Source organism: Thalia democratica, chromosome 3, assembly GCF_965202585.1.
Source record: "Thalia democratica chromosome 3, ktThaDemo2.hap1.1, whole genome shotgun sequence".
NCBI classification, from domain to species: Eukaryota; Metazoa; Chordata; class Thaliacea; order Salpida; family Salpidae; genus Thalia; species Thalia democratica.
The window spans coordinates 23,940,274-24,012,362 of record NC_139167.1 but is presented as its reverse complement, the minus strand read 5'-3'; positions in this window follow the sequence as shown (position 1 = coordinate 24,012,362).

Genomic DNA, 72,089 nt, shown 5'->3' with positions numbered 1-72,089 from the left:
ATAACAACAAAGTTGCTGCTCTAGTTAGAACAAATAAACGTAAAAATTTACTTTAATTTTTAAGTCTTTAGGAACTAAACCAAAATTATTTCTAAAAACAAAGTTTTAAAAGAAAAATTTAGCAGATATCTATTGAATTCATGTAAAAAAACTAAGTATATTAAACATAAAATTCGTAACAATTGAAGTATGTTAATTATTTTCTAATTAGTTGAATTACTGCTTGCTGTAAGCAGCTATAAACTTAATAAAAAGCATCAAGCAAGAATTAAAAAATGCTTCTTTATTATAAAACCTACTTTTGAGCTAATTTTGGAGAGTTTAATTTACAACATTACATATCTTTGTTTTGATTTTTTCTTTTATTATAGATTTACCAAATAATCATCAAGTGCTCAGAAATTACTTAAAAATATCTAATTATTTTTAATCAATTAACAAAAACTGTTTAAAGATATCAAATACTTTTACTTCACCAAACAACAGAAAATAAGGCTAGAATTTAGATGCAGCGTTTCCGGTTGTTCTAGTGCAAGGGTCAGTAAACTGCGGAACCCCTCCAACTGTGGCCCTTTCAGCCATTATTTGCGGCGCGAAAACTCCTATTTAGCCAAAAGTATACAGTTTAAAACATTAAAAACTAAAGGTTTTATAATAAAAACTTAAAGTTAGGCTCTTATTTTAATAAATAATTTTTGTTAGTGCTCTAATATTGCTTAAATAATAATATTTTTAATATTAAACAATTTCTTTTTGCTTATTTTTAATTTTTTTTTAGATAAATGCGGCCCAGAAAGGTTTTTTCTAAACAAAGCGGCCAGCGAGCAATTTTTCCTATGAAAATTTGCCCGCGAGTTACATAAGACTGCCGACCCCTGTTCTAGTGTATATGAACAAGAAATTAAAAATTAAAGATAAAAGAAATTTATTAAATATCAAAAGACTGTTAAATAGACAAATATTTTTACCTGTAGTTGTTTTTAAACAAAAATATCAAGAATATAAAGCTTGAGATTTTAAACCAATTAGTAAATATGACAAAATCATTTAAATAAATGAATACTAGCCTATAAATTTCTTACATGTTAAAAAAGCTTCTTAAAAATATCTATTGCTGGTGTTGCGCTATTTTGTAGCTGTCTTAAGGGGACAGTAAATTAATTTTTGTATGCAAAATTATGTAAACTTTATATGCCATACTGATGTTTCACTTTTAAATTTTGTTTTTCATATATTCTATAATAAATTAATAGTTATCATTAATTTGAATAAATATTTGTTTAGTCATGATTTAAAATAGTTTTATAAGGTTTTATTGATTTATTTAAAAAGTTAAATCATGGTTCACAAAAATAAAAAATTAATCAGCAGGATAAATTCTGTTATAGTTCTAACTAACTAAAACTACGAAAAAATATATACTAATATAGTTTTGATATTTTTTACCGTTTAATATACAACTTCGCTAACTTATAATTTTACAGTATTTTTAATTTTTTTGTAGTTTTTTGAATAAGTTATGTTAAGCAGATTAAAAGTTTAACTTTAAAGTTATTTTAATTTAACACAAAACAGTAAATGAATATGTGATTTTACTCTAAACAGATACTTTGTAGTCTACTAAATATACCTTATAGTCTACTAAAAAAAGTTCCTCTATTTATAAATAACTTTCGTTTCTGAACTAAAATAATCAATATACTTTTTTTTCTAAAATGTTCGTAATAAAAAATCAGCTGATATAAAGATATATGGCGTCATTATTTGAAATAACAAAAACTTGCTTATAAATATACTATAACTCAATATACTTTTAATCAAATTCAACAGTTTCTGCTTTCTTGATAAAGAAGCTGTATCTAAGAGGCTCTAAAATTAATTAGTTATAAACACTTGAGTTATAGATTTTTCGTTTAAAAATATATAGTTGTCTTATTAATTTTAAACAAGCTATTTACTGATTATTACAGCTATAAATTAAACAGAATAAATTTTAACAACTTACATTTAAGCAACTTCGAAAAATAAAATAAATTTAAGCTAGTTTCTGTAAGTTAAACAATAATTCATACGTATTTACATAACTAATAGTTAAAGCTTCACAAGCTATTGTTGTTATAGGGTAACTGTAATAGGTACATTTTACTAAGGACAATTAAGAGTTAGCTTTTTAAAGTTATAAAAAGCTTTAAGCACTAATGACTTAAACAAACACTTTATAAACTAAAATATTTTAAACAATATTTTCAAAGCATTAGTAAAACAAAGTAATTTTTAATGTACAAACTTATTTACTATCTGTATAACTACAAAATGAAACAGCAGTAAAATAAAAACTCATAGAATACAACTTTATTTTAAAAGAAACATTAAGTTAGTTTTTGTTAGTCTGTTTATAAATTTCTTAAGTTTTTGTTTAAATTTAGAAAATATTAACTATGACCTGTTTTATACAAAATTTACAAGTACAATAATACTCTCAAAACCTTTTTTTCTTTTTCTTTCTTTATACTTAAAAGTAAGTACAATATTAAACTTTGGTTCTAATGTATTTTTTTATAAAATCATTAGTTTATATAGCATCAATAAATGCAAAGAAATAAATAGTTTTAATGTGTATTTTGCTTTTTCTTTTTTTTTGTGTATGATTTATTTTAAAATCCCATTTCATATTTAACATTTTAATAGAAACTTATTATAGCTTATATTACTTTAATTGAATTATTTGAATTTATATATTCGAATACACGATCTAAAAATGTAAGATAATTGTAATATAAATGGAAAACATTAAAAACATGTTTGCTTTAATTAAATATTTTAAACAGTGATTTTCTTTTGATAATAATTATGTTGAAAAATAGTTTGTGTTACAAGGTAGCTTTTAATAAAAACTAATTTAGATTTTGATTATTCTATGTTCTAATACAAACTAATGTGCGTTATAAAAAAAGCTGTATAGCAATATGAGTTATAGATCAATTTCAACTTAAACAAGCTTCAAACTGAAATATAAAACGCATTGTAAAATACATTTTAAAGAGATAAGTTAAGCAATTTACGTTAAAATGCGTTTTGAAATACTTTGCATGCACACTAAACTACACTATTTGCAATATAAAATAAATACGCTATAAAAGTAATTCGCACTGTAAATTTTTGTTACGTCATGATTTTTACCATAAACGTTCAACTATTTGCAATAAATACTTTTAGAATGAGATTAAGAGCAGTAATTAATTCTTAACTTAATTTTTTTCTTTTCTCAATTTTAGAAGTCGTAATAATACGGCTAATCTAGATTCTAAATTTTCAAAAATCCAAAATTAAAACTTCCATGTTTTATCGCTGTATCTAAAATATTTATTAAACCGTTTAACTAAAATAGTTACTAGAATAGTATTTAATCAATAAATATTAAAGTAAATATATATTTTGCTTTAACTATATAAAAACAAAAAAACAGAAATAAAATAAACGGATACAAGTTAAAAAATTGATTTACCTTATATATAACTGCACTATAAAAACTAAGAAAAACTAATTAACATATAAAACAAAGTTTTTGGTGAGTTTATCCTTTATATATTGATTTACATTTTAGTCACGATGATCACCATATTAAACTTTTCTGTGATACTTTCTCCGATCATCATGTCTTAAACACGTACAACATATTTTTACGAAATAAACTCACCTTTATGTAAATAGTTCAACAAAACAAAATTTAAAATACTTTCAATAACTTTCTTTGTTTTAGTTTTAATAAAACTTTAGTTTACGTTACAAAACGTTCTAATATAGGTTTAAGTAAAAATTTTGTATATTAGTTATTTTTCTCTATAAGCTTGACAATAAGATATGTGTATTTATTAAACTACTTCGCTTTTGAACTAGTTCCTATTTTGATTTAATATAACTCTAAAATATATATAGGTTACTTATAAAATAATAAGGAACTAAAAATTTATCTATTTATTATTACACTAATACATGTTTCTGTGTGTTAACAAGCTGAATCATTTCAACAGAGCTCTTTAAAAAAATTTAGAAAAGTAATGTTGTTATGTGCAGTTTGATTTTTATTATTTTCTTTTCCCACCGAAACCACAAAAATTTAATTTGAACATTTTTATTTAAACAATCTTTGTACATTTTGATACATTGAACATCTTTTTAGTTTAGACAAACAACTATATAATGTGTATAAGAAAAAACCGAATCCCTCTTTAGCATTTAGTTTAGTATATTTAATCGTTAAACTAAAATTTCTATTAGAACTTTAAAAACCTTTGAAAATAACACTTAACTTTTTAATCTTACATAGTAGAAATCTTATCAAACAAAAATTGAAAAAAAACTGAAGTAGGCACAGTAAACAAAATGCCCAAAGTGCGAGCATTTTTTTTAAGTTAATGTTTTGATGTATGCTGACAGCTAAAAACTTAAAATCGTTTTCTTTTTTAATCTACTAAAATTTTACTTTAATTTTAACATATTCGTTAGCTAGTTTCTTTTGTTTGAATTATGATTTCACTTACCTCTTTCCAACAAACATTCTATTGTGAATCTTTTCCTTTATTTTATTAAATATTGTTTTTTAAACTGGTTTAATAGTTTTTAGTTGATGAATATTTTTTAAAGTCTGCTAAATTTACATAAATAAATAGGTGTATATGTCTCTAAACAGATCTTAATACTACTAATATACAAGAATTTTTAAACAGTTTTACTTAATTTTATTAATATCAAACGTTATCTCATATAAATATATTTTTTAAACAATTTAAACAAAACTAAAATGTTAAGGCGGTTACAACCATAAAATTTGAACTAAGAATTCTCAACCGCACAATGCCGTTTAGCGCGTAAGTTTTACCAACCTTTTTTTTTGTATAAGCTTCATCTAACTTGCTTATTGCTATTAATACTCTTAGCCCTAACCCTTTCCTTTTTTCGGTAAGCGTTTTAGGATTTGATCGGATGGAAATTGGAGTTAATTAGAACAGAGCGTGTCAAATCAAAATTATTTATTTCGTATATAGCTATATATACTAAACATTTGATTTAAATGTATAAAAATATAGTTTTACTACTTTAATATAAATAGTATTACGACGGTGTTACAGCCTTTACATTTTCATTATCTTTAAATTTAGCAGACTGGTATATAATAATGATGCATCATGTTATCAATTTCTTGTAGCACTTTGTTTCTATACTAAAGGAATCAACATATTATTTTTGATTAAGTATTAGCATCTGGTTAAATCTAAGAAATGTTTTTAAAACTATTTCAATTGAAATAAAGATACGTGACTTCATAGTTCAAACTAACGAAAACTATTTCAATAATAAACTATGAATTAAAGAAGAATTATGAAAGTGATTAATGTTCTAGAAGTTTTTTGATGTCTCTCAGCAGACAGTAAAATAAATACTTTAGAAAATCCCTGTTCTATTACCATCCTGGTTTCTGTAACATGTATGCTTCAGTTTCTTTAAGTTTATGTATTAGTATTATTATAGTATCTTAGAGTCTACATAGCATTTTGATACTATATAGACTATAATAAGTAACTCGCTTTTTTTAAGCCTTTCACAGCTTTTTTTTAAAGTTTCCCTATTAAATGACTTATAACATTTAATTAAATGCTAACGATGCATTTTAAACGCAAATTAGTCTTTTATTGAATTGTGAAACATACTTTATTTTTAAAGTTCTCAAAAAATATAGAAATGATAAAATATTCATAAGTTCTATTTGAAAATTTATATATATCCTGTTAGTCTAAGGTTGCATTAGAACTAAACTAATTTAAAAGTAATAACAAATAAAAAAAATTTGTTTACCATAGTTTTCAAAAAACTAAAAAGTTATAAATATTTCTTATAAACAAACTGTGATATTATAAAATTATAACAAATAAGAGAAACTGTGTTATCATTGGATTGATAAGTAATTATAAAATAACTAAATAATTATATAAATTAATTTTAAACATAACTTCTCGTAAAATTATATTGTTAATGAAAAAAACTATGACGTATCAACTAAAATTACTAAACACTAGCATAACTTTCTTTCTCAAAAAAAATAACGATGATTAACATTATGACATAATTACTATTCAGCTTGTAGTTTGTCATTAATCAAAAAATTTATTTTTTATATAAATTAATTCTCTTTTAAAATGTTTTTTTCTTATTTACGACTTTAGACACATAAATCAAATGTACACCTTGTTTTATTATGAAATATACATTAAAATGGTAAATACTTGTTAGGTTCTAATTAAAATAAAGGATTACCTACAACGTAGTTATTGAAATAATAAAGACTTAATTAATTATTACCGAGGTAATAAAGTTACTATGTAGTAGTTTGTAACCATAGAACTCATTAATAATCCGCTTGTGGGTAAAGTCGCTCCTGTGCATGTGCTTGATTAGATCTAAGTAGCAGTTTTTCGTGACTAAGCCTGCCTGATGAGTCCTATCAATGACGTAACTGATCGTTGGATGTCTCGGATGCTGTTGTTGATGGTCGTGTGGTAAAGCTCATTATTTATTATTGAAGGTGCGGAACATGTAAATTTTGTTGATGATGGCCGTACTAATTACTGGTTAAAACTTTAGATTGAATAGAAAAAATTCGGTTAAGTTTACCAATTATATTTTATTAATACGTCAATTTTAAATGACGCTTTAAATATATATTCTTTTAAATTAAATAAAGATGTAAACTAGAGCTTAAGTATATCGCAGTTAAGTTTTAATTGTATTAAACATATGTTACGTAATAGTTAAATTTAATAAAAACTAGCTTAATATTGTATTATAAATTAAAGTAGCACTTTACAACTTCAAAAATATTGCTCCCTATAGTTTGTAACGGTCTCAAGCAGACCGTATCTTACTTACTTATAAAAGTTTTTCCATTTAAAACTGATTCGTTTTTAACATTTTATACAAATAGTTTTATAAAAAAATATATGTACTTAATTTATTTGTAAAGTCCTAGGATGGTAAGAGAGAGAAGCTTTAGAGAAAGTGAACACGATCACGAGCTAGCCTATAACCGAAAGCACGAGAAAAGTAACAATATGATAAAAAACGAAAGGTAATTTACTGTAATTCAATGTTCTTTTTTGCAAAAGCGTAGCATTGCTTGTTGGGAAATGCTTTCTAGAGATTGTGGATACTGAAGAGCACCAATACTTTAGGCATGAAGAAACTAAGGATGTCCTATTTCTGTATGCTATATATAAAGATAAAAATAACTATAAATAAATATAAATAAAATCGTAAACTATTACAGAAAGAGATGCGAATCTGTAACCGCAAAAAACAAGAATTTTCGATAATAATTAAATTTGAAATTTAAGATATTTTACTTAAAGAATGAATGTAAATTCATAGAAAGTAAAACCAGTTCGTATATTGGCTCATCAAAATTATTGTTCAACAGAAAAAAAGTAGTATTAGTGTTCGAGTTAGCACGTTTTTTTTCGTATCTCACATTTTTGAAACCTCATTCGTTCCGGTAATTTGATTTTTTTTTTGAAAAAATTTATAATAGTAAACAGTATTTTTCAGATATTTTTTAAATACTGCTTGTATTAGTAATTCTAATAAAATAATAATTTATAAACAACAAAAAATATGTCATAGTTACAAATAAAAGTGCATATATCTGTTTAATTATAAATATTGTTTTGACTGAAAAATGTCAATCACCTCAAGTTACAATTAAACAATGACAACAACATTTAATGTATTTCTATGTATCTATTGCTAAAATCATTCATAAGAAACTAAAAGTAAAACATATTAATTTATTGCTAGCTTGTTTAACAAAAGTTAGCCATTAATGTTATAAAATTAATCGAATTGAAACTAAAGTAACTAAAACTCTTTGCTAACTTTTCAAAAGTCTTATACACAAAACTATTTTCACAAAAACATAATGCAAAAAATTGAAAAAAAAATACTGAAAATTACAAAGTAAAAAACTTAATGGCTATGAGAATTTAAAGAAAAGTATAGACATCGATAAAAAATGCAATAATAAAACAAGTATGTAAAAATCAGTTAAAGAAAGGTATGTAAAATTTGCAGTAAATTTTTCTTTCAAACCCATCAACAGAATTTGTTATTATAACTGCATCTTCATATTAGTTCCTATGTTAAAATTATCACTATTATTTGCTTCTAAAATTGTTAAAGCTTTGATAAAGCAATGTGTACATTTATCTGTACCTTGTCTATGCTTGTTTATTTTGATTAGAGCTTTATGTATATAGCGAATTAAACAAATTTAGATTTCAAGTTTTAGTTTGTGTGTCTATTTAAAGAGTTCTTTTAAAATTGACATATTTTAATTGTAACATTTGTAGCTCCTAAACTACATAAAAAATATTTATTTACAATCACTTTATAATATACTTTGTAACTTTTGTAAAGTTAAGTAAACGACTGTTTAAATAATTAAATTAGTCTTTAAATCAAGTACAAACGTGAATTATACTACTTGTTTTTTTAATGTTCAAAATTCATTAAGGGCTTTTAAAGCTATTTTAATTTTTTTTATTAATAAGCATTTAGATGTTAAATTTTTTTTGTTTTTTAGTTTGAATGTTATCAGTTTTTTCTATAGCTTCTCTTTTAAAAAAATTAAAAAAAAATAAATTTAAAAAACTTACGAAGTAAAAAAAAAATATTAATTAAGATGGAAAGCATAGAGCTGTATTATTTAACAAATCAATTTTTTAATAAAAAGTAAACTCAACATCAAGTGCGACATCAGAAAAAAAAGGTTAACATTATGTCACTTTACATTAAAATTTAATTTTAATAAAATAATTTGTCTTCTACTTCTTAACATTTACTTTGTTGCTTTTACTAAGTTTATCTTAAATTTCGTTAAATAATTATTAATTGGTTAAAAAAAAAAAAAGAATGGATTCTTTAAAAAATTTTAAAGTTTATTAACTTTAAGAAGCATTCTGCGCGTTTCTAAATAAAAAATTTAAAGTTTGTACTTTTGGTCCGCAGATGGTACAATATTTTATTCTAAAAAAATTGCTAGTTACATAAGATTTATTTTTAAATCATAAGTTTTAAGATTCTAAAGCAAACCTATTAGAGTTTTTTACCGATAGTTTGAAGGTGCTGATGAAACAGAGTCACCAATTAAGATAAAGTAATTATAAAAAATTACATTATAATTCTCTACCTATAAAGCTTTATATATGCTTATTTTCTGGAATACTTTAGTTTGAAGCTATTTTCTTACTACTGTAGTTTATTTGCAACTCTGTTTTTTAATTTATAATCTTTATAATCTTTATTTTATGCTTCATTGTTTAAAAAGGTTTCTTTAGAGTTTGTTTAAATTTTAATCTGAATTAAATTTCAATGAATAAATGAAATTAAGGTGACTAATAAATTTAAACATAATTTTAGATGTTATAGCACAATTTTGTGATTTTATTATTTAAATTTAGGACCTATTCATAAAAAGTAAGAAATAATATTGTTTTTGTAAACTTATACTATATTTCAAATTTTTATTTAAAATTGTGTACAATGTTTTAATATTTTAGATAGTAAGAAAAGTTCTAAAAAATTATTAAATAAAGTTTTAGTTCTACTTTTATTGTTCAGTTTTAAACTGAAGGAAAATAAAGTATTCAAAATTCAGAAAAGTCGTCAAGTTGTTTAGATATTAGTTAGTTTTTTTTTACTAATTAAGTGTTAGTAAAATTTTCAAAAAATAATACAACGATAAAATTATATCTTTAATACAAAGTTTATTAGTTTAGCTAAAACGATTAAAAGTGTGTATAATTATAACTTATGTCAAACTTCTTTTAAAATTTCAGGTTTGTGTCGATTCAGTATACATTATATTATTTGAATTTTTCCATATCTTCAATAAAAATCATGACGAATACCATGACAAAGCAAAACTAAAAATTTTGAATTACATCTATACTTTGGTTCTAAAAAATGCTAAGCTTACAAACAAACGATACTGTAAATAGTTGCACAAACTCTTTATACTAATATATCTTAGTTAATTTGACATCAAACTTTAAGTCGTTAAGCATTGTTGAAGACTTTAAACAGTAAAACAAAATATATTTATCCTAATTAAAAACACATATCTTAAAAGTAAAACCTAAACCAAAATTCTTTTAAAGATATTTAAAAGCAATATTTAAGTTTTTAGTGAAACAGTAAAGTAAAACTAATGTTGTAATTGATAGAATTTTATTACTACACTGTATAAATATTTCATCAGTTTATAACTTCTTAAGAAAAATAGTTTATATTAATGTGAAAAACAAATAACAAGTAACAAGTATATTTGTTGTTATTATATTTTTCATTGTTATTATATTGTTTTCATTTTTCAAGCTAAACCATTACTGTCACGGATCTAAATAAAAAACGTAAGAGAATTTTAAATCTAAACAAGCTTTATAAAAAACGAGAACAATCAGAAATAAATAAAATAATGTCTGCTTAAAATAGATAAACCCTAAGGAAAAGTCGAGTAAAAATCTGCTTGAAATCTACTTAAATATTATTTTATTATAGTTTTTGTTATTTTGAATAATTTTATCTTTTTACTATCATAGTTATTATATATTGATTTTTTAAACTCATAATTTAATTTTTAAACTACTTCAATAAAATCTTACTAATTCATTTTGTTATCCTGTCAAAACAAATACTATGATAGGATAAAAACAAATATTAATTTATTGTAAAATACATGAACAAAAAACTAAAAATATTAGAATAACTTATAAAACTAAAAAATCTAAATATAAAATCAAAAAGTATTAAAGTGAAACATTAGTATAGCATTAAATATATAATATAAAATTAATAGAATTAAAAGTATGTAACGCAAAAATTAAAACTTATAAATATAGCACATAAATAAGAAATAAATTCAAGAAACATTCTGTTAGTTGATCACTTTCAAAGCTTTTACCTTCACATAAACTTTAGTCAGCAACCTTTTTATAAGTAGCAAACTGTTTATCTATAATAAATTAGCATTTTATATGAAGTAAATCTCCTTAATAAACTTAAATCCTATGCAATAGTTGATTAAGAAATATTAAGTTTTTAGTCAAACATAATGTTAATTTATAAATCGTTTGTTGGTTCATTGTTTGTTGTTTTAAATATTTTCTTTCGGACTTTAACTTACATTTTTAAGCTTAAATTTTACTTAGTTTACATTGACTAAACTTATTGAGTTTTTTTAACAAGCATGTTTTAGAATTCAAATACTTTAGTAAATAAATAAAGTTGAACTTTTTTAAGTGTTATTATAATTTAGTTACATTTATAATATTTTTTTTTAGGTTAATTGATTTATACCTAAAAAAATCATACTATTATTCGAAATGTAGTGTATATAAAAATTTAAAATTAAAACAACAAACCAAGTTTTAAGAAAAAAAACAACTACTGGTTGCTAAATAAAGCTACAAAGTGGAAGGTTAGCAACTGAAGAAATAAAAGAAAAATTGCTAAAGCTGATAAAAACTTTTAACCTATGGTTTGTTAAAAAGAACTTTTGTGTAATTAGCATTTAATTCAGTATTTTTATTTTTCTTAATACTATTCGTATAATAAGTCCCTTCTTTTAAGTTTACATATTATTTTGAAGTTGAAATTAAAACTATTTTTTTGTCTAAAATTATTTTATATTTAGATCCTTTCTCATTGTATAAAATTAATCATGAATTAAAACCGTTTTTTTATGTTTAACTCAGTTTTTTATATTGATTTTAAATTTAATAATTGTCAAGGTTGATGTTTTAGTATGTTAAATGATAAATTCTAAAAGTGGTTGTATATAATTTACATATAGTAGTCATTATAAAATATTCATAAGATATTTGAGTGTTCCACATTTAAAATAAATCTATATTATTAAACGTGAAAAAACTGAATAAGAATGTTTCCAATCATAATCTTAAAGTTTGTTATTATTCAAAGTACAAGTTTTTCACTTTTTAAGTTGTTGTTGTTTGTTACTTAACGAAAGCATAAAATACTTTAATATGTTTAAAACACCTGGTGTAAATAATTTTTAACAAATAACAATTTTAACAAATCTTTGTGACGTTATAAGTTGAATAAACAAAAATTAGTTTTTAAACAAGTATTTAAAAAAAGAATCGCTTTGTACTAAGTTTAATTGCTTTAGATTTAGAAATTTGTAGCTGTCTCTAGCAGACAGTAAATCAATTAAGTATTATTTTTTCTCTTTACAGATTTAAATTTTTTATTTGTTTTATTTACTAGTTTTTTAGATATATGAAGTATTAGGTAGTAATTATTTTTTACCTGACGTTAATATATAAAAAAAACTAGCAATAATAATAACACCTTAAAAATTAAAAATTTAAAAAGTTCGAAACGTGTTACACAACAAACAAAGTTGACAAATATAGCGTTAACCGTTGTTATAATTTTAAAAACATGTGAAATTAGTATAGTTATGTTTCATAAGTCTTTAACTGTCTTAAGTGGACAGTATTTTAAATATTTCTATAAAATTGTATTGACTTAATTATTATTTTATTTTATTTTTAAGTTTGTGTTTAAGTCATTCTAATACTAATAAATTTATTTTGTCTTACTTTATCAAAGTAACATCTATTTAAGAACAACAGGAGTTGAACAACTTTATTTTCAATAAAGCATTTTATTTTTTTATTATATAACAAATAAAACGTTTTTATATATTTCATAATTCACAAATTAGTATTTACTAAAAATAAAGTGTTTCGTTCATATTACAACTGTTGATTGTAAACAAAAAGAAAGCACAATATATTTGAAAGAAACTACTTTTGAATATTATGAAAGAATAATTAAAACAATGATGTGTGTCGTCCCAATTAAAACCAATAAAATCTAGTTCAAAAATCTTGTATGAATAAAAAAAGCATTTAAATTACTTTAAATGCATTTAAATAGTAAATAACTTTAACTGAATATTTTTTTTAGCTGTCTCCAGCAGACAGTAAATTAGTTACTTCTAGATAATTTGTTTTGTAAACAACATAACGATATGTTTAAATATTTCATAGAATTTTTCAATATCTAAAAGCTTAATTATAAAATAAGAATTGACATGTGACGTCACAAATTATACTGATAAAATGTAGTTCAAAATTAGTTAATAAAAAGAATAACAATTTTAACGATTAGTGCGCTACGATTGGTTACATTTTGTACCTATCTTAAGCTTACTGTAAAAAAGTTAACTATAACATTTTTACCCCTTTATCCCTTTCTCGTATATAAATAATATGTAGACATATTTTGTAATACTTTTAAATAACATTTTTTATAGTTTTGAATGATATTTAATTGATTTAGTTTCAATTAGTGTTAGTTTGTAACCAATAGTTAAGGAACTTAGAAAAACTAATTTAAGGTTATAGAGGAATTATTTCTAAAGTGTACTTTTGTTTGAAATTAGTGAAGTCTGGTAAAAATACAGTTTTTTTTTTTTACTTCTACATAAAGCAATTGACTAAAAGTAAAAGCAATACATTTTGACACGCTTAATGACGTCACAGGGGTTTTACACACAGAAACTTAATCAAGTTTGAGTATATTAAGAAATGTCATGTTTAAATTTTTAGTTTTTAAATAAAAGTTATCAATCGATATAAAATTTTAAAAGACACTGCAAAGTGCCTATAAGTTTACTTTACTACTAGAAAATGTTATTTTCTCATTTTCGTATTCTCTTTCAATATATAAACTTTGATATTCTTTGGATTAGGTTTTTATTAAGAATACATAAGAAGACTTCACAAAACTGTGTTAAAATAAAATAAAAAAGAGAAAATTCAAAGTTTTAAATTTTTAGCAGAATCAACCCAATCAAGATTGATGTTCATGCAGCATTTAAATTTATAGTTTAAAAATTTAATCAGTTAAATTATTAGCATCTTCCTTTGGGCAAAAATTCATTAGTATCCCGTCGTGTCAAGTTGAAATATTAGAAGGCATTAGTTGTAGTTTTTACATTTTATAATCAAGTAAACCAACAAGTAAAAAATTATAAATTTACCTGACGTCTTTTTTTACTCTTAATTTTAAACCAAGCAATTTCTTTTTTAAATTGACAAAAAATGCAGCAAAGTTTGTATACTCAGGGACTTTAAGCTTGCCGACCTCTGCATCAAACTGTAGAAAAAACATTTATATTACAATTTAAATTTAAATAGTAAATAAATTTCACAATTGTTCTTTCATACAAATACTATTTGCTGCTTAAAGAAAGTAACTTAAATTTAAAGTAACTAGCAGTTAGTAAGGGTCTATAAAATTTAAAATAAAATATAAACTAAACAAACATTTGTTACGTCTTAACTTAAAATAGAAAAACTTAGCTAAAAATTGTTTTATAAACTAAAATAAACAATATATATTTTAAAATTCTCTTAATATTTCTAATTTTCTCTAGCAAACAAAAAAATTGGATTTTTATTGAAATTTTCTCAATGTAGAAGTGTTTACAAATCTTTGGTATACCATGTTTTAAATTTGTATCAGTTTATTTTACTTATTTTTTATTAGTATCTTTACACGCTATAATTTTTATGTTTTTAAACTAAGTTTGAAGTTAAGATAAACTATAAGTTTTAGTTTGTTTAAGACAATAAAAAACAGAACTAAGTATCAGAGTAGTATTTAAACAAAACCTGTTACAAAACTGAAATTAATAAAACATTAAAATATGGCTAGTCATAAAAACAAAGCAATTTTTAAGAATAACTGAATAATTATATTTTTGGACAACTGCATTTACTTTTAGAAAACGTTTAATGTCTTTTTAGTTTACTTAAATCTCACTTTTGGTGATTCCACAGTGACTTGTAACGACAAAAACTCAAGGAAAACAAGATTATTTTAAAACTAGAATTCTTTGGTAATAAAACTAGACTACCACCTTTGGAAACTCAACTTTGATTGACTAAAATTTCTTTTTACTTCACTCAAAAAACTTTCCTGCTAGCTCGTTTAATTCAGCACTAGTAAAAAAAACCTTGAACTGCATTATAAAATGAGATGTGTATATACACTTTCCTTGTGCATAGAGTTCTGACTTACAGGCTTTTTTTGTTATATTTAGATCTTAAGCAACAACTTTTAGCGAAGTTTAGCTATTTTATTACAAATACTTTGCTGATAAAATATTGAAAATTAAGTTTGTCTAACTTAAAATAATATAATTACTTGTTTTTTCAATCCAATGAACCATATTAAGCTTCAATCTATGTAAGCTCATTGAATTAGTTTAAATTTTATCGTCTACTTATAAAGAATACACACTGAAAAAGCGTCAAAACAAACTTTCAAATAGCTTTTTTAACTTTTAACAAATTAATTAAAAAGTGTTACCGGTTTGAACTATTAGGCCATATGTTAAGGATTTTAAATAGTTTGAGTTATATTATGTGTTACTATTGCTATTTTAACTTTTATTAGATGTTTGACTATGAAAAAAAAAAATATTAGTTTTCGATTCTAAATTCTAAGTCATTAAGAATCTAAAAACAATAGTTTCATATAACAACGGAGTTTTTGAAAAGTATCGATTAACTGTCTGTCAAAGAGAACTACATCCTTCGAGAAAGAATAATAAAATTTTACTTAATGTTTCTTTAAATTATAATTATTTTAGTGCTAAGTTTATTGATTTCAAAAAGTCAAATCATATAGCTTTTTTCGGTAAGTGTTTAAAAAAGATCATTTTTGATCACAAGATATATAAAAATTTTATTTAAACCCATGTTGCCTGATTTGAGAAACGAACAACAATTATTTAGAAAATACAAATTTTGTGTAAATACTATAATGAAGTAGAAACTAAACGTTTACAAATTATATAAAGCGTTTTCAATAATTGAGTGTATCATAAAAAACAATATAATATTTATATACCATTTGCAACTTAATATCAATAGATTTTTCATTTTGTTTTATATATTTTATTACACAAAGATTTTTAAAACCATACAAGTTACTTTGTCAAGTGATAAATTTTAAATGAAACTTGAAAAAAAAATTTTTAAGTAAATAGCTAAAAAATAACTTTAAATTATGACGTATAAATAAATTCATATAAATACAAAAATTAGAGATTCAGTAATTAAAACTAAAGGTATGTTTATTAATAGATTGTTAATAATTTGTTTTTCCATTTAGTACTACCTGCGTATTTAAGTTAGGTCGCTCTTCCTCAATCAATATTGATTCCAGGCTGTAGAGTTCGCTTTTCTTACATCGTTTTAAAACTTTAAAATTTTGAACAAAGTCAGAGTTTTGACAGGATGTGCAATCAAAAAGATTTTCAAATGTTGCGCTGTTTTTATTTGTTCCGCAGTGGTCTGTAATTTGTCGGAACATTTGCCGTGATGTTTCTCCAATGTAAGAGATGCTCTGATGTGCAGTGCAGGTATATTTATAAATAACATTTGCGTCAAATACTTCCGAGCATTTACTTTTGTTGCTGAAGTAGTCAGAAACTTTTTTGCTTGTGTAGGCCGGTTTAATATTAATGTTTTGTTTTTTTTTAAATATAGATGCTATTCGTTTTTGGAATCATATTGATCAACTACATACGTAAACTGTTGTGAAAAAAGAGTAGTTTTCGGTTTCTGTTTTCTTTTCATTTTTTGTGTTAATATTTTCATTTTGTTTAAATGTTAAATTGTCGATTCTTTGAGCTTCAAGAAATTTGTTGATTATGGACTCTACAAGGTTTTTTGGATACTGATTTTTGAGTAATAAGTTTTTAATTTTTGTAAGTTCATCTTTAAAAGCGGTAAAATTTGAGCATATATTAAACTGATGAACTGAAGTTTGCTAACCTGTGCATTTAGTTATAGCAATATTTGTATTTAACATATTAATTCACAGTTGCTTACTTTTAATACAAGTTTGTTCTTTTATTTAAACAGATTACATATGATCAGTGGTAGCCTATCATTTCTAACCGAATCATTTCAAAACCGATGACCACTAACCCGATCACTTCTGACCCGATCATTTCTAACCCGATCACTTCTAGCCTGATCGTTTCTAACCCGATCACTTCTAGCCTGATCGTTTCTAACCTACTATATTTGTTTATTTTATTTTGGAATTAAACATCATTATTTTGATTATTTCATTACACATTTTTTTTTACTTAATTAGTTTAAAAAGTTAAGGACAACAACTTAGAAAAAAAAATACTATATTCAATTACATTAAGAAAACAAACGGTTGTCTATAAAAATCTTACCTTGTTTAATGTCCACCTTTCGTTTTTGCTCACGTTTTAAATTGAATAAACTAAAGGAATTGTCTTTACACTGCTTAACTAAATCATAGTCTAGAAAGTTTTTACAATGTAATTTACTATTTCTTTGTTCCACATGAGAGGCTCCATATTCTATTTTTCTTTTATCAGCTCTGTTAGAGCAGTTTGTATCCAATGAATCTTGGACGTTATTTGAAATAACTTTATCCATATTTTAGTTATTTCTGTAAATTTATGTGTGCATAAAAGTTTATTATTAAATGGTTTTTTTATAGTTTTAAATAAGTGTTTTAAAATAAATTTTAAGCTATAATTTAAATAAAACTTTCACAACTAATTATCTAATAAGTAGGAGTAAACTAAACCAGCAAAATAAAAGATTTTGAAACAATATGATTTATTTTTGCCAATATTGAAGTCTTATTCATTTTCAACACATAATTTTCTTTTGTTTTATTAAAAATATTTCTTAATTCTATAGTTTACTACTAAAGAACCAACAGAACTAGATAATACTAGCAAACAATTTAGAAAACATGATATGAAAAAACATAAAACTAAGGGATATTTTTATAATTATTCATTATCATTTTGTTTAATATTTTTACTCAAACAAAAATATATAGTTCAGTTTAATTGCTGATTGTCACTTGATGTTTCAACATTTGTTAATAACCTTTTTTTATTTTGTAGTTATGCTGATTTTATATTCAGATATAAAGTTAATTGATATAAGTTTTGGAGTTAATTAATATTAAAATATATTTCAAAATTTTTATGCTCTTTATTATCAACTTTGGAATATATAACTAAATGATTATTTTATGGCATCATGTCTCAGCATTTTACAGCGTATGGTCCTCTAAAGTTCTGATGTAATTTTCTTACTGGATCTACGATAAGTGATAAATTACCCTTACAAAGATATAAGAATTTTATTTCTTTATTTTTTTAACTTGTCAATTAATTCCAGAGTATCTAGTGTAAGTTTCAAAAAATGGCCTCATGGCCCCCTTTGACCTATTTGTTGCTTATGCCCCCCCCAGGGGGCAATATGAATCACTTTTGAAAACCCTTATCTAGTTAAAATTTTTAATTAGCTTTCTACAGACGGCATTAACACTGGATTATTGTTTGATAATATTTTACTATTTATACTGTTAACTTTTTTACGTATAGTTTTTTATCATAAGGTTAAATTTCTACTTAGTAGTCCTTAAGATAAGAAATTTGTTAAAAAACTATAAATACTGTAAATTTAAACAAAAAAATACGAATTTAAATTATTAGCAGCTTGAATAACAAAAATAGTCTTAACAGATTCTAAAGACAAATATAAAAAAAAAACTTTTTTAGGTATCTTGAATAACTTTTTTAAAGGAATTTAAAACAAAACAAAATAATAAAAATGTACCAAAAGTATTAAATACATTTTAGCACTGTCTTTAACATATTAATTATACTTTCACTATCTTAAAAATCATTTTAAAACAAGAGGACATTTGAGAAATTTTTTTGCTCATAAATTTTAAAACACAACAAAATTTTTGTTTTTTGTTTTAAAGTATACTCTTTACTGAATTTACAGCAGAATGATAAAGTTAAAATAAAATAAGTTTATTTTTTGAGTTATAGGGTTTATTTGATTGGTGGTAGAGCCAATAATAAGGTGGAAAATTTTGACTTTTTTGTCATTTGGGCATATCTTAAAAACTAGATTTATTTGTTTAATGAATTTTTTTAGAATATTATTCAGTGAACTAACTTCATTGGTCAGTCTCTTTTATTTTTATAATTAGATACTTTTTGAAATATGAGCCTTATTTTTTTAACTTTTGATGTTTAATTATGATCTATTTGTTTAATCAAACAGTAATTTTTAAGAAAATCTAAATTAACTGAATAATAATAAATTTCAAACTAAAAACTAAAAAAAAAACTTTTTCTAATTTTAGTTTTATTATGTTGCTTGAACAAAAATACTACAAAAGTTTCTTCATCAATTTTTTAGTTTCTGCACCATATAATCTTAGGACTAAAAAATTTCAAAATTTCCTACTTTTTCTATAGGCTATAACACCAACCCAATTAACCCAGACTCGAAAAACACAAAACTTCAGCCATATCATTTAGCTAACAAACTGTGTAAAAAAAAATTAAACTAAATAACAAAAAAAATATTTATATATGTTTCTAAAACAATTTTTTGAAAAAAAAAATCATTAACTAAAAAACTATTAAAGTTTCAAAGTTTTTTGGTCGAGAAAAAATAACTTAAATTTTTCTTTTGTTTAAAATTTTGGCTTTTGACTATCCTCAGTTTTCTAAGTTTAACATTTACAAAAATCTTACTAACAAAACTCAGATTTTAAATTAAAAAAATATATATATATACTTTTTTTTCTTTGTTACTCACAGAATATAAAAAAAATAAAATACAATAACAAAAGGTCGCTATACTCGACTCAATACTTCTGCTAACACAAAAGATATGCTCCAAAACTAAAAAAATAACTACAATCAGGTGCACTTGATTGTGCGAGATAATGGTTATAATATGAGGCTTAGTATGGTGTTGTCAAGTATAGCATCAATTCCTTGCTATATTCACACACTACAACTAATTGTAAAGGATTCATTGTTTGCGGACGAGATTGTAGAAGTGTTGCTATCAAAAGCACGAAAAATTGTTGGCAAGTTCAGCCATTCCTCCAGCCAGAAAAGCTAAAATTAATTTAAGTTGTTCTAAATTCATAAATAACAAAGCAAACAGCCTTGCTTCTAGTTCAAGATGTCCCAACGAGGTAGAATTCGACCTACCTAATGCTATAAAGGTTAAATAAGTTAAAAATTAGTGTCCAGAATTATGTAGCTAGCCATTTGCAAGCTCTTATCATTACAGAAAAAGAGTGGCAATTGGTATGTCAGGTACTAAAACTTCTTGAACCTTTTCAATTAGTTACTAAAGATTATAGCAAAAATTATGCTCTACTTTCTAGTGTTATCTCACATGCACGAGCACTGAAGAACTTCATCGGTCACCAAGCATGTTTCGTTTTAAAAATCTAGCAAAAAGTGGAAAAGGTGTGCGAAAACTGGTTATACAGTACCTCCTCGGATTTAAACCTGAATGAAAACAGTTTACTGTTAACCACAACGGCTGTTGATCCGCGCTATCGCCTTTCAGTTTTAACTTCTAAGTTGAAAGAATAAGTTAAGACACTGCTGCAAATGGAGGTCAAAAAGCATAGCAGCTGTGAGACAAATGAACGTTGTGACTCTCATACACATAAACCGTTAGAGAGTTCAAGTCAAAATTTTCAATGTTTGATCCAAATGACTTTGTAATGAATACGTGCATTATTCATTATTAAAAGTTGAGCTCAGAGAATATTTTGAGTTTGATACGCTTCATTGCACTAGCCAATGAGAATCATCTGACGTGTTTCAAACTAATTCTGATGCAACTAAACATCAGAACGTGCAGTTTATTTGTGAGCAGTTGTTGGTTTGGTGTGCAGCTGGAAGCAACAACTACTTTGAACTGATTTGTGAATTTTATTGTTAGTTTGTTTTAAAAGTGAATATTTCAACTGGTAATTAATTGTTTAAATATTTAAGCCAGGTTTATAGTTAATAGTTAAATCTTTTACAGTTTCTTCTTTACTAAAAGTTTTGTTTAATTTTTAGTTTATTGTTTAAAGTCTTTTAAATAGATTTAAGTACCTCAATTAATTATACTTACTTAGTATTTAGATATATAAAATTGCATTATCGTAAATAGTAGTCTTTATACTGCTTACATTAAAAATAACTTGACCATTAAGAATCCGCTTCCAGATCCGAACGGATTTTAATTTTAAAAAATATACTGGTCCAGTTCCGGCCGGATCCTAGTTTGAAAAAAAAATTCGGATCCAGTTCCAGCCGGATTCTAATTTAAAAAAACTATCCGGATCCGGGTCCGGTACATTACTACCTGCTATTAAAAATGTTACTTTATAAAAACTTTCAATTAATTTTTTGCCCATAAAACTTTTAATGGATATTTTGAAAAACTTAAAGTAAAACTTAAGTTATTAAAACTTAAGCATAAGTTATGAATAGGTGTGTAACAGAACAGCTAAACTTTATCAGTTATATACTAAAAGATTTTTATAGTTTAAATTACAGGAAAAAAAATCACAAAACTTTGATTGAATTTTACCACTTACTTTACATAGTGTTGCTTATAAAAAAGGAAGTATAAGTAAAAATCTAAATTATATAGATAGTTTTCCTATTAGATATACAATAAAAGCAAGTAGTTCAGATTTTAACATTTAATTTATATTTACTAATAAGTTGGTGATTACTACTTATATTAATTAAATATGTTAAAAGAGCGATTTAACAAAATTCAAACTATAAAAGAAAGTATAACCATTTTTAATCAATAAAAGATCAATATATGATTTTAGATGATATAGTTAAAACCTGTATTATCATTGCAATATTTAACTAAGTTTTGTTTAAATAATCCAAAATTTTGCTATTTGTAGAAAAGTTATACGTAAACACTGTTTTTTAACATACCTTGCTCGATATTTTTTTATATAAAATATAATCTTTACATATAAAACCAAGTTTCCTGTAAATATTTTATTAACTTTTGTTTAAAACATGCACAACAAATTCTATTTTTGAAATGTTTATAGTACTAACTGACTTATAATTATCTTAAAGCACAAGTTTACTTTAGAAAATTGTATACATGATTTAAACTAAACAATATCTATCATAATTATTGTTTGATACTCAAATTATAAGGTTTTATTCGTTACAAGTATATATTTAATATAGCTATAAACGGGGATTTTTCGCATTTAAAATAAACTATAAAATTTTCAAAGACTTTTTTTTACTGGAATAGGTTAATATTGAGGTACTCTGGCACAAGCATAGCTTGATAGATTTCTACTGAACTCACTAGGTTTTTCTGACCAAGTGTCATTTTCTACATCATAAATTAAAGAAGCACTCCTCTTACTTTGAAACACAACAACCTTGTTACCAATTAAAATAACGGCAAGTGGGCATCCTAAGTATAAATTATAAGGCGGTTTAAGTAAAACAAACGTTTTACAAGTCGAGTCATAAACTTCAAACGTATGGGCAAAACCTCCAAACATATACAATTTGTTTTTTACAGCAACTGATTTGTGACCACATCTAGCTTCAACCATGTTAGGCATGTTTGTCCATTCATTAGATACATGATCATAAGCTTCTACAGTTTTTAGTCGACCATTGCAATTTGGAAAAATAGAAATAGCACTTGCTAATAAGAAACGAATTTTATTTTATCTCATTTGTTAAGCGCCATTTTTAATACTCTTTGACTTCAACAGCCAAAGTCTCTTAAATTAAATTAGATCTATTTTCAGTAAACAACTACTTTTACCAGCATCAATAAAATATGTTTAACTCAACCATCCTTCACTCTTTTTTTATTTTTTTATATAATAATCTAACTACACTTTTTTTTATCACCTAGGTATGTGGTAATTTCAAAATACTATGAAAAGATATGACTTAACAACTTATCTAATAAACTAATTTTATCATACTATGTTTATTATAAATAGACTAAAACCCTTATCCTTTTTTTAAACTAAAAAACCAAAATGACAACTACATAATTTAACTAACTAAAAATTACAAAATATTTAAAAAATACTTGTAGTTATAAGCATATTTGAAAATAATCATAAACTTTGACTTGAGTATAGAAGTAGAATTTGAGTTACTATAACAACATTTTACATTTCAGTACTAATTATAAAAAATATATATGATTTCAAGCAAAATACAGTCAAATTTTTAATTAAAACACAAAACAGCAAAACAAGTTCTGAACATAATTTAATTTGAAAAATTATACCATAACTTTACATTAGACTTAAACTACACCACACCATTTTTTTAAGTATTTTCTAAAATTTATATGTTTTGTTCAATTCTTTAGTAAAGATAACTTTACCATATTTTATTTATCTTCAAAAACCTCAATAATAAAAAACTTACATGGTTGTTTCGATTCATTATCTCCTTTTTACTTTAATTATTGTTTGATTTAATATCCAAGTGAATTTCATTCACTATATTTTAAAAATAGGGTATTCCCCTACGAGAGACATTCATATACTGTGAAAAACGAATTGTAAACTATTCGTTTGACAAGTCTGGTCTTAACACCTCGACCAATCAGCCTTGCAATACCTTAAGTTTTTAGCGTATAAAATGCATTTTTTCTTTTTTTCTCTCGTTACAAAGACTCTCAGCTAGATTTTGAAATAAAATCTCGTCTAAACATTATATGTATATAATTTGAGTTTTGAATCGTTTTTGTTTCGTTAGCTTAGTAAAATTTGTTTTTATTTAAAAACTACATATGTTTTTTTTTACAATTGATTATTTACAAAAAAACGTTTAAATAAAAACAAATAAATAAAGTTAAATTATGTAAATGGTAAGTTATAAAAAAACCAAATTGTTTCGTTATTACTTTCTACAACAATCAATTTTTAAATTTTATACACTTACTTTAATAGGAGCCGATCATTTCTAACCCGCTTCCACTTCTAACCCGATCACTTCTAACCAAATCACTTCTAACCCGGTCAATTCTAATCCGATCACTTTTAACCCGATCACTTATAACTCGATAATTTCTAACCCGATCACTTTTAACCCGACCACTTTTAACCCAATTATTTCTAACTTGATCACTACTGACCCGAACACTTCTAACCCGATCACTTTTAACCCGATCATTTCTAACAAGATCACTTCTAACCCAATCATTTCTAACCCGATTTAACCCAATAATTTTTAACCCGATCACTTCTAACTCATTTTACTTGTTTATTTTAATTTTATTTTTTATCTTAGATTTCATACAAAAACAAACTAGTATTAATGAAGCTATTAAATTAAAATTAATAAATTTTTTCAAGTGTTTAGTTACTTTAAAATATATTTCTTTTAATTTGTCACGTATAAAAATATTGTAGTTTAAATTTAATTTTAGTATTAACTTGGCATAATTTTAATATGTTTTTATTAACTCATTTTTTTAATATTCATCCTACAATTAACTTTTTTTTTTCATTATTACATGTATTTGAATTTTTCAATGTATTTTAACAGACGTTTTTCCTTAATCTTACACAATTTACTAAATCGTTTACTTAACAATATTTTGAACTATTCTTTGTAGGATTTTAAAGTAAACAGTTATAACTATATTTAAAATAGATGTTATTCTAGTTACGTGAATATAATAAATTTAACATAATCATATTAATAAAAGTAAAATTTTACAACTTTATTATTCAGATACAAAATTCTTTGTATTAAGGTCTAAAAACTACATTTTAAGTCTGACGTAAGTGTTTTATTATTGGTTACTAATGTTTTAACTTCTTATAGTAGACTAGTTTCAAGTTTCATCTTAATAACTTATACAAATTGTTCTACAAATTGCATAGGCCTATAAAAATAATGTAGAGACTTTGATGTAACCTAGCTTTTAATACAGTTATGTCGTATAAAAACCGCAAAAGTATGTTATGTCGATTGACCGTCTTGTATTTACATTTATAATAAATTCTTACTTAGTTTTTGGGTGAAAAATGTCACTAATAACAACACAGACAACTTTATTTGTATAACAAGTCCGATGGTAGTTAAATCTTGCCTATGTAATCTTCTTTGAAACCTTCGCTTAAATTTTAAACAATATTCGAAATGTTTCATTTACGACTTAAATTAAAATTTTAGTTGACACACGTTTCTTTGAAGTTTATTTTATTATGAACAGTTAAAATAACGTAAGTAAAAACAAAGTATGTAGTAAAAAACATTTTTAATAAAATAATAAACTAAGTACAGTTAAACTAGGAGCAGAACCTTAAAAAAACTACATTAAGTTCTTTGTTTCCTTTAGTAAACTATTCTTCTAGAGGATTATTAAACGCAACATATTTATTTTTATTCATTACACTTAAGCAGTTTGAAGTTTATTGACTTTATTCTCAGTTTTTTACTCACCTCTAAGTTCTATAAAAGTCATGATTTTTTATTCATCTGAAATTTAAACCTATAGAGTAAACCTAAAAAATTAATAGGTGCAATCACAGAAATATATATAAACGTTATCTTTCCTATTAACAACCCAGTTGAAGTGTTTTGATTCGTTGACACACAGAAACATATGTTGGTAGAATAAAGGAAGATTACTGTATAATTTGTTTTTATAAACTTATGAAAATTTTACAATTTTAAAAAACTATTTCTCAAAATAATAAACTCCTCTTACTTGAAAAATAAACCATTCTACCTAAATAAATATATCTTTCTTTGTTGAGTTTATTTACAAACTAATTAAAAGAATGATAAAATCTGTACAAGAAAACATAATGAAAGCTAGGTAAATACTTATACATCTCCCCCCAGATTTTATCACCAAGGAGATGAAACGACACGTCTAGCTAACAAAACAAACTATTTACAAAATTGCAAACTTAAATACCGTTTTCTGTGCTAACATCAACGAAACAACACTCAAAACGAACGTAAATCATTAAAATGTTACAATAAACATAGTTACAATTTGTACAAAAACATTAATTTTAACAACAGTTTAAACAGGTTTGTATGTACCGCTTTCGGCATCATAAATCTTTCTCCGGGTTCTTACACGACCGGAACGACGCAGTTCATCTTCTGGAAATACTCCATCGTCATTTAAATTTCTTTCAAATACCCTAGATTTATCATTAGGGTCCAAACGAGACAATACACCATTTTTCTGATTTGTAGAGGATTGGCTTTCATCAGTGCAATTTGAGTCCTCAGGTGAAAGGAAGGTAGCTGGTTTCGCTTTGCAAATTTTGTCAAAGTTATCTCCAGCTTTGAAACGTATTCCTTTATGGGAGCGCACACAATCAAAACTTTCCTTGGAATCTTTTCTCTCATAGTTGCCAGAAAAAACCAAGTTCTGCGTTGGTATGTTTGCTTCTCTAAGATAAGGGATACTATTTTGAGATTTGCAAACAGAAGGGTTAAATTTTCTTAAAAACTTTCGATTTCGTACAGTTAAGCGACCTGATCCATCAATCTTGACAACATACTGATGATAGTCTTTTAGCTCTACTATTACACCACTTTTCCCCCACTTGTTAGGGAAGTTACCTGCTTGATTCTGTATCATGACATGATCACCGCAATTCAATGGTGGCAACAATCTTGTGTGCTCACTTAAATTCTCGAGAGACTTAACATAACGAGACCTAAGAGCTTCTTCCTTTTTACTCCATGCGTTACGCCAAATGTTTAAGATCTGCGGGTTATTGTAAGCCATGATACTCTTCCTGAGGTAAGGCAAGGAGTCCTTTAAATTTCTTCCAAGAAGGATCTGTGCAGGTGATAGTTTGCATCCTGGATCAGGCGTGTTTCTCTGCGTAAGTAAAGCTTGTACCATTTTGTCATTATTTAGTTCACCATTTGAACCAACATTCTCCATTAACAATCGCTTAGAAGCCTTTACTGCTAATTCCGCCCTACCGTTTGACACTGGATGATATGCAGATGACATACGATGGTGTATACCCCATCGTTTCAGAAAATCTTTGGTAACTTTTGCAGAAAACTCTGGACCTCCATCAGAAGATATTTCAACTGGAATACCAAAAGTCACAAAAATACGACGCAAAGCTTTACACAGCCCTTTTGAACCAGAATCATTTGTACCCAATTTGATTCTTTGTTGTTCTGTCCATCCTGAAAGTCTGTCGGCAGCTACAAAATAATACCAACCTTTGAACTGAAAATAATCACAAACAATTGACTCAAAAGGAACCTTTGGAATCAATGGTTCAATTGTAGGTAGGCGAGGATTGATTGGTGCAATTAAGTTGCAACTATTGCAATTTTCCCGACAGCCTTGAATGTCATTTGTTATTCCCGGCCAATAAACAATCGATTTTGCTCGCTCGTTCATTGCAGTGACTCCTTGATGAGCAGAATGCAACACTCTTAAAACCTCTTTTTTTAATGATGGAGGAATAACAATTCTATACACATCATCCTTAAGTATACTGCTAGTTGATAGAAACTTATTATGATCAAGTTCTAGTTTACGATCACCACACATAATGACCCCATCCATCATAAACAAAGAATAGCGAACTATCTAAAACTCATGCAATTCTAATGGTAGGTGGTCTTTGGTCTCTGGAAAACCAACTTGAACATAATGAATAAGCTTCATCATTTGTTTATCTTTTAAAGTTTCTTCTTTAACTCGGTCAAAAGTCACAGCTTGAAAATTGTCACCTACTTGATTACTTGCAATGATACACTCACTGTCTGGCAAACGTATTCCAGCTAAAATTTCAGAAGCACTTATCTCAACTTCATCTTTTGTTTTATGTACGGTAACCACTGGATGACGTGACATTGCATCTGGAGCAAGGTGTAGTTTACCAGGTTTATGTAGAATCTTGAATCGCCATAAAAGACTTCTCTGCTTTAACCGGAAAAGGCGGGGGTTTGCAATTTCATCAAGTGTTTTGTCTCCAAATAATTTAACCAGTGGTTTGTGATCAGTCAGAACCAACAAATTATCACATCCTTGTGTGAAATACCGTGATTGCTCAAGTGCCCATACAACTGCAAGGCTTTCTCCCTCTACCGCAGCATAACGTGATTCAGAAGGTCTAAGAAAGCGAGAGCCTGCTAAAACAAAACGCCATCCGGTTTGACAACATCCTGGCACAGCAGACTTACAAGAGCAATGTTTCTGCGACAAAAAGTAACCAATACCAGTTGTAGACCAGTCTGGCTGTATACAAGTGGGCTTTCCCAAATCAAAAATTTGTATTCCCTTTGTTATAGCTGCAACTATAGCTTCTCTTGATTTGTAGAATGTATCATCTAGCTCATCATTCCAGTAAAATTTAGTTTTTGGACTTAATAATGGCTTAAACACAATCATCAAATAAGTCAATTGGTTGTAGTGTAAAACTTGGTGCACTAAACCAAACCATGATCGCACATTTGTTATTGACTTTGGTATAGGAAAATCTCTAATAGCATTTATGAACTTTTCTTGTGGCTTAATTTTAGATTTCGTAATAGTAAAGCCAGCAAAGTCTATTTCTTTTTGTGCAAATTGAAACTTTTCAGGATTGAGTACAACTCCATTTTTCCCCATTAAATCTAAATAGTCAATCATACGCCACCAATGATCAGCCAACTTCTCATCCCATAAAACTGTGTCATCAACGCATTTTGTCTTTCTAGGTATATCTATTATGATTTCATCATACCTGCGCGTATATGCATCTCCACTTGCCAAATAACCTTGTGGTGCTACTTTGTAGTAGTACCTCCCCCATGGAGTGAGAAATGTTGTGAGATGATGATCTTCTGGACGAAGTGGTACTGAATGAAACCCATTCCATGCATCGGTCACACTTTTCCAGGTGTTTGCAGGAATTTCACATACTTGAATAAATGGAGACTTTACATGATGTGTTTCTCGTACACAATACTTATTTAAAGGTGAAAGGTCAACAACTCTTCTACAGCTACCATCAGCTTTAGCAACCACAACCATACGATGTACCCAAGTAGACGGAACACCAACTGGAGTCTTACCAAGCACACCTAATCGAGTATCCCTATCCAAAGTTTCTTTTACTTCATTTTCCCAATGTTTTGGAATTGGGGAAGCAGTTGATATTGCTTTTGGAATGGCATCTGGGTCAATATGAATTTTCAAAGGTGGACCTGTCATTTCTGGAAGCAATTGGTGAGTACATTTATTAAATGTAGATGATGCGTACCTATCTAAAAGCCATTCTCTCATTTTTTGATTGTTTGCAGGAATGCAAGCAAATGGCAACTCCTTTGGCCTATCAGGGGAGGAGTTCTAGGTATACAATCACAAGTTTGCAGTTCTTCATGGACAGTGCAGGATTCAATGGTCGCACCAATACGAGGAAAATCATGATTTGTTATGCCAAGTGTTATGCAGGCATTTCTTGAAAGGAAAAACCTGTCAGTACATGGGCTTATATATACCATTTCTTTTGCAACATGAACTTTACCTTGTACATCTTTAGCCATTAATTCCATAAATATAGCACCAGTTATTTTGATCTGTTCTCTGTTGGCCGCTAACATTTTCCTTTTAACTGGTATAAGACTTGACTTCTTAAAACCATGTTTGAGGTAACTATTAAGGTCCCATAAACATGACTGAGCACCCGTATCTGTAACGACATTAATTTTGCAATAATTTTGTCTAGGGCATTTTATATTCATCTGAGTGTATGCTTGTTCATCAATAGAAGCTTTTAATTGAATTGTTGGGTGTTTCAGTGACACTGATGCTTTCCATCCATTCAAACAATCAAAGACGTATTGATCAAGTTTTACTACACTATCATTAACATCAACTGACTGATCAAAATTTTGTGTATATGATCCACCAAGTAGAAGTGCATTCGTCTCATCTGCACAATTGTTGTCACCATGATAAACCTTTTTCCTGGATTTAATCCAGCATTGCTTACATGTATTACACTCAATATACTTGTTATTTTTCCTGCTCCAAATAAATTTTGTAGATGTTTTACTACATATATTACAAGTTATTTTACCACTTGGTCGTTTTGTAATTTTCCTAAAGGATTTGTACGAGGAAACTGAGGCAGTAACAGCAGGTTGTGTCATTGCATCTCGTGCCATCTCTTTTGCCTCAATAAAACTAATTGTCTCATTGACATCTTTCTCGTCTAAACTACCCCATCCTAACACCTCTTTGCGTATATCCTCATCAGCTAAACCGGTTACCATGACATCTTTAAGGATAATGTCTGTGAAATCTATCATTTGGTTACAGCCATCCTTTGGGCATTTACATGAGTACGAGCATGTACTAGCTTTTCCCTTTAAACGGGCAGCAAATGATCTCGTGTTTTCAGTCAAATCCTGTCTTGTACTAAGAAAGTCTGATCGTCGTACAACAACTGAAACAGGAATAACTGCAAGCTGCTTGATCATCCTTAAAAGCTCTTGCTCACTTAAATTTACTACATCATTATGTCCCTTCAAAATAGCATCGCCTAGATCTTCCTCACAGCACTGGTACAGTTGACGATGCTTTTCTACTTCTGTCATTTCCATACTATCTTTAAAAATAGTCCACTTCTTCAAAAATATGTTCCAACCCTCTTCATTGCAGTCTCTCCCTATTCGAGGACGGTCCATTTTTGGAGGCTTTGGTTTTGAAGAATTTGCATTAATGTGAACGTTGTTGTGAATGATAAGTAAAGAAGCAGCTACAGAAGCATCAACGTCTGGTGTTTCATATGTGCAACACTCAAGAGGGCATTTAATCACAGGCATTGTAGATTCAATTCAGCAAGATTTTATCATAAATAAATATATCTTTCTTTGTTGAGATTATTTACAAACTAATTAAAAGAATGATAAAATCTGTACAAGAAAACATAATGAAAGCTAGGTAAATACTTATACACTACCAAGTTCTAACTACTAACTAAAAAAAGTATACTTAATACTATTATAATTTCTAAAGGTATGTTATTTCTACAAAAGTTTTTTAGATATTTTAAACAAAAACTGCGAACTTAAAACTTATTTCAAGAGTAACAATCAAAATTCTTAAAACCTCATCAAAAGTGTAAAACCTAAAAAGCATAAAAACGATGAACCTTCGCGATGTAGACAGTAATGTGAAAGAGGCTATTCGGGAGAGTTTCTGATAAAAACATCACTTTTATAACTATGTGCGTAGAAATCAGCTTCCACTAGTTAAGGTCTGTACCGGTTGTCAAAATGCGACACTACCGGGATTTGAACTCGCAACACTCACGTTCATCGCGCTTAGCAGCCGGCGTCTTAACACCTCGACCAATCTGTCTCACAATGAAATTTAGCTTTAAGCGTATTTATACTTTTTTTTTCTAATTTTCTCACCTTAAAATTTATTTCATGTTGATTTGGAAACAGAGTCTCGTCAAGATTATAAGTATAGAATTTAGTTTTTTAATCACTTTTTTTTACCAAGTTAACAAAAAAATGTGATTTAAATAATATATAATTTTTTAATATTTATTTATTACAATAAGCTTTTAATAAAAAGTAAATATCAACAAACTTACATAATACAAAAGGTAAATTAATTTTAAATTGTTGAGTTATTACTTTGTAAAAATGTCAGTTTAAAAAACTATATACATTTAATACTATATAACTAAATATATAAAAAAATATATGCAATAAATAAAAGTACATTTAAAATTATAAAAAACAGACTTTGTACAATACTATCTTCGTAGTAAAATAAAATGTTTATAATTATCTTTATAAAAGTTTAAAGAGTTTAAAATAAACTAACTTCACACTAATGTTTTAATACTGCTTACAAATCCAACAAAAAAAAGTAAATGATTTTCAATTAAAAGTAACTTGTTTACTATTGAAAATGAATTAGTTTGAGACATATATGTATTTGTTTTTTTAGTCTTTTTTTTTTAATAAAATTAAACGAAACAAAAATGCAGATCTAAATTAAACTTTTTTTCAATCTATTTTGACTGCATAAAAAAAATTTAAAAAAAAGACAAAAACCCCCGACCCCAGTCCAGAGAAGCCTCGACGGCAACTCCACCTTAAATTCTAATCTTTCCGTTAGATGCCAACATATATTAACTTGGCACCCTTATTAGATCGATCCTTCGCACATGTATGTGTGATTTCCGGCTCTTTCTCACCTATTGGTAAGTTATTGACCAGCAGGCGAATAGCCTATTAGAGCCACGAAAGTTTCACCTCTAATACTTATTAATATAGACGTCGGTAGTCATTTAAAGTAAGGTTTGTTGTGAAAATATTATGTCGTCATAAAATTATCAATATATAATTTTCATACTACAAATTTATAAACAGTATTCAAATAAATCAATAAGCAAAACTTTTTTTGCAAATTATTATAAATTTATTTTAAAACTTCCGAAAAATTAACAAAACTATTTGTCATCCAACATACTTTAATATTATAGTTTCATGTTTCATTAGAAATTTTTTGTAATTATTTTAATTAAAGATGTTGATTTTCCTTGGCAAACGTTTAGTTTTACTTTCAAATATTCTACCAGTAACTAATTTTTATATAAGAACTTTTCTATGAGTCATTTTTACGTCTTTGCTTTTGTTAAAAGTGATAAAAAACAATAAAGGTTATTAATCAATAATATTTAAGAGTAAAAAACTTAAATTTAACAGCTTTTACAAAGTCTAGAATAGAAGAAAAAGTATAAGTTATTAAGATGAAACTTAAAACTAACGTACTATAAAACTTTAACAAGATAGTCAGCAATAGTACAATATTTACGTCAGACTTGTAGTTTTTAGCCAGTAGTAGAAATGTTTTTGTTATTTAGAGAACTACTCAAACTTAGATTTCAAGCTTTAGTTTGTGTGTCCATTTAGAGAGTTCTCTTAGATTGATGTGTAATTATAATTTTAGCTTACAGGTTCACAATTAATTGTTGCTGAATGTGATATGTTGTTTAATTAGCAGTAGATCCAACATAACATAACTTATGTTCTCATTTCTGTGCTTCCTACAGCTTCACAATTCGAACTTTCTATTCTGCAATTCTCTCAATTTTAGTTTTCATATTTTGATAAGTTTTTATAACTAAATTGATATTTTCTTTAAAGATTACAAAAACAGTTTATTTTTTTCAAATGATTTAAATCTTCGCTCAAATGATTTTTTTAATTGCGTACGATTAAAATTAAATAATATTTTGAATAGTATTATTATAAACTTATCCAAAAAAATAAAGTTTTGTTTGGTAGTTTTGCAGAAATTTAAATAAATAAGCTTGTTAAATAAAAGAGTTTTCTATTCTTGTTCGCTAATTACACTTGTTTCTTAAAACATTTAATAGGATTTTGTAATGTTGTATTCACAATAAGCTTTTAAGTAAAAATGAATAGCAAAAAGTTTAATTGTTACGAAAGGTAAATTAATTTTAAATGTTGAGTTATTACTTTGTAAAAATGTCAATTTAAAAAATTATGCACATTTACTTAAATGAAAATAAAAAAAATACATTTAAAGTTATAAAACAAATTTCGTACAATACTATATTCGTAGTAAAATAAGGTGTGTATAATTATATTAATAAAAGTAATAAGAGTTTAAAATAAATTAACTCAACGCTAATATTTAAATACTGCTTCCACATCCAACAAATAAAAGTATATGATTTTCAAATAAAAAAATTGTTTACTATCGAAAATGAATTAGTTTCAGACATATGTATTTGTTTTTTTAGTCTTTTTTATATAAAAAAAAGCAGATCTAAATTATACTTTTTTTCAATCTATTTTGACTGCACAAAAATTAAAAAAAAAAGACAAAAACCCCCGAACCCAGTCCTGAGAAGCCTCGGCGGCAACTCCACCTTAAATGCTAATCTTTCCGTTAGATGCTAACATATATTAACTTGGCTTCCTTATTGGATCGATCCTTCGCACATGTATGTGTGATTTCCGGCTATTTCTCACCTACTGGTAAGTTATTGACCAGCAGGCGTATAGCCTATTAGAGCCACGAAAGTTTCACCTCTAAAACTTATTAATATAGACGTCGGTAGACATTTGAACTAAGGTTTGTTGTGAAAATATAATGTCGTCATAAAATTATCAATATATAATTTTCATATGTTAAAGTTAGAAGCAGTAATTAAATAAATCAACATGCAGAACGTATTTGAAAACTATTTTAATTGTTTTTTAAAACTTAAAAAAAATTGATAAAACTAAATGGTATTCAACAAACTTTAATGTTTTATTTTTTTGTTTCATTAATCATTTTATTTGTAACATTTTAATTAAAAATGTTATTTCTCCGTAGCAAATGTTTAGTTTCATTTTTAAGTATTCTATCAGTAACAAGCTTTTATATAAAAACTATTCTATAAATCATTTTTACGTCTTTGCTTTTATTACAAGTGTAAAAAACCACAAAACTTGTTAATCAATAGTTTTTTGAAAGTAAAAAATTAAAGTTTAACAGTTTCTACAAAGTTCAGAATAATAGAAACAGTTTTTCGAGCTTTGAGTCAGCTCAATCTACTTTATTGCTGAAAAAGGTTTTACATAACTGAAACGTTGTTATGTTTTCTCTTTGATCACAAAATTTACAAATTTTCAATACTAAATTTTCTTCTTAATTAGTGCAATTAAATAATATAATGATAAACTTTAGTTTTCATAAAAACAAAATTAAATTGATAAAAAAAAATATTATTTTTTTTCTACGACAAAATATTTTTTCAATTTTTATATTAAAAGTTTTTATAGCTTAGAGGATCATAATGTTCATAAAAGTTTGTTTTCCCTCATAAAAAAATAAAGCTTTGAATACTTATTTCATTCTAAGATTATTGTTTCTAATTCAAAAAATAATTTTTGATCTTTACCAACTGATATGTTTAATTCAGCCGTAATACTTTTACATTTTCGGAATAAAAAAAAGTACAATTTCTTTGGCATGTATTCTTCGTTTTTTAATTTTTTATTTATTAATGTAACAAAAGGTTGATAATTAATTGAAAATTATAGAGATTAACACATTAAAACGTTGTATCTATCTAAAGTATCAGAATAATAAAAAACCTTAAGTAATAATCTATGTTATGTAAATGAGATGTTAAAGAAGATTTATATTAGTTTAATTTTTGTAAATAAAATACTTAATGTAGTAAAGTAAACAAACATAAATAAAGTTAGTTAAAGTGTTTGAATATCAATTATTATTTTTTATTATTTTGGAAGTTTAAAATTTTTTTTTTTAAAAAGTTTAGCTTATTAAGCTATTAGATTTATACTTAAATTTTATTGTAAAAAAACTTATATGTTGATTATTTTATGACGACTTTAAAAGTTGACAACAAACATTAAGTAAGAACGCTACCGACGTCTATACTAATAAGTTTTAGTGAAAAAAAAATTTGTTGCTCTAACAGACTATACGCCTGCTGGTCAATAACTTACCAGTAGGTGAGAAAGAGCCGGAAATCACACATACATGAGTGAAGGATCGATCCAATAAGGGTGCTAATTTAATATGTGTTAGCATCTAACGGGAAGAATAGAATTTAAGGTTGAGTTGCCGCCGAGGCTTCACAGAACTTGGATCGGGGATTTTTGTCTATTTTATGATTTTAAACTTTTTATTTGCAGTCGATATAGTTTAAAAAAAAGTATAAACTAGGTCTGCTTTTAATTAAGGTTGTTCTTTTTATTTTTCTTTTTTAATAAAAAGTTAAAAAAACAAATGTATATATATATATCTCAAATGATTCATTTTCGATTGAAAACCAGTTATTTTTATATTAAAAACATTTACTTTTATTTGATGGCTGTTTAAACAGTAACAAAATATTAGTGTTAAATTAATCTAGTTTAAATTTTAATATTTTTACTAAGATAAATGAAAACATCTTATTTTATTATGAAGATAGTTTTGTACAAAGTTTGTTGCTACAGTTTTAAATGTGTTTTTATTTGTTTTCATAAATTAAGTGTATAAGATTTTTAAATTGATATTTTTACAAAGTAATAATTTAACAAATTTAATTTTTTTTTTTTTGTGTTTTTTAACTTTTTTATAATCTTTTTTACTTAAAAGCTTATTTTAGATAATTAATAATGTAAACATATAATTTCTTTAATTCGAAACAATTTATTACTAAGTTAACGAAAGAAAATCGGTTTAAAATTTGAATTCTATATTTTTAATCTTGACAAGTTATTTGAAAATCAACATGAAAGAAATTGTAACGAGAGAAAACTAGAAAATAAACAGTTTAAATACGTTAAAAACTTTAGTTCATTGATCGGCAGATTGGTCGAGGTGTTAAGACGCCGGCTGCTGAGCGCGATGAATGTGGGTGTTGCGAGTTCAAATCCCGGTAGTGTCATATTTTGACAATCGGTACAGACTTTAATTAGTGGAAGATGATTTCTACACACATAGTTATATACATGGTGTTTTTATCAGAAAATATCACGAGCAGAATCTTTCACATTACTGTCTACATCGCGACGGTTCATCGTTTTTATACTTTTTATGTTTTACACTTTGGATGAGATTTTAAGATTTTGATTGGTACCTTTAAAATAAGTTTTAGGTATTTTCTTAACACAACTAAAAAACTTTTGTAGAATACACAGACCAATAGCAGTTATAATAGTATTAACGTAGAACTTTTTTAACTATTAAACCATGGAAAAATGGTTTACATGATGAACATGATGTGTTGATTAGTTTAGTAAATTACTTTCAGAAAAGTGTTAAATATTTATCATTTTAAGTATAAATCATGTGATTTCATTTAATTTTGACAGTTTAATATCTTTTTTTTCAAAAATAATTTCAACACTTTAACAAAATGTTTAAATTATAAACAATTAACGTTTTTCTCGTTATTTATTTTGTAAGGTTAAAACTAAATTTTATTTCAACAAAAAACTTATTACATTACTTTAAATATCTAGTAAAAAAGTTTTATCAAAATGTTTATATTTATAAAAATAGTTTCTACACTAATTAGTCTGTACACTAAACATAAGATTAGATTATAAACTATTAAATATAAATGACTATTTCATGTAACATAACATAAAAAAAAGTAAAATTTTGAAATAACTGAATTACTTTTTACTTAAGTCATAAAAAATCTAAGTTGTAACAGCTTGAGATCCTCCATAAAATTTAATTAAAATTTAAGAAATGCTAAGCAAGTTGTTTAAATATCTTAAACTATATCATGCTAATTCGCATAGAATTTAGCTTATTAATTAATTTAAATAAAAAAACAAGTTGTTGTTATTGCTTATCTATTTCAATATCATCTTCAGGGAACACGAAAAGATTCAATTGGTTTTATATATTCAAAATATAAATAAAAAGTCAGTAAAAAGAAATTACTGTAGAATTAAAAACAGCTAAATTTATAATGTAACTGAATATATTTTTGTCTAGTTCTGAAAAGGATCTTTAAAACTTACATATAAAATATATTAAAAAATTTTTTTTTTAAATATTTATCTTTTTAAATTTAAATCTATAGGACAAGTAAAGTTTAAGGTACAACTTATTAACTGTGTACATGTTTAAGGATTTTCAGTTGGTTGTTTTAAATGAATGTATTTAACAAAACAAAAACAAAATTAATTTCTAAAAAAATAACAAAAATGTTATGTTAGTAAAAAAAGACCTAGTTATTAATATTAGAATAAGTTAAATGATTTTTCTATAGAAACCGGTTTTTATATAGCTTTTAAAAATTATAGTCTCATTTATTAAGTACATTGTAGACCGTAGAGTACAACATTTGGCCATATTTTATTATAAAGTTTTAAATCGAGAGCTTGAAGTTATAAAATATTAATTTGAAGTAATCGTAAAATTAATCTGCAAACCTTAAGTCGTAGACTAAAAAAATCGTACGGAGGCCAAACTTTATAAAAAAGCACACTAGCATTAATTTTACATGTAAATTTTTATATAAATGAATGATTAAAACAATAGTAGAAAAAAAGCTTCATTTTTAAAGCGTATTTTAATTCAGATAAACTTAACTATCATCTCAACTAAAAAGAAACAATTTGTTTTTTACTTTTTAAAGGGTTAAAAAATAGATTATGTATTATTTTGTTAGAATTCAGCTAAATTTCAAAGAATAAAGTAATATCAAATAAATGTACTATTACATCTAAAAGTATAGAGAAACTAGTTGATAACTTTAGTTTAATTTTTAGGATAAATAAATCACAAAATATTTCACTATTTATTTTAAGTTCTGCTAGAATTGCAATTATAAGGATATAATAATTTAAATATATACTAGAGCTACTTATCAAAAAAAAGACAATATAAAACTTAAATTATTGATACTTTACGATGGAAATAAGTTAACAAAGTGTTCCGAAAAGTTCTGTAAATTAAACGGAGAAAACTTTAAAAGTCAATTGAGTGTGTTGGAAATCTACGTGAAAATTTTATTATTTTTGCTTCGATAGTCCAAAAGTCGAGTTTATAAGTAAATTGATATTTAAATCCTTTTCTTTACTACTAATTTTTGAAATGATAGATCACTTTGGTTTTTAAAAACATTGTTTTGAAAAATAGTAACAACCGCTAGTTGATGCAATTTTGCCATGTAGAATTAAATACCGATCACGCCGGGTTTCATGCTTAAATCAGCATGTTACATCATGCAACCATGTCTTGACCAGGCGATTGTTATGTAAGAAAGACGATATAAAGAGCAGAGCAAACGAGAAAGCAGATCATTTGAGTTTCGACATTTACAAGAAGCACCACTACGCCTGTTACCAGTCCGAAGCGTAAGCCGCCATCTTGGAAAAATAGCTGAACTCCCGGAAAACCTTATCTTGGCGCTGTGAGTGTATGTCGCCATCTTGGAAAATCTAGATGATTTCTGGTGAAACATTCTTATTCAAGTATTTATTTGTTTGTCTGAAACATTTACTTTGTACTTAACTTCATAATTTCGTAGTTTTTATATCTTGTTCTATATACATTTTGTATACCTACTTTAGCAACGTCGACGGGGCGTACAACTTGATTAAAGTTGTTAACGTGCCATAATCATAAGCCTACGCATACTGCAGCAGACAAGCAGCAAAAACTTCCGGTTTGGATCATTTTGAACATTGAACTCGACCCACAAGTCCACGCATTCGGTGGCATAAACTTATTTCTCTTATCTTTCGTTTTCTTTATTTAAATATTGTATCTTTTTATCTCGCGCGCTCTACATCCAGTGTCAACGAGGAAGTACAAGTCCCTACTTTCTGAACTAGTAAACTGTACGAGCAACCATTTGTTACAGCTGAACTAGAATTGTGAACTGCAAGAAGCCTTCTTCTCATATAATAACTTTTATTATCGTTCTTTGATTGTATTGTATAATAAAGCATATAGATACTTGTTAGTCTATATTTAAACTTAAACTATAAGTAGAATTAGAAGGGTATTAGCTCTTACACGCTCTTGCACTCGGTCGCAGACCGAGGTAGCAACTAAAGATAAAGATGGCCCTGAAGCTAATGCTAATATGGCTCCTGTCGAAACTGCCGAACCTGTTACAGAGGCGGTTTCCCACAAAGCTATAGACCGCAGTGGTTCGGAGAGTACATCAATGGCGTCCTCTCCAGCACTTACACACCAACCATTGAAGACAACACTAAAAGAATAAACGAGCTAACTAAAGTAGTAGAAAATAAATTTGATGAAATTTTAAAAGCACTATATTTACAGAACAATCAACCAATCAATACCCCTTCAAGAAGTGTGGTAAGTTCAGTTAATGATTTTAATTTACAAATAAACTTGACAGACTCGCCCTCAGCCAGTAAATACATGATGACCAAAACAACGGCTGCCAGCAATCCTACGCAATTTTAAGATTCCCTAAACATAAGAACATCGCATATATCCAGCTACCCAGTAACACCTGAAACAGAAACATTCCTTACTACAAATATGAGCCCAATAAGTACACCCATTGGACAATTTTTCACAACCATATTGTCATCATCAAAATCCAAATTCTCACTTAAACTCTGATCAAACAAATTACAGAAAATCAAATCAAATTTACGACAATAACTTAACTATTGAGCAGCTTAAACGACAGATCGACATTCTCCAAAATAAGGTAAACAAAAATCCTGAATATTTTAGAAATTCGAATCAAACTAATGGCAATTATATTTCTTTCAATCAAGAATATTCGCCCAAGAATCAAAACTTCCACCAAACAATAAATTCAAGACAATTAATTCGTTTTCCAAATCGAATATTTAGGAAAATTAAAGGGAAAAATCCTAGAGAGGAATTCAAACTGTTTTAGCTTCAGTGTAAAAGCTAGGGCATTTTCGATGATATAACTCTGTTTGAAATCATAATCCGAATATGGCCAATTGATGATGTACTTTACTATTTAAAAGTTGGTAAACCATCTAGCTATGTCTGTTTCAAACAATAAATTTTAAGCATGGCACCATGCTTACCGGATATACACAAACCTCCAATTTTTTTGGTGTCATACCCCAACTTTTAAAGACATTCATCAGTTGGTATCGAAAAGTCTTACTTGCTCACCAGATGACCTCTATAAACATCTTACTATTAATTATAGTCCCAAATGGGCGAGTAAAATTTTAAAAAAAGACCTTGAACTTCCTATTAGGAAGTTTAAGAACCGCCTTAAGTGGATTCTTGAACAAGGCCCAACTGATATGAAAATAAGTTATAGTTGTAAAAAATCAAATAACCAATATAAGTCAAATAATAAATTTAGAAGGCCATTTCACCAAAATCGAAATAAAAATTGTTGGCAATTTAATCAAAATATAAACAATTACTCAAAATACTATAGACAATATCAAAGTAAATTTAGTAATAAGAAGCTTAACAGATGCTGCTATCATGTTCGTTTTGGTGAGAAAGCTAAACATTGTAAAGGCCCGCAATGTAAAATGTACAAAAGTTTTGTAGAAAATAAAATATGTTAAACAAAATCCAGCTTTGGTAAAAAAAGCACTATTTCTAGAAGAAAGGATAAAAAAAGAAAGTTTGGAGTACACATGGGAAGATAAATCAATAAGAATCAAAGAAGCGAATTCGTAATCAACCTATAAATCACTTAACTAAATACTTAAACAAAAGTCAACTGAACCAATAAGAAAATATAGCAATTTTCGAGAAAATAAGGTACTCTGTGACAAAAAGTCAAATATAAGTACCAAACTACAAGTTATTACTAATAAAGATAATAAAATACCTTATTTGTTTGATATCAATGCACAACATTCGATTATTTCTAAGGCAATAGTTAGTTCATATGAAGAAGACGAATTTGCACCTGAAGTTTGTGACGTCAGGAGAAATAAATTAAAAGTTTTAGGATATACAGCTATAAATGTTAATATTGATTTACAACAATATTTATCTCACAAACTTTATGTAGTAGAATCAAACAATTCTTTTGCTATTCTTGGCTTAGATTTTATCGTAAAAAAAAAATTAATAAACAATGCAAAAGAAAAATTAATAACCCAAACAGAAACAGGAGTTGACCTCGAACTAACAAATACTTTTAGTAAAACAATCATAAAAAAAGAAGTGAAAAAGCGAAAAGAAGTTTCAAAAGAATCAAGTTATAAAGAAAAACTTAAGCATAACCATGTTCTTGACATTAAACTTAAAAATAAAGGCGTGCCTCGTCGTCAAAAAGCTTTCATAACAAATGCAATAGCATCAAAAGAAATAAAAAACAGTTTCAACAAGTTGTCAAAAGGGAGCATTCCAAAAAACTTTAGAAGCGATAACAAGAACCTCCCAGTATCATTTTTATCAACGGTCGAAAATTATTCAAACAAACTTAATATATTAAATAAAGCTGTGAATTTTTTTCTAAAAAGTGGAACAGTATTCAGAAAGTAATTTCGTTAAGTAATCAATCTCTTAGTTGCCTAGTAGAAACAAAGAAAATTACAAGAGACAACCTTTATCTTCAACAAAAAAATGACTTTAAAGACTACACGCATCTAGTCACTTAACGATGATAAGACAACATGAGTTCTGTCAACCGGACTAACGAAAACTCTTAATCCTGTCAAATTTACGTTCATTTTCAAGTTTCTTTTGTCAGTGAATAAGGAGATATAAGTTTTAAACTCAGATACATTACTCTTATACTTTTATATATGTATATATATGTATATATATTAATTTCATACTTTTCATAACATGAAACATGACATAAAAAAACACACATTTTTCCCCCTTTCTAACAATTTTTTGCGCTCACACAATAACCAAACCTAGTACTCAAGTTTACAAAGTTGATAATTAAGTATCTATTCTTGCAATTTTACTAATTTATATTTTTCTCGCATAGCTCCACGATGAAAAAAAAGAGAATTAATGATTCTTCAGTTCATTTTAAATTAAATGTCGAAAGGGTTCACAATAACGTTTCAAAATCATAGATATTTTTTTTCCAGTATGAACTTAATCCCTTTTTAATAAGCATTAAATTATTAATAAGCGTTTGGTCTTTCTCTGTTTATAATTTTAAGTATCTAATTACTCCGATCGTGCTCTATTAAGAGTGCGCAAACACACTAATCTAAAACCAAAAATAAGTAAATATGTACTTGTCGAACTTTTATGTTAAAAGCAAGAAAAAGATATTTTTTAACTTTAAAGTTGGTCTATTTTAAAGTAAACATTTTTGTAAAGAAAACATTGTTTTTATAGAATATCTGTTCAATAAATTAAACCACTTAAATCATGAACAAATAAGTGTTTTTAAACCAAATCTCGATCTGTCCTAAAGTAAATTAATTAAAAAAGCAAACAATTTTTTTTTGCTCGTGCCTAAAAAAACAAAAAAATAACATTTAATAAATTTCTCAAAAACTCGCAAAATTAAAGCATACTAATTTAATTAACACAAATATAAAGCTGATTTCCCTTTTTTACAAGCTTACTTACTCTCTCCACCTTTTATGCACGTAACAGCTGCAGCAATAAGATATATTCAAAAAATATATCAAAAAGACACAAAACACTACTTTATAAATGAATGTTCTCACCGAAATTCTTAAACATTAACAGGTGGCATGTATATCCAAAATAAATTAAAAAGACACAACAAATTATTTTAAAAATAATTGTTATCGCCGCAACTCTTAAACATTAACAGGTGTTTTTGTTTCCATTATCACGTTTTACGACACAATCCTTTCTTAAAATACAAAACACGTGCAATCAAAATTAACTCCCTAGAGTTTAATTATTGCGCTAAGCTCACTTTAATAACTTAACCAGAAGCTTCTGTCAATCAAGTTAATTTCCTGTATTTTGTTTCATCACTTGTGCAGTTCGAAAAGAAACTTAAAGTTTAAATAACTTCCAGCTATTAAGCAAAATTTTTTTTTGCCACTAAAGAATCTTATCAAAAGGTTCCGTCAATCAAATTGCTTAATCTAAAGGGTTTGGAATGTCGCTTTTTCATCTATCTCTAATTTCAAGTTATTCACTGACAGTGTGAAAATGAGTTTATGGTATTTTTCATGGATCTGTTTTTCGATCATCTCGAATAGAAGTAGAAGAACCATTAAAATTAATCCTTTAAAGTCAATTACTAATAGCTTTCAAAACAACTTAAGTCAAATATAAAAGTCTACAGTAACACAAAAGGAAAGTTTAATTTTTTTTCTTAATTAAAGAAAAACTCTTTTGTTAATATTCATAATGAACAAAACTAAAAACTTTATGAATTTTTCTTTACTGTATAAATATTTTTTTTTTAAAGAAATGACTCTTCGTTAATTTGTTTCAACATTTTACACTACTTAAGTGGTTTTATTAAAATTGTCAAATATGTTTTTAATCTTCTTTTTTTTTACTGCATGGGTTGAGTGGTTGTAGTGCAAATATTTCAAACTAGTAATTAACTTAACAACGTCAAGTTTATAAGCTTATGGTATCAACAAGTTAAATAAAAAATTGTTTACTCTATGTAATAAATTAATTTTGTTATTTTTTTAAAAAGAAAAAAAAAACCTTTACTTTTATTATTACTTTTGCCTTTTGAAAACATTAACAGTTACATGATAAAATCGTTTTTAATTTTTATTTGCTTAATTTATTTAAAATATATAAACAAAACCCTAAAAAAAACTATGCTTAAGAAAGGAGTTTTTTGATCGTTAGTTTTATTAATACAGCTGCATTGTATTTGGTATGTATTCTTAATATTTAAGCCAGCAACACTCAGATTTTTATTGAATATATGCCAGATAAAGTTAAAATTTTTAGTTTATGTGTGCTGACATTAGTTTTACTTTAAAAGTAAGGTACTTTACAGTTATAAATTAGGTATACTTTTATTGAAAAATGAATTTATTTTTTTAACTAAACTGATTTTACTTTAATAATTCGATAAAAAATTTTAACACATTCTTATGCATTGCTTCATATTTTATCTTCACTATTTTAAATATGTTAATTTCTTCACTTAAAAAATTGCACAGGTATTCTTTTTATATAAAACTTCAATAAAAATAATTTTACATATATAAATTTTAAATATAAACATGTCTTATTAAATTTTCTTGTAGGTACTTTGCTAAAGTATTTTTTTGTTAACCTTTTACTTCATTTAAAATTAGTGTCAGTAAACTTTTTTTTCATACTAAATCTAGAAAAAAAAACATATATACATATTTAAAAATTTAAAAAGTATTAAATAACAATACAAACTTTTATGCAACTAAGAAAACAAATTTATTTTGTCGTGTAATGCATTTTTATATTTCACTTTCTGTTAGTATGCGTACAGTTTATTTTCTGGATTTTACATCCTTCTTTTTACTCTTCTGTCACCAATTGTACTTAAATTTTATTTTAAAACTTGTATATTAAATATAGAACAACATTTTGACAAGTAGGAAGCTATTTTTCATTTATTGCTTTTAAAAAATTTACTTATTCAAAAAAAGGAAAAAAAAAAATTTAACAGGGTCGATGTTGGACATCGACGTTAAAATTTTATTAATTTTGCTTCGATAGTCCAAAAGTCGAGTTTATAAGTAATTTGATATTTAAATCCTTTTCTTTACTACTAATTTTTAAAATGATAAAACACTTTGGTTTTTAAAAACATTGTTTTGAAAAATAATAACAACCAGTAGTTGACGCAATTTTGCCATATAGAATTAACTACCGATCACGCCGGGTTTCATGCTTTAATCAGCATGTTACATCATGCAACCATGTCTTGACCAGGCGATTGTTATGTAAGAAAGACGTATATAAAGAGCAGAGCAAACGAGAAAGCAGATCATTTGGATTTCGACGTTAACAAGAAGCACCACTACGCCAGTTTCCAGTCCGAAGCGTCAGCCGCCATCTTGGAAAAATAGCTGAACTCCCGGAAAACCTTCTCTTGGCGCTGTGATTGTATGTCGCCATCTTGGAAAATCTAGATGATTTCTGGTGAAACATTCTTATTCAAGTATTTATTTGTTTGTCTGAAACATTTACTTTGTACTTAACTTCATAACTTCGTAGTTTTTATATCTTGTTCTATATACATTTTGTATACCTACTTTAGCAACGTCGACGGGTCGTACAACTTGATTAAAGTTGTTAACGTGCCATACTCATAAGCCTACGCATACTGCAGCAGACAAGCAGCAACAACTTCCGGTTTGGATCATTTTGAACATTGAACTCGACCCACAAGTCCACGCATTCGGTGGCATAAACTTATTACTCTTATCTTTCGTTTTCTTTATTTAAATATTGTATCTTTTTATCTCGCGCGCTCTACATCCAGTGTCAACGAGGAAGTACAAGTCCCTACTTTCTGAACTAGTAAACTGTACGAGCAACCATTTGTTACAGCTGAACTAGAATTGTGAACTGCAAGAAGCCTTCTTCTCATATAATAACTTTTATTATCGTTCTTTGATTGTATTGTATAATAAAGCATATAGATACTTGTTAGTCTATATTTAAACTTAAACTATAAGTAGAATGAGAAGGGTATTAGCTCTTAGACACTCTTGCACTCAGTCGCAGACCGAGGTAGCAACTAAAGATAAAGATGGCCCTGAAGCTACTGCTAATCTGGCTCCTGTCGAAACTGCCGAACCTGTTACAGAGGCGGTTTCCCACAAAGCTATAGACCGCAGTGGTTCAGAGTACATCAAGTGAAGTCTTCTCAATCTGATTAAATGTAAATATTTGACTTTTGAAAGCTATAAATCTAGTAAAAACAGTTTTAAAACATTAAGCTAGTTTTAATTAGTTAAACTGTATACGTAAAATCTATTAATTTTAATATTTTATATATTAACTGGATAGATGACTATTCAATATTTAATAAGTTTTTAAACAAATTGTTCTGAAATATATGTGTTTTATGATTCTTCAAACTATCTTTTTATATCAGTAACCGATACCATAGTAAAGAAAACTTTTAGGAATAACCAAAGTACTGTCGAACCGATAATGATACAAGCTCAAGTCACAATTATTAACAAAAAAAAGTATTTATAGAAAAATAGCAATTTTTTTAAATTTTAAAACAAAATTTTCTTATTATTTTCATCACATTTTATGTTTGATTTTTACAAGCTTATAAGCTTCAATAATTTAAAATTCTCACTATAGAATATATTATAAATGCTACTTAACTTCAACAAAAACATCTTAATACATCTAAAAAAATTAAAAAACTTTAAAATTAACAATTAGTTATATAGAAAGAAAAACTAAGAAAACAAAAGTTTAGATTTTACTTGTTTACTGCAACTTGAAACAACTACAAACTATCAAATAGGAAGAGAGATAATTGTTAGAATACTACATTAATTTATAAAACATTGTTTTACTATACTTTGTTAAATAAATCATGACGTTAAACATATTACATACAGATAATACTTTATCTCAATTTTTTTATTTTTAACAACTTGCTGAAAGATTATTTAAGCTACACCATGCTGCTTCCTTAAGTAAAAAACAACAATTGATAAAAACGTGAAATGAAACTTAATAGTTCACTTAATTAAGTTATACCAGGCTTTCTTTGTTAGCAAATAAGTTTTTCTGGCTTTCTTGACATCAAGAAATACACAAATAATATTTAATAAAAACAAATGTTGAAAAATGACTATAAAGAATATAAAAGCAGCTACCAGCGGTTATTTTCAAAATTCACTAATTAAAAAATTGAGGAAGCAATTGTTAAATAAATATTGTTTGACAAGTTTCAATTTATAATAGAATTATATTTTTAGTAAAATTAATTATGTTTGAAAGTTAGAGTTGGGTATCACATCTTGGAATAACGATTTATTTATTAATTTAAACGTTTGTTAGTTTTAATGACTAACATACTAATGGTAATAAAATATTATAAGCCATATAATATCAAAAACATTTTGTACCAACATTTTATTTAAATCTAAATTAAACCTAAAAAACTTTTCAAAGGGATTTTGTCATTTTAGTACTTTTAAAAAAGTCATCAAATATTAGTCTTAACTAATTTTGATACGGTAAAAAAATGGTAAAATATTTCTTTTATTTCTAAACTTACGATCATTTGTTTAATAATTTTTTTTTAATAGTTATCTATAAGATCTACGATATACTTAAATAAACTAATACTAAGTATGAAAAAAGAAACAATCAAATAGTAAAACAATTGAAAAAAGATAAGTTTTTATACGTAAATTCAACTAAAAAACCGTAAGTAAAAAAAAAAACGATAATAAAAATAGCATTCTGCAAATGTATGCACTATATTACTTTTAAAATTTGTAGCTGTTTCCAGTACACAGGAATTTAGTAATATCAAGTATTTCGTCAATATTATGGTGTTTATTTTTTAAAAAACTTAAGTTCTTCAATGTCGTATAAAACAAAATATGTATTGCATGATTGATATGCAGAAATTGTATTTAAAACATAACTATCTTTTTTTATATTGTGTATAAAATACAAATGTAGTGTAAACAAAATATTTTGAGTAAAAACTATAGAAACTAGACAAGGTTAATCAATTAAAAAAAATGTAAAAACAAAAATACTACTTTATGAAAACTAGATTGTCAAAACAAAACTGTACTTATTATTTTAGTATAAACTATATATTTTAAAAATTATGAAGTCTAAATATAACTTATAATAGTTTATATAATAAATTAAGTTTAAAAAAAAGTTTTAAAACACTTTATTAAATAGATATTAAATGAAACAGCGCAGATTTTCCGAGACAAGTTAATTGTTCTCTCTATAATACCGCTGTAATTAATGAGAAACGTTTAAGATATTTTTATTCATATAATTACTTTTGTCTACTTATTTACATTTAGTTATTTTCAAGCTGTTTATACTCAATATTTAGTTACTATTTCAACACATTTTTTTTTTATTGAAAAGTTAAATTAATCCCAGTTTTTATTATTTCTAGTAGTAAAAACTTTTATAAAGGTACTTCGTTTGAAAATTTAAGTTCTAGTAAAAAAACTTTAACCGTAAATTATCTTACTTAAGATTGTTTTTAACCGAAAGCGTTAAATATATTTGAGACTTTATAAAGTTTATACTAGAACTTATAATTTCAAACGAAGTGCCCTTAAAAGATACAGATTTATATAATTTTTTAACTTACTGTCCACTGAAGACAGCTATAAAATTTGTTGAAAATGGGTAGGATCTACACTAAACACTACTATTTTTGTAATAACTTGTGAAAGTAGTTTTTGTGACTTTCTATAATGACATCACTAATGACATTTATAATAATAACTATTGTATAAATAATAAAATAAGGTATTTATATTTTTTTTACTTAGTTTTATAAAAGAAAGGTTTTTTTTATTATTTTTCAATAAAGTGAATAGTAATATTAACTAAGCAGTATCATGATTTTAAAACGAAGTACAAAATGCATTGAAAACCTAATAAATTAATATTTTAGCAAACAGATAAACTGATATCTTCAAACTACAAAACTGCAATAAATTAAGTTTCGTTTAAGTAATTAAAATTTATAGGAAATGATTAGATTAGTTTTTGTTAGTTTTTTTCATTACGCCTATAGGTTTTTACCTTGTTAAGTATTGTTTTTACAAAATAGTGTTAGTACTTATCATATTTTTTTATTAAATGTTAAAGTACAAGTTTCAGCAAAGTCACAGTATAAAACATTTAAAAACTATTTTATTAATTCTTCACTTTTTATACAAGCTTGAGTTAGTCAAAAAATATACTGTTTAATTGAAGCAGATATTAAACAAAAATAAAGCTTAAAAATTATATAATGAAAAATTCTTTTTTAGATTTATAGTGCGAGCTTATAACTTCTCGTATTATTTAAAACTTCGTTTTGTTTAGTTACACAAGGAAAAAACATATTTAACTTGTATAAAAATATACTTTTGGTGAACAATTTTGGCCAAGGTAAAACGTTCTATACAAAAAAACTTTAAGTTTTACTTATAGTATTTTAAGTAAAACAACCTAATATAGTTTTTTAATTAAAATTACTATAAAGTTTTAGTTTACAAATATAATAAGTTCTAAAATGCTCAGTTGTTTTTTATATATCTTTATATGTTTTAATACTTTTTTCTTTCTATCATTTATATCTTTCTATTAAATACTAGTAAAATTTTATTAAACCGCATTTAAACAAGAAAAATAAACACCATTTTTTATTATGTTTTTTTACCAACAAAACATGAAGCACAATAATTGTTTCGAAAAAAAACTCTAGAAGCATTTACTTTTTTTTTCCAAATTGAATAGAATACTATTTTGAAAAGATTAAACAAAAGCTGATTATGGAATCATCTTGAAGCTACTTTAATTTATAAGAAACACTTGCGCTAGTTTTTGTTAATTTCAATTATTATCTCATAGGTTAGTTGGTGCAACTTTTTCAAATAGGGACACTTCAGCACAACTAAATTTTTGAGCGAGTTTAGGGTCTATTATTTATGCCTTTTACTGCTATGACTGAAAATCCTTATTAAAAAGATGTTTATATATATACTTTTATTCTGAAAAAAACTTTAAATAAGAAACAATTAATTTAGGGTAAGAGTGATAGTAAAAGAAAAAAGTTTAAGGATTAATTAAATATATTTAATTTCGTGCAAAAATGTCCGTTTTTGCGTATTCGAAAAATACCCAATAACTTTAGAGGTTTTAGACTTTATTCAAACATAGAAACATGCCATTTCATAAATTTTTTTGTTCAGATAGTTTAAACGTTTACTATCATTAAAGTAAGAACATTGCTAGAAAGTTTCAAGTTTAAAATGAAACTGATGACCGCTTAACATAAATTACATATACTTAATCTTTGTAATAGTTTTTTTTTATTTTTATGTTTTGACTTTTGGTAAAATACTTTCTTAAAAAGATACAAAATCTAACAAAAACTATCTTTGTATACTGTTTAAACTATTTGTTGTTTAAATAAAACTGAATAATTTAAACATTTTTTTCACATTGGTATAGAAACTTTAGATATTTTAATTAACTAAAATATTGCTGTATTTATTATTTCAATTATACGACCAAAAAATTAAAATCGAAGTTACAAAAATGAAAAAAAAATAACTGAATTACTATTTGCTGGAGACAGCTACAAATTTCGACGTACAAAAAATAAATCAATTTCTTCATAATTGTTTAGATTTACATAGAGCAAAGGAGTAAAGAGTTACATTATAAACAAATTTTAAATGTCATTAAAAAAAAAAATTAATTTCAATAAATGTTTGAAAATCAAAATTCAGAACTCTTAATTTCTTGTATTCTTAAATGCTATTTTTATTTAGTAAAAATGTCATGATTAAGTGATTGTTTAACGATTTCCTCTTAAAAATAGAGCAACTACACCTTCTACCGCTAGATTTAGACTACACAACACTTTAGGCAACAACTGTCAAAAGCCTTTATGTCGGAAGAGCTGTTGTTAGTAAAATTAAAATTTTTTCGAAATTGTTTAAAAATCTAAATTTATTTTAATTTAATTTAATTTTTTTTTGAATGGTAAACTATGAGCATATTGATTGTGTGGTAACACAGTAATATATCTTTAATAAACGTTAAACCTATAAAATTTTAGTAAACTTTGGTGCATCCATTGGCTAGCACTTGGTAGAGCGCATACTTGAAGTCAAGTGCGCAAGCGACTTGAAAAAATTGCTGCTGATTGACAGGTAATTTTTACGGAAAAAATTCCGGTTATTTGGTTGGCGATAATGTTAATTAAATTATCCCATATAGTTCACATGAGGCGTGTAAAAATGCCGGTAAAAAATATGTACTATTTGCTTCTGACCATGTTGCAGCAACTTTAAAAAAGTTTTAAAGTAAGTAATGCTTACATGTCAAGTTTAAATGTTTTATAAGTGCAACCAAGCGGAACTTGTAATGGATTTGGAAAAACTTGGCATTTAAAGTCATTGTTAATTTGTTTGAGTACTTCATACATAGCTCGATTTGTAGGAAAGTTTTGAATAACTTACTTTTCTGGAGTAGGTATGCTGGTTTTTATATTTTTTATGTGTTTTAAAAATTGTTAAGTAGTCATTGAGATACTTTATTTACATATGAAACTTTTATAATAAATAATTGAAAATGAGTTTTATTATAAATACCTAACCGCTGGATTTTTTAATTACTATTGATTTAATCCCCTTATTTGTACTTCAGAATGTTGTTATTCTTAATATTAGTTTCACTTTTATAACAATAGAAGTTAATAAAATCTATTGTTATCAGTTTATAAGCTATATATATCAGTTTTAGCTTTGATGATTTTAATAAAAAATGTATGACAATAAATAAATAAAAATAACTAATTTTTATTAAACATTTCCAAAAAATTTATTTAAATTTGTTTTTTTAATAGATAAGGATTATATAAAATTATATTTATTTTTAGATTAAAATAGATGAAAATTATTTTTGCAATTTTAATGTAAGTAACTAACTGTAGTTAAAATTAAATAATTATCATTGAAAAATTCTTAATTAACAATTCAGTTTTTTTATTTTAAACCATTGTATTATCATCAATTCTTTAGTTATGCTAGAAATACATTTGAGATTATTTTTTGATTTAGAAAGATTTTTTGTTCATTAATAGTAGGGTTGAAACAAAACCTTTAATCCTGGAAAAACCTGAATGTTAAAAATTTTGGCCAGGAAAAAAAATCGAAGAACCTGAAATGTGAGAAACTTTGAAAAAAATCTGGAAAAATAAACATTTTTTTAAATTTAAAGTAAATTAAAGTTTGTCAGTTACAGAATTTTTGAAATGAGCATTTAGTAAGTTTAAAATACCACTGCTTTAAATGTGTTTCTCTATTAAAAAATTTATAAACACAAAATTTATTAAATAATATATTTTTTGTGTCAAATCAATTTTTATTTACTTTCAGTTTAAAAAAATGATTTGACACAAAAAATATGTCATTTAAAAAAATTTTTCTTTATAACATTTTTTAATGGAGAAACAAATTTGTTGCAGTAGTAATTTAAACCTATTAAAAGTTCATTTCAAAAAGTCTGTAACTTACAAACTGATCTTTGTTAGTTTACTTGTTTAGTTTTAGTTGGTTTTGCATTATATATAAAAGATACAATTGACTCTCAATTAGAAATTTAAATTAGTTATTTTCTTTGTTATAAATTTATGTAAGGTTAACCTTTATCAGGGTTGCAAAAAATCTGGAAACTTTTAATTTGACAATTGAGGCTAAAAAACCTGTAATTTTAGAAAAAAAACAACAAGAACTAATTACAAAAATCACCAAAAATACCTAAAAAAATTCTGGAATTTTTATCATGTTCAGTAGTAAAATTTAGAGCAGTAGTGTCTCGATTTAACACAAAAAATCTATCGTATAATTTTTTTTTTTCATCATCAACAATTGTTTTCCATAACAAACACATATAAAGTAGCTTTACAGTATCTTTAAAATGTTTTCATAAAATATAACAAAGTTTCTTATCTTAAACTTAATTTTTATCTAAAAGTGTACCAAAAAATTTTACTTCCTAAAAGAAGTTTTGAAAACCTGAAGAAAATTCGCTAAAAACACTAGGCAACCCTGCTATATTCAAAAACTTTATAAAATTTTGTAAAGTTTAATATAAAACAACAATCTTTTATTTTACCCTAACTTTAGAAAATAACTTAAAGGTGGTATAGAAATAAAGTTTTGACTAGTCATACTTAATTTTTACGCAAAAAAAAATGTTATAAATCTTTTATTTACAGTATAGAAAACAACTTTAGCAACTTTGACTAGCTAAAGCTTTAACTAATAATAAATTTTAGTAATAAGTTTTATATCACTATTTTGTTAATAACTATTTTTTATAAATTATTTCATCTAAATATTATTATTTTGTGCTGAAAATTAGAAATAATTCTTAAAAATATAATAAAACAGTAGAATTTTACACTTACATCAAACTTTAGTAATTTTTTTTAGCAATCAAAGAAAATAAAAACCTATGCTATAGTCTGTCTACTTTAAGCTTTCCTAAACTTTTTTTCAAAAGCCCTCCTTTAAGAAATTAAAAAAGCTATGGTCTCCTCAAACGAGTTTACTCCATTAAACTAAAAATTAAAAAAAAGACCTTTTTTAATTTGCTCTTTGTTTGCAACTCCACAATGTTAAATGAAAGTTTTAAATAATGTCCTCAAGGCCCCTTTAGTTATTTAAATTTTTTAATATTTACATAACTATTTGTTGAATATTATAAAATTAATATTTTGTTAACAAGTATTTTTCTAAAGTTTTAAACTTTACGAAGTAAGCAGAAAAAACTTATAATTTAAAGTTAATCTAATCAAAAAAAAAAAGTTTTTTAATAAGTTTTTGTTAAAAGATTTAACAGCATGTTTCAGACTTTGTCATATTTATTTAAAAATTAAAATGTATCATTAAAAATCAAGTATAGTTAGAAATAAAAAGATTTTTTTTGCTTAAGTTAATTTAAAATGTTTTCCATTTTTCTTTATATTTAACATTTAAAAACTATATTATTATATATAGTATGAAGAGTGTAGTTATGTTAATATTAGTAATTATCATTAGATTAATAATGTTTCCAAATCTCTAGTTTTAAAATAATATGCAAGTTAAAATAGCAAGTCTGCTTGTAACTACAGGCTAGCCACTGGTTTTTAGGAAATTTCAAAAGGTTTTATAAAACATTGTATTTAATTAACTTTTATTTTAAACTTAAGTAAAAGGTCAAAAACTATGTCAACTAGTATAACAATATTAAACAAAGCTAGTAAGAATGTCTTTTTCAATATTTGTTTTTATGATGACAAAGTATTTGTATTTTTACAATAAATGTTTGTTTCTAGTTAAATTTAACTATTTAACATGTAAATATTGTTTAAATTTGAAGACTTTTTTCTTGTTTTTCAAGTTGAAGGTTATTAAGTCTAAATTAGCAAATTCCTAGATACCAGGTTTAGTGGCAATCCTGGAAGTATTATATTTAGTCAGGGTTTAAATAGGGTTTTTAATAATATTATTTTTCGTAGATCATACAACTTTATTTTAATTTGAGCTTGTCTCACTGCATTTCTTATTTTTTGTATAGCTCAGAAAAACCTTTACTCATGTTTACTTAAAAAAAAGGTTCTTAAACTTTAGACCATTGTTTCTAAAGTTGTAGTAAGGTGTAATCTAGAGGTAGTAAGCGTAGCTGCTATATTTCAATAAAAAAATCGCAAAATAATTATTCGGGCAGGTCATTTTATGTTAAAGCAGTTACATATAAAGGTGACAATAGAATAAAGATATATAAAAACTGAGTAAACTATTATTTGTTTAAGTATAAAATAGTATAAATCCGTTTAAAATAATTTAAGTAAATTTTGAATAAGTATTTTTTGCTTACCCTAAATAAAACATCAGTAAAATATTTTTTAAAGTCGAACTCTAAAATAGATCAAAATGTGCTGTGAGACAAGCTCAAGTAAACATTTAGTTAACAACTCTATGTCAAGCGCTGAATATTTTTTACTAGAAGAGTATTGTAGTTTTCTAGTATAATTTTTTTATTTTTTTTTAAATATACTCAATTTTTATTATTGATATATTTTCATGTTAACTTTTTTTTTTATGAAACATGTATTTTGACATTACAAAACCGCATAAAAAATTAACCTTTAAGACATTAAAATACCTATAATTCACTCAGACAAGTTTTCTCAAAAAAAATATTTGATTTCTATTTATTAGAAAGTTTAACAGCATGTGTCACCCTTTTATATGTATTTAAAATGTGAAAATGTATCATTAAGAAAATAAGTGTAGTAAAAATAAAAGTTCTTTTGTTGTTTACTAAAATTAATTTAAATTTTTTTACACTTTTCTCCATATTTTACATTGAAAAAAGTTTATTTCTTGTTTAGTATGACTAATGTAGTTTTGTTACTATAAATACTTATTATTTAATTATAAATATTTTCAAGACTCTAGTTTTAAAGCAGTATGCAAGTTAAAATGACAAGTCTGCTTATATATACATGCAGGCTACTAGTTTTTTTAGAATTTTAAAAATGTTTTGTCAGTACATTTTTTTGTCCACTTTTACTTTAAACTTAAGTAAAAGGTTAAAAAATTATGTTAAGTAGCAAAACAACATTGAAAGAAGCTGCTATGAATTTGGTTTTCATTTCTTTTATTTTTAACATGACTAAAAACTTGTATTTGTGTAATAGATTTTTGTGTTACGTCAAAAATTAACTATTTAACATTTAAATTTAATATTTATTTTTTCTTGAAGTTTATGGTTTTAAGTCTAATTTAGCAAATTCCAGGGTTACAGGTTAAGTGGGCACTAGAAATAATCTGTTGCGCTTCAAAAATGAAAAATTTGGAATTTCTTTAAGTATTTTTTTATGTTGGGTAATCACATAAGTAGTGACTACAAAAAAATACCTTCTTAGCTTTAATTTTTCTGGAGCAAATTAATTTTGAAAATTTAGCTATATGCAGTTGTTTTTATAAAAGGGAATAAAGACTATTTCACTAAAAATCTGTCAAAACATAATTTTAAAGATAAAAAAAAATTGCAAAAATAACCAAAAAAATTATATTTTTTTTTAAGTAATTATTTGTATTTAAATTATCTACTCTTTTAAAATTTTTGTTAAAACTCATTTAGAGTATATTGATACTAATTTTTAAAAATCCAAAAAATTAAAATAAAATAATTTTTTTTTGGTTATTTTTGAATAAATATTTTTAGTGACCAAAAACTCTTTTGAATGACTGTAAAATGTCATCAAGAATTTTCGTTTTATTTTAAAACAATATATGATGAATAGGATAAAATTAAAAAAAACTTTTTTAAAACAGCGGAAATCAATTGTTTGGAAAAAAAATTATAAAATACCAAAACTCAATCAACTTAATCTCATTTAACATTTAATGAAAAGTTTAGCTTGATGATTTCAAAAAACCTTAAAAATTAAGTTAGTTTTTAGAAACATCAACAAGCTGACCTACGTTAACACTAAATTCTAAACCTGCCTGAGTTGTTTTGAGAACTTAAAAATTTTTACACTGTCCATAGTTTTCCTGAGTATAGTATGTATAATGAGTGTGTTGCAACCCTGATGTAACTAGACACTAACTATTTCTTACTTTATAAACATATTTAAATTAATCATTTAAAATTAGTTTGAGTATTTACTTAGTAAGGATATTTGAAATGTGTCTGAAAGTTTAACAACAATAATCTCTTACGAAAACTGTTTAGTATTTTAGATGTCCTATAGGTTTTATGGTTCTCCTTAAGTAAGTAGTTGATTGTCAAAAGGTCCTCACTTCTCACTTTTCTCAAATCTTTTGAAGATTTTTAATAGATTTCATTTTATCATTTTAATTACAGCTGTTTTCTTAACTGTAGAGAAGAAAACTATCTACTAAAATAATTTCAGCCTTCCGAACACTAGAGTGGACAATCAGCTGAATAGCTAGTAAAATAAATTTAAAATTAAGCATTATGGGTTAGACTTAACATTGATGTTAAACTTATCGCTTAAAATAAGCTAGTAGAATTAAGTTTAATTTTTTTATACACCTTAAAAATTTCGTGCAACCCCAAAATAGTTTCGGGCACACTAAAGATTTTGTGTACCCCCAAAAAAATCGTGTTCACTAGTTTTCACCTTGACGACGACTGGTATAAACCACCATATCAATGTCAAAAAATTATTAAAATGAAATAAGCCGTTAAAAAAACAAGTCAGAGAATAAGGAGTCTTATTAAAATTTTTGGTGTTTTCCCAATATTTGCTGAGTCATCATAGAAAAAAAAACTTTTTTTATGTTGTTTATTTTTTCAACTATTAAGATTTTATTTTTTAATTAGTTTAAAAATGTTTGAGTAAGGTTGAATTGGGTTAAGGGTACAAATAAAAACAAAAAAAATTATATTTTTTTAATGCTGACTCGGCAGATATTAGGGGAAAAACCTTGAATTAGAAATCGGACCCAAAAGAGTACAAAAATGGCTTATTTTAAGTAGAAGCATAAGATAATAGAAGTTTAATAAGTCATTTAGTATTTAGAGCTAAATAAGTTATAAGCTTTTGTTGTTTAGTTGTAAAATTTGTAACAATTTTTTTTTTAGTTTTCAGTCAATAATAATAATAATCAATATTTTACTTAATTATTATTACATGAAAAACTATCTAAAATAATAAAAAAGTAGAGTAAATTTTTATTTATTTAGCTATTGAAAAGAGCTATATATGAACAATTTTTTTTTATCATGTTAGACCTAATTTTAAAACTAGGTTATTATTTTCTTATGTTTTAAATTTGGTGAAAATCGTAAAAAAAATTAACTCATATAAGCTAAAATATTATTGCTTTTAAATATCTATAAAAGTTTAAAACACAAACACATGTTAAAAGTAAAGATTGTATAAAGGTTTCAATTGAAACAAAAATGTAACACTTTAAAAAAATAAGAATATTTGTAATTCTCTTTTAATTCTGTGAGTAAAAAAGAAAAAAAAAAATATTTTTTAATTCAAAAGATGAGTTTTGTTAATAATATTTTTTAAGATGTAAATTTAGAAAACTGAGGATAGTCAAAAGCCAAAATTGTAAACTAGAGAAAATTTTAAGTTTCATATTTTTTGTCTAAAAAACTTTAAAACTTAAATAGATTTTTAGTTAATGAATTTATTCTTTCAAAAATATGTTTTACTAACATATAGAAATAATTTTTTTGTTATTTAGTTTCAATTATTTTTTTACACAATTTGTTAGCTAAATGATATGGCTGAAGATTTGTGTTTTTTTGAGTTTGGGTTAATTGGGTTGGTGTTATAGCCTACAAAAAAGTAGAACATTTAGGATTTTTCAATCGTAAGAACATATGGTGCAGAAACTAAAAAAATAATGTGGACATTTTTGTAGTATTTGTGTTCCAGCAACAAAATTAAACAAAACTTAAAATATTTTTTTTTAGTTTTTAACTTGAAATTTATTATTATTCAGTTAATTTAGATTTTCTTAAAAATTTCTATTTGATTAAACAAACAGATTATAATTAAACACCAAAAGTTAAAATATAAGGCTCATATCTCACAAAGTATTAAATTATAAAAATAAAAGAAACTATCCGATAAAGTTAGTTTACTGAAGGAATAATCTAAAAAAATTCATTACAAAAATAAGTCTAGTTTTTAAGATATGCCCAAATGACAAAAAAGTCAAAATTTTCTCTAATATTATTGGCTCTTCACCAACCAAATAAACCCAAAAACTCAAAATAAAACATATTTTAATTTAACTTTATCATTCTGCTGTAAATTCTGTAAAGAGTATACTTTAAAACAAAAAACAAAAATGTTGTTGTGTTTTAAAATTTATAAGCAAAAAAATTCTTAAATCTCCTCTTGTTTTAAAATGATTTTTGAGGTAGTGAAAGTATTATTAATATGTTAAAGACAGTGCTAAAAATTTATTTAATGCTTTTGGTACATTTTTATTATTTTAGTTTGTTTTAAATACCTAAAAAAGTATTTTTTTTTAATATTTGTTTTTAGAACTTGTTAAGACTGTTTTGGTTATTCAAGCTGCTAATAATTTAAATTTTTATTTTTTTTTGTTTAAATTTACAGTATTTATAGTTTTTAGTAAATTTATTATCTTAAGGGCTACTAAGTAGATATTTAACCTAATGATAGAAAACTATACGTATAATAGTTATCAGTATAAATAGGAAAATATTATTAGACAACAATCCAGTGTTAATGCCGTCTGTAGAAAGCTAATAAAAATTTTAATTAGATAAGGGTTTTCAAAAGTGATTCATATTGCCCCCTGGGGGTCCATAAGCAACAAATAGATCAAATGGGGTCATAGGCCATTTTTTGAAACTTACACTAGATACTCTGGAACTAATGGATAAGTTCAAAAAATAAATAAATAAAATTATTATATCTTTGTAAGGGTAATTTACAACTTATTGTCGATCCAGTAAGAAAATTACATCAGAACTTTAGAGGGCCATACGCTGTAAAATGCTGAGACATGATGCCGAATTATAAAATCTAATTATATATTCCAAAGTTGATAATAAAGAGCACAAAAATTTTGAAATATATCTTAATATTATTTAACTTCAAAACTTATATCAATTAACTTTATATCTGAACATAACTCAGCATAACTACAAAGTGAGAAAAAAGTTATTAACAAGAGTTAAGTTATCAAGTGACAATCAGAAATTAAACTGAATTTATATGTTTGTTTTATTAAAAAAATTATTAAACAAAATTGTTAATGAACAATTATAAAAATATCCCTTAGTTTTATGTTTTTCTTATATGTTGTTTTCTATAATTGTTTGCTAGTATTATCTAATTCTGTTGCTTCTTTAGTAGTGAACTATAGAATTAAGAAATATTTTTAATAAAACATAAGAAAATTATGTGTCCAAAATAAATGAGGCTTACATATCGGCAAAACTTAAGTCATATTGTTTCAAAATCTTTTCTATAGTTTACTGTTACTTATTACATAATTTGTTGTGAAAGTTTTATTTAAATTACAGCTTAAAAATTCGTTTGAAAAAATTATCTAAAACTATAGAAGAATCTTTTAATAATAAACTTTTATGCACACATAAATTTACAAACATAATTAAAATATGGATAAAGTTATTTCAAATGACGTCCAAGATTCATTGGACACAAAGTGCTCTTATAGAGCTGATGAAAGAAAAATAAAATATGGAGCCTCTCATGTGGAACAAAGAAATAGTAAATTACCTTGTAATAATTTTCTAGGCTATGATTTAGTTAAGCAGTGTAAAGAAAATTCCTTTAATTTACTCAATTTAAAACGTGAGCAAAAACGAAAGGAGGAAATTAAAGAAGGTATGTTTTTATAGACTATCGTTCGTTTTCTTTATGTAATTCAAAATAGTAATTTTGTTTTTGTTAACTTGTTGTCTATAACTTTTAAAACTAAATTAGTAAAGAAAATGTGTAATGAAATAAATAAATAAATAAAGTGATGTTTAATTCTAACTGTTGTTTCCGTCAAGCAAACACAAGGCTTTTACCAATTTGTACTAACAAAATATTTAAAGTTTAATTTGTTGTTTTAAATTGTGTAGTTTTTTTAGTTAATAGAATGCGAAGTCGTTTTTCAGTAGTTTTAGTTTGAAGTAATGTTATTCAAAATACGGTGTTCCTTGAAATTTTATCCATTCTAAATCGCACTTTAAGGCACTTAGAAGAATATAAAAGTTGCCTACTTCAAGTTTTAAATTTTGTGTAAAGTCTTATACAGTTTACATTCTCTTTTAGCTGCTAAATTAAATACAAGTTTAGAGAAACATTAATTAATTTTTACGTTTAATTAGTTATAAAACTGATTAAACATCTCAACTAGAGACAATTTTATGAAAATTTAAATTAAACATACTAAATCTATTTTATAAATTAAATCATCAAAAAAAATATCTTGATGAATTTACGCTGAAGAAGTTTTTATTTGAAAATTTCATAAACTCAATAAAAGTATATTTTCATCCTTAATTAAAACTATGAAATAAAAATTTATAACAGTTATTTATTTCTGTTAGTAAATCTAAACAAGTTTTTTCTAGCTTATTTGTACAAGATTGACAAGTTTTTTGAGTTTGCTTGTAACTTTTTATATTTTAAATATTTTAGATTATCTTTTTAATATCAGTGAATTTGCAAATATTTTAGTTGTGGTTTGTTAAATACAACTATAAAACAAAAAAAAACTATACTAAAATGTTTTTTTATAACAAAATATGTATTACGGAAAACAACTTTAATGCAAAGTTTCAAAAACAGTCTTTAAGATTTTTTTTTTGTTATTATGGTATAATTATACTTGTTTAATATTATAAAACAAAACTCAAAATTATTAATTATTAGTGATTGAACATTGTCTAAAGTATTTTATTGATTAGAGTTTGTGTTTAGTGAGACCTTTTATAATAAACTTTTTTTTATTACAGGAAAAACAATGCCAGATGTCAGTACTTTCATTTTATCTTTAAAAGAAAACAAAATGATGTTAAATGAAGGTGTGGATAAACAAGTGTACAGAAGCATCGAAGAAAAAATTAATTTAAACAATGTTCTAGCTCTTTATCAGTTATCTCAAATTTTTAAGTTCTCAAACATACGAAAAGCTCCGATTCTATTTATCGAACGTCTCTTTCCTGTTATTAGCGAATCTAAAAAATTTTTAGATTTAGACCATAAATATGTTGCTAAAATATTGTCTAGTAGTTACTTGAACATTGACTCTGAACTAGAAGTTTTTAACGCAGTAGTTTCCTGGTTAGGTAGTTTTAAAGAACGAAAAATATATGCAAAACATCTTTTTTTGAAAGTTCGTCTAACGCTTTTATCAGTTACTGCACTCAATTTCATTTCAGGGAAAATGTTGTGTTTCATAGACAATCTTGCTTTCATAGATGAAATAATTGATGGAAAAAGTAAAGGCTTACACAGAAGAAATTTGAAAACTTATAGTAGGTTTTGTGACCAAAATAAATTTAACATAATTGTATGTGGTGGTAGCATCAAAAAAGAAAAAGTTGTAAGTGATGTGTACAGTACTTTAGAAAATAATCTAAATAATATTACAAGTTTACCACAACTTAAAGAAGGTAGGCTAAGGTCGAAAGTAGCTTGCATAAAGGGTGACATTTTTGTATTTGGTGGTCTTGATTATGATTATAACGACATAATGTCTATTGAAAAATACTCAAGTGATACTAAAACTTGGAAAGTTGTAGGATATACTCCCGATGAACATTTTGGATTTAGTCTGTGTTCATTTATGGGGAACGCTTATGTTTTAGGAGGATCTACTCAAGAAAGAGCTGTCAACTCTTGTTTTAAATTTAAAGCAGCAGATTTTAGCATAAACGAAGTAGCTGAAATGAAGAACGCAAGACACCGTTTAGCTTGTGCAGTATTTGAAGGAAAAATTGTTGTTTCCGGTGGAGATAACAACGGTCGACTAAAAACTGTAGAAGCTTATGATCATGTAGCTAATGAATGGACAAACATGCCTAACATGGTTAAAGAAAGATCTCGTCACAAATCAGTTGCTGTAAAAAACAAATTATTTTTGTTTGGAGGTTTTGGCCATACATGTGAAGTTTATGACTCGACTTGTAAAAAGTTTGTTTTACTTAAACCGCCTTATAATCTCTACTTAGGATACCCACTTGCCGTTATTTTAATTGGTAACAAGGTTGCTGTGTTTCAAAGTAGAAAGAAATCTTTTTTAATTTATGATGTGGAAAATGACACTTGGTCACAAGAACCTTGTGAATTCAGTAAATATCTATCAAACTATGGTTGTGCCAAAGTACCTCAATATTAACCTATTCCAGTAAAAAAAAAGTTTTGGAACATTTTATAGTTCATTTTAAATGCCAAAGATACCCGTTTATAGCTATATTAAATACATACTTGATACGAATAAAACCTTATAATTTGAGCTTCAAACAATAATTATGATAGTTATTGTTTAGTTTAAATCATGTATACAATTTTTCACAGTAAACTTGTGCTTTAAGATAATTATAGGTCAGTTAATACTATAAAAATTTCAAAAATAGAATTTGTTGTCAATTTTTTAAACAAAAGTTAAAAAAACATTTACGGGAAACTTGGTTTTATATGTAAAGAATATATTTTATATAAAAAAATTTCGAGCAAGGTATGTTAAAAAACAGTGTTTACGTATAAGTTTTTTACAAATAGCAACATTTTTGATTTTTTAAACAAAACTTAGTTAAATATTGCAATGATAATACAGGTTTTAACTATATCATCTAAAATCAGATAATGATCTTTTATTTATTAAAAAGGGTTTTACTTTATATTAAAGTTTGAATTTTGTTAAATCGCTCTTTTAACTTATTGAATTAATATAAGGAGTAGTAACCAACATGTAAGCCAATATAAATTAAACTCTAAAACCTGAACTACTTGCTCTTAGTGTATATATAATAGGAAAACTATCCATATTATTTAGATGTTTACTCATACTTCCTTTTTTATAAGCATCACTTTGTAAAGTAAGTGGTAAAATTCAATCAAAATTTTCTGATTTTTCTTCCTGTAATTTAAACTATAAAAATGTTTTAGTATATAACTGATAAAGTTTAGCTGTTCTTTTACAAAACTATTCATAACTTATGCTTAAGTTTTAATAACAACCTTACTTTAAGTTAATCAAAATATCCATTAAACGTTTTATGGGCAAAAATTTAATTGAAAGTTATTATAAAGTAACATTTTTAATAGCAGGTAGGTAGTGATGTACCGGACACGGAACCGGACTTTTTTTTCATATAGGATCCGGCCGGACCCGGATCAGTATATTTTTTAAAATTAAAATCAGTTCGGATCTGGAAACGGATTCTTAATACTCTAATTTATTTGTAATGTAAGTAGTATAAAGACTACTATTTACGATAATGCAATTTTATATATCTAAATACTAACTAAGTATAATTAAGCAAGGTTTATCTTTTTTGTGTTATATCTAACTATATCCTTTTGAACTTTGAAAAATTATAGTTTAAAATAAAATTAAACAAAAAATATTAGTATGTTGCTAAATTAATTAAATAATAAGAAAGTTTATAATTTGCTATTAAGCTCTAGTTAAGATTAAAAGTTAAAAATAGTAGCTGTATGTTTGCTAATTTTCTGAACAATGTTCACATTTAAATTTTATTAAAATTGAAATTAAATGAAAAACTTAAAACTGAAAGAACAGTAAAAAAAACTTCAAATTAAAAGAACAATAAGAAACACTAAAATATTTTTTATGCTAAGTTGTGGTTAAGAAGTAAAAGCTTTTCCCCAGTATTTGGAAGTAAGCGGTTGTGCTTATTTTCATACAAATTGCCAGCTTTAGAAAACAATCGTTCTGAATACACAGAAGATGGAGGTGCAGACGGACATTTCCTTGTAAAGCTTGCAAGATAGGAGTATTTTGCTCGGTTTAAGTTCCACCATTCTAAAACATCGGCTTCCTCGGCATGAATTTTTAAATTTACTTTGGTTAAGAAGTTGTTAATCTCAGCAACAACCTCGTCACTTTTTATATTTTGTTGCTGGTTCTGTTCTTCTTCTTCTTTTTCTGTACAGTAAAGGCTAAGAAAGTCATTTGGATCAAACATTGAAGATTGTGACTTTGAACTCTCTAACGGTTTTTTGTGTAGGAGAGTCTCAACGCTGTGCTGCTATGCTGCTATGCTTGTTGACCTCCATTTGAAGCAGTGTCTTAGCTTATTTTTTCAATTTAGAAGTTGAAACTGAAAGACGATGGCGCGGATCAACAGCCGTTATGGTTAACAGTAAACTGTTATCATTCAGGTTTAAATCCGAGAAGGTACTGTATAACCTGTTTTCGCACGCCTTTTCCACTTTTTGCTAGGTTTTTAGCAGCATTTAAATCGAGCACGCAACGTGCTTGGTGACCGATGAAGTTTTTCAGTGCCCGTGCATGTGAGATAACACTAAAGACTAGAGCATAATTTTTGCTATAATCTTTAGTAACTAATTGAAAAGGTTCAAGAAGCTTTAGTACCAGACATACCAATTGCCACTCTTTTCTGTAATGATAAGAGCTTGCAAATGGCTAGCTACATAATTCTGGACACTAATTTTTAACTTATTTAATCTTTATAGCACTAGGTAGGTCGAATTCTACCACGTTTGGACATCTTGAGCTTGTAGCAAGGCTGTTTGCTTTGTTATTGTGGAATTTATAACAACTTGAATTAATTTTAGCTTGTCTGGCTGGAGGAATGGCTATATTGGCCAACAATTTTTCATGCTTTTGATAGCAACACTTCTACAAACTCGTCCGTAAACAATGAATCCTTTATAATTAGTTGTAGTGTGTGAATAAATCAAGGAATTGATGCTATACTTGACAACACCATACCAAGCCTCATATTATAAGCATTATCTCGCACAATCAAGTGCACCTGATTGTAGTTTATTTTTTACTTTTGGAGCATATCTTTAATGTTAGTTAAAATATTGAGTCGAGTATAGCGACTTTCCATTTCTTGGCAATGCAAGACACGGTGAATATAACCAAAACTTTCATTTAACCAATGCGCATTCTGTGAAAGATATGACGTATTGGTCTTTGAATTAGTCAATATGTCTGTCGTAAAGGAAAAAATTAAAGACTTTTCCAGACGTTTAGAAGTAACAGACGTCAAATTTTGGTAAGCCCGTTGAAGCATTACCTCGTTAAAATAAATTCTGCTTGGGATCAAATATCTTCGCTCTAAATGTGCAAAGAGTTCAATGAAGCCTTTATCATTTACTATCAAAAACGGCTGGTTGTCAATAGCAATCATATTGATGAACTTCTCATTAGTCATAATTGTTTTTGTATCATCTTAGTCCCAAATTTCTAAGTTTCTAAAATCATTCATGGTTGATTGCTTCATAGCAGCGAGCTTTATTTTCTTTGGAGCTGAAGGCAAACCAGTGCTGCTTGCTGCCTTTTCTGCTGAAGTTTTTTTTTGCTGCTGCGTAAATCACATTGTGCTTAGCTGATAAAGGTTTATGTAAAGAAGTAGTACTATAACTTTTAGGATTATTACCCACTTTGATTTTGTTGGTGCAAACAGCAACAGCATCATCTTCTGAGGTTACGGTCAAATAACTCCCCATAAATGACATAACTAATAATAATCTTAGACAATAATGAACACTGTAAATAATAATAATAAATGTATGCACTAACTTTAATTGCTATATTTTCAAATTTTGTTTGTTGTACAAATCGTGCTGCTAACTTAATTTCTGCTAACTTAATTAATCACACTATATTTAAAACACATGTCAATCTTTTCCACAAAATATTTAAACTTACCATTTTTATTTAGTTTGATTATTAATGCTTTTAATAAAAATTACAAAAGTTTCTTTATTTTTCTTACACTAAAGTTTCCATGATTTTTTGCAACCAGAATATCACCTAATTTTAGCTAATAACATGGTTGCCACTATTTGATTCAAAAAAATTAACCTGAGTGATTATTAACTTTCCTGAGTCAGAACGAAGTTCTTAAAAACAAAAAAAAAGTAATTATTTTAACCTAACAATCAATAGAACAGCTTGCCACAAGGTTGAAAATTTTAATTAATATTTACAATTTAGGCTATAGGGGGTTGAAACACTTTTTTTACAAGTTGATCTTATTTTTTATATTCATCTTATCTACCAGATGCGTTTTATAGTTTTACAAAATTCAGAGTAATTTTTGAGATATAAGCGGTCAAAGAGTACCATAGGAACCTACTGAAAGGCGCAAAATAAAAACGCGGAAATATCCATTTCACTAAAAATCTATCTTGCCTAGGTTTTTTAAGCTAGGTACCTCAAATTTTCAGGATATATTCCTTCAAAGGAACAAAGCTAATATAAAACAGACGTGAACTTTGTTTTCGTACTACTTTTTTTACATAGTTAAAGCAATAAAATACTTATTTACATATTTTTTTGATAAAATATTATTCTAGTAACCATTCTAGTTAAACAGTTTGATAAATATTCTAGCTACAGCGATAAAACATGGCGGTTATCATTTGGGATTTTTTCAAAATTTTGAGTCGAAATTAGTCGTCTTATAAAGACTTCTAAAATTTAGGGAAGAAAAAAAATTAATTTAATAGTTGTTACTTCTCTGAAACTCATTTTAAATTTGTTTATTGCAAATAATTGAGCGTTTGTGGTAAAAATTATACTTTTATAGTTACTTTTATAGTTGTAAATCAAAACAGTTGTAAATCCTATGTTAAAATACATTTATATATAGTATGTAATTTTTTTGAAATAAACTTTGAAAACTAGGTTTAAGTTTTTTTAAGTCATTTTAATTCGATTTTATAAATGTTAAAAAAACAAACAATTTTCATTGTCAAATGTAAAAAAGTCTAGCAAAAGTTGGTTCAAAGTTAAAAAATCCTAATTGGACATCGCTTAAGTATAAAAAAAACCTAAATTAACAAAATTAAAATACTGTGCTAAAACAACAAAACATATATTAAGACTAACAAACAACTTTTATAATCTTTGGACAACAAAACTAAATACAAAATTGTAATGTATCTTCAAACAAACTCTCAGGTAAAGTAAAATAAGCATTAAAGATGGAAAACCTTTAAAAAAATAAAGACAAGCGAAAAAATTACTGTCTTCTGGAAACAATTACAGTTAACTAAATTATCAAGACACAAACTTCTACACAGCTGCTATTATTTAAACAATTAGGCTATTTTTTGTTAGATTGAGTCATGAAGTATTAAATTTGCAAGTTTTTGAGATTTTAAATGTGAGTGTTGTGGAATAAATAAGTGCATAATTAGTAGTGATGTACCGGACTCACTATCCGGTTCCGGCCGGATAGTGCCATTTTTGTCTAATATCCGGATCCGGCCGGATTTTAATTTGAAAAAAAAGTCTGGATCCGGTTCCGGCCGGATTCTAATTTGAAAAAAAGGCCGGACCCGGATCTAGTTAGTAAAAAAGAGCATACTGAAAAGTATTAATTCAAAAACAAACCCTGTGTAAATTAATAAGATTAATTTTCGTCAGTTAAAATTAAACACCTACCGTGATTGGCTCATTCTGTTCACGTGACTAATTTACATTTGTTTACATTTAAACTATGAAATAAATATTTCAGAAATGCAACTCTTTACATATGTTGTAAAATTGAAAACTTTGGAATGAATACTTGAATTACTTATTGTTTAAAGTTGAGCTCAGAGAATATTTAGAGTTAATACGGTTGAATGTACGAGCTATTGAGAATCATATGACGAAATGTTTCAAACTAAATACTGATGCAACAAAACATCAGAACATGACAGGCAGTTTATATGTAACCAGTTAGTTAGTTTGGTGTGAAGCTTGAAGTACAAAACATCTTGAACTTTTTTGTGAATGCTTATTGAAAGTAGTGTTTTATTTTAAAAGTGAATATTTCAACTGGTGTTTAATTGTTTAAATATTTAAGCCAGGTTTATAGTTTAATAGTTAATTAAAAATTTTACAGTTTTTTCTTTACTAAAAGTTTTATTTAATTTTTAGTTTATAGTTTTAAGCCTTTTGATATAGATTTTAGTAGCTTCCAGTTTAAAAAGTTTTACCAAAGTAATTAATAATTTTGTATATGCTAGTATTTCTTGTTGTGTTTTATATAAAAGATTCATCACTCAAAACTGTCGTGTCTGATTATAGAAACTAGTCTCAGTTAGAATTTATTATTTGTTAGATATTAATTAAATAACGTAGGATTTAATTATGATGGGTAGTACTAATAATTTAAGTGTACCACAATCAGTCCACAATTTTACTACCAAATTGTCAACCTTTGCTAGCTGTTCTACTGATTATTAGATTAAAGTATTTTTTCAGTTTTTAAAAACCTCATTCTGACTCAGGCTTGTTTATACTCACTCTAGCTAGTTTTATTGACTTAAACAGTGGCAACCCTGCTAGTTTGAAAATTTTTAGGAATTTTAGAAAATCTTGGACTGCCTCAGACTAGTTTAGTTTTTTATAAAAACTCGGGCAAGTTTTTTTTTAAATGTTGAATGAGTTTTAGCTGATCCAGTTTTCAATATTTTGTAAATTTCTATTTTATTTTGTTCAAGAACTTGTTTTCAGATTTTTAATTGTAAATAACACCTAACTTTGTAAACCTTGTGGCTAGCTGTTCTACTTATCGTTAGATTAAAGTTCTTTTTTTTCAGTTTTTAAAAACCTCATTCTGACTCAGGCTAGTTTATACTAGTGATGTACCGGACTCACTATCCGGGTCCGGCCGTATATTGCAATTTTTGTCTGATATCCGGATCCGGCCGGATTCTAATTTAAAAAAAAGTCCGGGTCCGGTTGCGGCCGGATTCTAACTTGAAAAAAAAGTCCGGATCCGGGTCCGGTACATTACTAATAATTAGACAGAGTTATTTAAAGTAGAGTTGTCGGTTGTGAGGACAAACGTTATATAAATCTTGCCGCAACTTGCAATACAGAATGAGCAGTAATTGCAGCAGAAGATAAAGACCTACTTCTGAATAAGCGGCAAGATTTATCGATTATTTGTCCAAACAACCGACGTTTTACTTTAAATAACTCTGTCTACTTATTTATTCCACAACACTCACATTTACAATCACAAACACTTGCAAATTTAATACTTCATGTTTTTAAGCTGCATAAATTATTGACCAATTTGTTAAAACTATTATGACGTAACATTTCTGCACAACTCAATTTATTTATCATTTTAAAAATTTACCTACTCATAGAGCTTTTTGAGGTAAGTGTTTGCTTTTATTAAATTTGTATTTTTTTGTAGACAATTTTATAATTTATGCTTTTATTCGAAATTTTGTTTTTAAATCATAAAGTTCGTTTATAGTTACTACCCACATAAACACTATACATAATTATACATGCTTTTTTTCTAATGTGTGTTAATATTTTGTAGACTCCGTAGACCTGTTCTTAAGTTTATTTGAGAGCAGTGAAACAAAAACACAAAAATATCTGTGGTCATACATCTTTATTAAGTCTATAAAATAAAACTTAAAAAAATTAAAATCAACTAGACAATTTTATTAGATATAAAACTAAAAGACAAAATTTAAAATGGAAAAATAAATTGGCTTAATAGTATATTTAAAATTTTTCTATACTAACAAGTTTTAAAAGTTATAAATAAGTAAATAGTTTAAATACTTCTTACATAACAGTTATTTTTAATTTTAAATTTTGAAGCTGTTTGTAATACCAGCAAAATAAGAAATTTAATATCAACTAGTACTATAGCCCATAAATACAATTACCATAAAATAGAACCCATAAAAAGACCGACTCATCAATTAAAATTGATTAAAATAAACATGTGACGTCATGGTTTAAATTTTAAAAATCTGTCTAAACAATATAATATAAATTAAAATATTTTTTTTACATTAGAAGGAATAAGATTTTTAAAATTATTAGTTGTCTATAGCAGACAGTAAAATAATAAATACGAAAAAGAGTGTATAAATATTTTGATTAAAAATGTTTAAATACATACTTTGTTAAAGATAAAGAAAACTAATGTACAACTAGTTAGTTAACTAAGCTGGTTTTAAATTTAATATAACAATAATTATAAAGTTATAATCATGAAAAAAATCGTTACCTATGACATACCAGTTATGTTAAACCTAAAATTTAAAGTTCTGGTAAGGGGTTAATCTATTTTTTTTTAAATATTTAACCTTAAACGAATTTTTCAACCAGAATTTTTTTCTAAAGTTGATAATACTAAATGTTTACTTTAGCGTGATCCAGCAACGTTAGAAAACATAACGTGTGATTGAACAGCTTTTATTTAAAAAACATTTATGACAAGTCTAGTCGGAAACCTTTATTACTCATCTTCTGTAGGTATAGTTAAACGACTTTACTAATTTGACTGCATTAAATTTACAATACAATAATAAGTAAACTATTGTCTAGTTGAGACAACTTTAGTTGAACGTGTACAAAACTTGTAGCAACGTTACTAATCTAATTTAAGTTACAAAAAAGTTAAAGCTTGTTTATTATGTCATATGTGTATTTTGTTGTCTAAACTTTGAACCTAACAGATTATTTTATAGCTAGTTTTGTTTTTCGTTTATTTCTAAAATAAATTTTATTCCATTGCTTCTTATATCCATAAAATCATGTGTCTTAAAAAAAAAAACTTTTTTTTTTGTTTTTGCTTCAATGCTTGTTGAGGCTGAGTTGTACATACTTGAAAAAATTATGTTCCTCCGAGTAAGCCTCCCTGAACCATCAACTCTGACTACATACTAATCATGTGGAAGTACCTCCATTACCACTCCGCTTATGTCCCATTTACGTAGATGAGTGCCACTCTGGTTCTGTAGTAGACACCTACTGCCAACATAGAGAGGTCGCAAATCCCTGGCTCTCTGGTTAAGTACTTTGTAATTCTTAACAAATAAAACGTGAAAATATTGAAAAGTGAAACATATTCTTTGTTTAATATTTTTAAAAATTTGTTGCTGTTTCTAACAGACGCTTTATTGTTACTATAAACTAATATTTTAATATAAATTATAGTTTGGAATTGGTTTTAAAAACATATGATTAAAGTATTTTTTTTATCTGACAATGCTATTGAAATGAACCTAGAAATACTAATACCTTCAAAACTTAATAATACTCTAAACGAGCTAAGCTCATTTAACATAATCATTAAAACCCCTTGGACTTTATAACTTACTTTTTAAAATATAAGTTAATACCTTCTTCTTTGTAAATATCAAATGGTTGAATGATAATAAAATGATTGTGCGATAGTTCA